This window comes from Lolium perenne, chromosome 2 (genome assembly GCF_019359855.2).
Source record: "Lolium perenne isolate Kyuss_39 chromosome 2, Kyuss_2.0, whole genome shotgun sequence".
Taxonomy (NCBI): Eukaryota; Viridiplantae; Streptophyta; class Magnoliopsida; order Poales; family Poaceae; genus Lolium; species Lolium perenne.
Window position 1 is genome coordinate 76050110 of NC_067245.2, and position 71397 is coordinate 76121506.

The following is a 71397-nucleotide window of genomic DNA, read 5'->3' on the forward strand; positions in this document are numbered from 1 at the left end:
TTGGACAGCGAGTAGATAAAAAATTAAATGTTATTCATTATGCTAGTAAAACTCTTGATGCTGCTCAGAGAAATTATGCTACAACTGAAAAAGAATTGTTAGCTGTAGTCTTTGCTTGTGACAAGTTTAGATCCTATATTGTTGATTCAAAAGTTACAATTCATACTGATCATGCTGCAATTAGATACCTTATGAAAAAGAAAGATGCTAAGCCAAGGCTTATTAGATGGGTGCTTCTGTTGCAAGAATTTGATTTGCATATTATAGATAGGAAGGGTGCTGATAATCATGTTGCTGATAACTTGTCTAGATTGGAAAATATTGCTTATGATCTTGTTCCTTTTAATGATAGTTTTCCAAATGAACAATTGGCTGTAATAAAGGTGAGCTCGCAAGATAGCCCTTGGTATGCTGATTATGCTAACTTTATTGTTTCGAAGTACTTGCCTCCAACCTTTTCAGCTCAGCAAAGGAGGAAATTCTTTTACGACTTGAGGCATTATTTTTGGGATGCCCCACACTTATATAAAGAAGGAGTGGATGGTATTCTGTGAAGATGTGTTCCCGAATATGAACAACAAGAGATATTGAGTAAGTGTCATGGTAGTGCTTATGGAGGACATCACGCCAGAGATAGAACCACGCAAAAGGTTCTACAATCAGGTTTTTATTGGCCAACTCTCTTCAAAGATGCAAGAAGGTTTATTTTATCTTGTGATGAATGTCAAAGGGTTGGTAATATCTCCAGACGCAATGAAATGCCTATGAACTATACTCTTGTGATTGAACCATTCGATTGTTGGGGATTTGACTTCATGGGACCTTTCCCCTCTTCAGAAGGTAACACTCATATACTTGTTGCTGTTGATTATGTTACTAAATGGGTGGAAGCCATACCCACAAAAAGTGTTGATGGTGAGACCTCTCTAAGAATGCTTTTAGATATTATTTTTCCTAAATTTGGAGTTCCTAGATATCTTATGATTGATGGAGGTTCTCATTTTATTCATGGTGGTTTTAGAAAGACTCTTGCTAAATATGGTATTAATCATAGGATTGGTTCTGCTTATCATCCTCAAACTAGCGGGCAAGTAGAATTATCAAATAGAGAGATTAAATCTATCTTGCAAAATACTGTTAATAAATCTAGAACGAAATGGGCTAGTAAATTGAAGGAAGCACTATGGGCTTATAGAACCGCTTATAAAAATCCCATGGGTATGTCACCTTATAAAATGGTTTATGGAAAAACTTGTCATTTACCTTTAGAACGACATCACAAAGCTTATTGGGCTAGCTGTAAGAGAACTAAATAAAGATCCTAAACTTGCCGGTAAGAAGAGGTTGCTACAATTGAGTTCTCTAGATGAATGGAGAAGTGAAGCTTATGAAAATGCTAAACTCTTTAAAGAGAAAGTTAAGAAATGGCATGATAGAAGAATTATCAAAAGAGAATTTAATGTTGGGGATAAATTCCTATTGTATCGGTCTCGTCTCAGATTTTTTGCAGGGAAATTACTCTCAAAATGGGAAGGACCATATGTCATTGTGGAGGTGTATCGTTCAGGAGCAATTAAAATTAGTTCTCTCCAAGGCGATGCCACACAAGTGGTGAATGGACAAAGACTCAAGCATTATATCTCTGGAGATTCTTATAATGAAGATGTTGATGTTATTCGAGTGGTGACACCGGAAGCTTTCATCAAAGGTCAAATTGACAGTCCGGCAGAGTTCGACTTTGAATAGGTAACAGTACTGGTAATAAAAAGTTCGCGTTTTACTTTCCGAACAATGTTTTTGCTGTTTTTGGGAAATATGAAAAATTACGAGATCAAAACGGAGTGGAGGAGACGCACGAGGGCGTGCCCTCATAGGCCGACGCGGGCCCCAGCCTAGCCGCGCCGCCCTATGAGGTGGGTCCCTCGTGGCCCCTCTCCGACTCTGGTTCGACCTGGTACTTTCCTTTTGTCGCAAAAATTTATTCCATATAATCCCCCGGACCCCTGGAGGTCCGTATATCGCTTTCTCGACGTGTTTTGTTTCGAGCTATTTCCTGCTAGGATCTGTCTTTAGTCTAGAAGCACCATGGCTTCCAACAACAAGGGCAAGAGGCTTTCGGAGGAAGAAGTGAAGAAGATGCCATCAAAACGAGAGCAACAAGCCGATGGGAGTAAGCAAATCTTGGTGGGATCTGTTGACACTCGACGTTCTTTTTCTCATAATTTGCAGGGACCTTTACCACCTGCTCCTAGCCTCGACTCTTTCCCTGTTTTGGAAGAAGCTTTACGGGTCACCGATGAGTTTTGTGATCAATATCGTGCTCTGAGAAGGGAAGTGGAGATACTTCAGGAGGAGAATCACCGACTTCGAAGAATGCTAGAACGGTTCCTCACTCCCATCGAGGTTGTCCCATGATCAACACCACCGCCGAAGGAGTAATTCATCATCGGTATTGGCATCCCCTTGGTTTGTTCCAAGCTTGGGGGAGTGCCGCGGTATCACATCATCACTATCTTTTACTTTTTACTGTCAAGTAGTGTCATATCATGAGTAGGAAAGTTATCATATAAGATGGGTTGCAGTGTGGAAGTATCTCTCTTTAGTTGGTTATCTATGTATCCCTTGGTGTGAGTTATCGTTATGGAATATTAATGAGAAGTCTTATCATTTACATATTGCACATCTTATTTTAGTTTGCAATCTCTATTATATGATTGATCTTGTTATTAGTATTGGTATCACTTTGGGAGCATTGAGTAAATCTATTTGGTTTTGGCAAACTTAGCATTGGTTAATAGCAACAACACTTTGAGTTTAATTAGAAAAGAGAAATACATGTAGATATGTCGTTTCATTATCTTTCTTTCTTGTTAGCTCTTAGCTTATTATTCTGAAGTTAAAATTGTTTGTGCTTACGAGGAAGATGCATGATTGTTTCTATCACATGTATATTTGTTTGTTTCCCTCAACTCTTATGCTTGCTAATCAACCTTGCTAGCCAAAGACCTGTACTGAGAGGAAATACTTCTCGTGCATCCAAACCCTAAGACCAAAACTTATGCCATCAGTGTCCACCATAACTACCTATTACGTGGTATTTCCCGGCCATTCCAAGTAAATACTTCGTGTGCTACCTTTAAACAATTCAAAATTTATCATCTCTTATTTGTGTCAATGTTTTATAGCTCATGAGGAAGTATGTGGTGTTTTATCTTTCAATCTTGTTGGGCAACTTTCACCAATGGACTAGTGGCTTCATCCACTTATCCAATAATTTTGCATAAAGAGCTGGCAATGGGGTGCCCAGCCCCAAATTAATTAATCTTCATAATTTTACAAATAGACACTCCTCCATGGTATGTGATTGTTGGATGGCACCCGAGGATTCGGTTAGCCGTGGCTTGAGAAAGCAAAGGTGGGGAGGAGTGTCATCTAAATAAAACTAAAATAAAAAGACACTCCTTCATGGTATGAGAATGATTGGAAGGCACCCGAGGATTCGGTTAGCCATGGTTTGTGAAAGCAAAGGTTGGAAGGAGTGCCAGCCAAAAATAAATTTTATGGGAGCCGCTCTTCGAGAGTTTGTCTGGCAAGGGGGTTAGAGTACCCGCTACCATTCGTTGACAACAACAAACACCTCTCAAAATTTTACTTTTATTCTCTTTATATGATTTCAAAACTGAAAAACCTCTAGCACATGATTTAATCCCTGCTTCCCTCTGCGAAGGGCCTGTCTTTTACTTTATGTTGAGTCAGTAAACCTATTTCCCTCCATCTTAGGCAAGCATTTGAGTTGTTGTGATCAAACTATTTATATTGTGATCTGCTTAATCATGCCTTTTACTCTTCCTTGTTTAGTACAAGTTTTATCTGAATGAATATAGCTTTGAAAGTTATCAATGATTATGAGGAGATTATTATGATTGACTATGCAAGTTGTGCCATATAAGCTTTAACATAAGAGCGCTGCTCGATAGATAAGTACAATCTGTTAATTGTTCTCTGACCAAGAACGAAGTTTGCCATCACGAATTATGATTTCTTATGCACCTTTATTTGTGATTACCTTCTACTTGTTTCAAGTTGAATTATATGAGGAAGTTGTTCACTAGAATGTCTTGTGTGAATTAATATGATGCTTCTTGTCCGTATTTGGTTTATCGACTCTTCACTCCATAAACATGTGGTCCTGTTTACCGAGTTCAGTTTCGCTTGGGGACAAGCGAAGTCTAAGCTTGGGGGAGTTGATACGTCCATTTTGCATCGCTATTTTATATCATAATTTACTGTTATTCATTGATATATTTCGTATTTAGAGGTGATACTTATGTTATTTCATCTATTTTGCATGTTTCATGATTGTTGGAGAATCGCGCACCGGAGTCAGGATTCTGCTGGAAAAAGCGCCGTCAGAATGCAATATTTCGGAAGATCAACAATTGACGGAAATTATACTAAAAATCCTATTTTTCCAGAAGACGAAGAGAGCCAAAAGGAGGAGCCGAGGAGGGCAACCATGGCACCCCCATAGGCCGGCGCGGGCCCAGGCCTGGCCGCGCCGCCATGTGGGGAGGGGGCCCACAGCCCCCTCTAGCCTCCTCTCCTTCGCGTACTTCTTTGTCCCGAAAACCTAAGCTCCAGAGGATAGTCGCGAAGAGTCACAGTCGCCTCTGCGGGGCGGAAAACACCAGAGAGAAAAGAGCTCTCCGGCAGGTTGAAATCTGCCGGGGAAATTCCCTCCCGGAGGGGGAAATCGACGCCATCGTCACCGTCATCGAGCTGGACATCATCTCCATCATCATCACCATCATCTCCATCATCATCACCGCCATCTCCACCGCTGCACCTCGTCACCGCTATAACAATTAGGGTTGGATCTTGATTGTTTGATAGGGGAAACTCTCCCGGTATTGATTTCTACTTGTTATTGATGCTATTGAGTGAAACCATTGAACCAAGGTTTATGTTCAGATTGTTATTCATCATCATATCACCTCTGGTCATGTTCCATATGATGTCTCGTGAGTCGTTTAGTTCTTGAGGACATGGGTGAAGTCTAAATGTTAGTAGTGAATTATGGTTGAGTAATATTCAATGTTATGATATTTAAGTTGTGGTGTTATTCTTCTAGTGGTGTCATGTGAACGTCGACTACATGATACTTCACCTTTATGGGCCTAGGGGAATACATCTTGTATTCGTTTGCTAATTGCGGGGTTGCCGGAGTGACAGAAACCTAAACCCCCGTTGGTATATCGATGCAGGAGGGATAGCAGGATCTCAGAGTTTAAGGTTGTGGTTAGATTTATCTTAATTACTTTCTTGTAGTTGCGGATGCTTGCAAGGTGCATTAGCATAGGTTCACCCGCACAACACTTATCAAAACAATGAAGATTAATCAGCTATATGAAGCGAAAGCACTAGACTAAATTCCCGTGTGTCCTCAAGAACGTTTGGTCTTTATAAGTAATCAAACCGGCTTGTCCTTTGTGCTAACAAGGATTGGGCCACTCGCTGCAATTATTTCTCTCGCATTTTACTTACTCGTACTTTATTCATCTGCTATATCAAAAACCCCTAAATACTTGTATGTGAGCATTTACAATGAATCCTTCATCGAAACTGCTTGTCAACACCTTCTGCTCCTCGTTGGGTTCGACACTCTTATTTATCTAAAGTACTACGATACACCCCCTATACTTGTGGGTCATCAGTCATCAACAATTACCAAGCAATATTTCTTCGCACCAAGACTTGCATGAGTGGTAGGACCAAAGAGATCCACATGAAGGAGCTCCATGATCCTCTTGGAAGAGATGATAGTCTTGCTTCGGTGCGGAGAGTCATGCATTTTGCCTTCAACACAAGCCCTACAAACACGATCTTTGGCAAAAGAAACTTTTTCCATTAGTCCCACAATATGGTTCCCCTTGTGAAGGCTTTGCAAAGTTCTCATGTTGACATGGGCCAAGCGGCGATGCCACAACCAACCCACATCCCCCTTTCCGAATAGGCACATCGCACTTGAAGTGGAGGCCCCCGAGAAGTCCACCACATACAAGTTATGTTCGCGATACCCAACGAAAGCGACTTTTAGAGTCTTGCTCCACAAGAGGACCACAATATCATTATCAATAAAGACGGCGAAACCCATCTTGCCAAGGGCGGAAACGGATAATAAATTGTAACCAAAGGTTTTCACAAGCATGACATCCACAAGAGTAATGTTGTGTGCAACCACAACCTTGCCAAAGCCTAATACCTCGGATGTAGAATTATCGCCAAAGGAGACGGTGATAGTATTTATGTTGGGCCTCAACTCCTTGATGAGATTCTTGCCGCCGGTCATATGACTTGTGCATCCACTATCAAGCACCCATTTTGAACATCCGGCGGCATAGTCCTACATGAGATCAATTCTCAGATTTAGGTACCCATTTTTCAATGGGTCCTCTTTTGTTAGCAACAAGGGTCTTTGGGACCCAAATTGACCAAGCAACATAACCATCATATGGGCTAACATATTTTGCATAGACATCACCATAATAATATTTAAATAGAACATAGTGAGGGTTAGAAATTCCCGCATCATTATCATTAATGGTTTTGCCATTAGGGGCTTCACCATTCGTGATAGCTTTCTTCTTTTCTTGTGCGGGCTTGGCCTTTTTCTTGTTTGCCTTCTTTGCCTTGGCATTATAGCTAAGGCCCTCCTTCCCATTGTTTGACCTTTTCTTACTCAAAAGATCATCTAAAGAAAGTTTACTTTGGGGAGAGGAGGCCTTAGCAAGTTCATCCTTCAACCTAGCATTTTCCTCAACAATATTTGCATGATCACACGGCGAGGTAGAGGAACTAGGTATGTCATATGAAGCAAGCCTAATTTGAAGTTGCTCATTAGACTTGGAGAGGAGAGAGTATTCACTCTTTAAGTCTTTGTGAGCCTTGTCTAGTTCATCTAGATCCTTCACAAGTTTCTCATGATCAACACCAAATTTGGCCTTTTCCTTTTTAAGCACTTTAGCCTTAGCCCTAGCAAGATCTCTAGCTTTAGTGAGCTTGTTAATTTCATCTTGAGGCTCTTCAAGAGTTTCTAGCCTCTCTTCAAGAGAAGCTATAGTTTCTTGACTTTCCTCAAGAGCATTTTTAAGAGCATGTATTTCAAGAGAGTCTTCTCTCTCTATTTGACATTTTTTATCAAGAGTATCATCTAGTTGTGCTAGACGAATCATGAGATTTGAAACATGCCTTTTAGTGTCACCTTGTAAGTTAAGAATGAACTCATCAAAATCAAGCATTTCTTGTTTCACCTTTTAAACTAGCATGATCAACCCCTAGATCATTTGCTATGTTAGACATAGATGGGTTAGGAGATGATACCTCGGAAGATTTAGCCATGAGGAAACTTTCTTCCTCCATATGAATGACTTCATTGGGGGATTCACTAGGTGATGAAGAGTTGGTGGAGAGGGAGGCAAGAGAAACCAATCCATTTGAAGTTTCATCTTCTTCATCATCAACATCATCATATCTGGAGGTATATTCTTCTTGAGTTGATAGCACAATAGATGTGTCCAAGGTGGACCTTGCCATGAAGCAATGTGCATTCTTGATATGAGGATTCTTGTTGGGGGATTCAAAGAGAGATGAAGAGCGAATGTTGGTGGTGGCAATGGCAGCCAATTCCTCTGAGCTTTCTTCTTCTTCATCACTACTACTTTCAACTTCATCGGAAGAATATTCTTCCTTAGTCACTAGCACAATCCTTGATGGCCTCTTGCCCTTCTTGCTCTTGTTGTAGAATTTCTTGTTGGGGGCCTTTGAATCTTTGCTCTTGTCCTTGGGAATGAGCCTTCCACCATGAGTTTCTCTATGCTCATAGGGACAATCGGCTAAATGGCGCTTGTCACCATAATGGTAGCACGATCTTGATTTTGGGCCCAAGCTCTTGAACCCACTTGAGTTGTTTCTCTTGATGTTATCTTCCTTGGCCTTGGATGGATCAACCCAAAAGGATTTTGCATGGAATTCCATGTGATCATTGCAGTGGAATTCCAAATCTTCCGGATAGGACATGCTCCAAGATGTCCTATATGGTTCTTGTGGGCTCACTTCTTCCATGGAGTTGACCGTCAAGGCAAGATTGCTCCCTCTTGACATCCCAATGGCACGATTGCGAGAATCTTGAGAGTTTTGTTCAAGCACCTTGAGAGCTTGCAACTCGTGCACCACTTGTTGTGAAGTGAGAGAAGGAAAGCATTCTCTCCCAACGAGAGTCTTGACATAAATGGGTTCAAACGGCATCATGCAATCAATATACTTATCCTTGATCCAAATAATCATCAATATTTTTGGCACCCACATTCCGAAAAGCATCGGAAATGGTGATAAGTCTTCTATACATGACTTGATGATCTTCATCCGGCAACCTCATGAATCCTTCGGCTTGATTCTGGAGAGCACTATACTTGTTTCTCTTCATGCTTTCACTTCCCATGAAGCTTCTGTCCAAACCCTCCCATGCCTCCTTGGTAGTGGTGAAGTTCCGAATAAGAGACAAGTCTTTTGTCCCCACACTAGTTTGAATCATGTGCAAGGCAATCGAGTTGAGTTGATTATCAACCTCTTCTCTTCTAGTCAACAATTCGGGGTTGTAAGGCTTGAAACCTTCCAAGATAATTCTCCATAGTTCATTGGAGGCACTGCACACATAAGATTTAAACTCAAATTGCCATGTACTAAAATCTTTATCATTAAATTTGGGTGGATCACCCCTAGTGTTTATATGAGGATGGGGAACCGGGATATCGGGAGAGCGGAAAGGCGGAGCCACTTGATTGTAGCTAGCACCTCCACTAGTTCCCCTAGGAGAAGAAATGGGGGGTTTTAGTAGTGTTTAAGTGATCACCATTCAAGGGAGTGGTAGAGGAGGGTAATGCCGAAGCACCTCCCTCTTCTAACTCACCCTTGTCCTTTTCCTCTATGGTGGGGATGCCGGAGGGAGCCGCTGGCAAGAGGTCGGAAAACATTTTCATCAAGCATCCATTTGGGCTTCCATGGTAGACCTCAAGGATGTTTCCAACGACTTGAGATCATCCATGGAGAATGGCTTTGCGGCCCCTTCCGCAGGAACGTCATCCAGCATAATCTTAGGCGGTTAAGCCCGAAATAAGAGCTGAGGATCTGATACCAATTGAAAGGATCGTGTGCCGCACCTAGAGGGGGGTGAATAGGTGCTAACCAATTTTTAGTTCTTTTTCAATTTAGGCTTGACACAAAGGTAAATTTTCTAGATATGCAACTATGTGAATTTACCTATATGACAAGGTCAACAACTAAGCAAGATATAGCTACGCAATATAGGGGAGATAATAGGATAGAGGTAAGCGAGAGTGGAGCAAGCGGAGACATGGAGTTGATTCCCGTTGTTCCCTTCCTTTGCAAGAAGGTATGTCTACGTTCAGAGGAGTGTGGTCGCTACGAAAGCCAGACCAACGCCACGAAGGCTTCACTCAGGTCTCCTGTGAGCAACGCCACGAAGGTCTAGCCCACTTCCACTAAGGGATTTCCTCGAGGAGGAAACCGGGCCTTTACAACGTTCTTGGGGCACACATCCACAACCAAATTAGAGGCTCCCAAATCTGCAACAACAACAACAAGAACAATATCAAGTACAAATATCTAGGGTTTCTCAAAAGAGGAACACTAGCAAAGGACCCTCAAGCATATGAGGGGGAATGCAAATCGCTTCGGTGAAGATGTAGATCGGGGTCTTCTCCTTCGAATATCCAAAGATCAAGAGCTTTGGTTGGGTGGAGGAGGAGATCTAGTGATTCTTGTGTTTCTTGAGTTGGCTTGAGTTGGATCTAATGGTGATGAACTTGGGGAATGATTGAGCAGCTTGGGAAGGAGGGAGAAGGGGGGGTATAAATACCCCCTCCCAAAATCTAGCCGTTGGAGCTCTTCGAGGGCCGGATATTCCGGGATAAGTTGGGGCCGGATAATCCGACCCCCCGAAAAATCCGGCCCTGGGAAATTCCGGGCAAAAGTTTGGCCAAAAATCCGTCCCATGTCCAGGGTAGTACTGAGCCACTTTTCCAAAAGTCCTTAGCCGATTTTGGAGGGCCGGATATTTTGCAAATATCCGGCCCAGGGCCTGGAGAAAAACTTCCTGCTTCTTTTTGTCTCGTTTTTCCACACAAAACACCCATATACATGTATCTATATATTCTCTGCACCACTTCATCAAACATTAGTGTATCACATATATTGACATCAAACATTCAAAACATAAACCGAGAGATGTTCTTTCAGCAGGCCCCCACCCACCCGGAGCAGGCGGCGATCCTCGCGTCACTGAACGTGCAACGATACCAGCGGTTCAAGGACGAGGATCGCGAGTTCGTCAACGATGCGAATCTCGAGCACGTCCTCGAGATCTCGCACCAGCGAGCGGCCACGGAGGAGGCGGGACGCCGCCTCATGGAGGTGGAGCGACAGAAGCTCGCAGAGCTCAACGCTCATCGCCACTACGAGGCGTTCACCCGCCAGCAGGCGAGGCGCACCGAGATCGAAGCTTCTCGTGAAAGGCTGGAAGCGCGAGGACAGCGCCGCCGGCAAGCCCCTGCGACGCCGGCCGCCATGCTCCACCGCCAGATGCGCGGAGCAAGGGAGGAGAAGCGGGCACGGACGCATGCGGCAATGGCGAAGAACGACGACGTGGCAGGGCCGTCGAGCGCCCCAACCGAAGGCCAATAGATCAGGATTAATTTTAAGTTTTAGTTATGTTTAAATTCGAGCTACTTTTGTATAAATTTCATATGAATTTCGTATGAATTTGGGTTCTTAAATATCATTTTAAATTTCAAAATCTATCGGGGCTGGCGTATGGGGGCTGCTCTAATGAGATACACAACACTAGGTTCCATCCATATTTAGCATAAGATTCACCCCACTGGTCATGTCTGTCGCTGTCGAGGGTACTCCTCGGAAATGCCCTCCGATTGGGGCTTAGGGTTGACGGAATCCTGCAAGCTGACACGAGACATCGGTTCACAGACAAGCGGGGAGAGCGATTTACCCAGGTTCGGGGCCCTCGATGAGGTAAAACCCTTACGTCCTGCCTGTCTGTTCTTGATTATGAAGTTAATGGGTTAGAATGGGGTGCCGAATAGTTCGGCTGAGATCTCGTCGACAGGCTAAGCGCTGCGGCGACCTAGCTCTAGACTTCTTGATGGCTAAGGCTGCTAAGATTGATTGTGTCCCTCGGCAGCCCCTCTCCTGGCCTTTATATAAGAGGCCAGGTCTCAAGAGATCTAACCGAGTACAACTAGGTTTACAGCAGTTTTGAATCTAATCTTTCCTTGTTCGGCTGCATCCTTGTCTTGCCCGTCAAGGATTCTTCTGGTGCGTCTCCCAGGTGGCCCATCTCGCCTCCAAGTGTCTTCATGGGCCTCCAATTAGTCAATACAGGATTGGGCAATGTCGGTTACCCGAAGGGTAATGCCCACGTCAGTAGCCCCCGGGTGTCTAGCCGAACATTGTTCGGGTAGAGACTGAAGAATGTCTCCTTCTGATGTTCTTCTCCTTGATTGTTCTTGTTCATCTTGAATCAGCATCGTCTTCTTTTGTCGGGTGCGCGTCAGCGCTCCCGATGGGAGTAGCCCCCGAGTCTAGGTACGGATGCTTGCAATCCGTGCGTACACTCAAGTTGTACCACTCGAACATTCTTCTCTGCCGAAGTTTTCTGCAGGTCTTCATAGGTCATCTGATATATTTTCCGCTTGCAAGGGATGATGAGTAACGTGCCCAACTTTTGTTGATTAACTACCGATGGTAAAACAACGTTACCCTACACAGAATCAAGTCCCCGGGCATGATCCTGGAGTGCAAAAAAGTTCTGTCGGGTGCGCGTCCAGCGCTCCCGATGGGAGTAGCCCCCGAGTCTGGGCACGGGCGCTTGCAACTTGGCGCAGACTTGAACTAAGCAATCATCTTCATCTTTTTTCTTCGAGTCCTCAATCTATCGGGTGCGCGTCAGCTCTCCCGATGGGAGTAGCCCCCGAGTCTAAGTGCAGATGCTTCGCAATCTGTGCATAGACTCAAGTTCACCATCCGATAACTTTTTATCCCTTCGAATGCTTCGAGCACTTTCTACGACGTCATTGATGACGTTTTACTGACATCTTGATTTTGACTGATAAGACGCGACCCGCTGGGCCCATCCTTTCCCTGTCTGGCCCTATTTTCAAACAATTTCCGCCCTTCTCGCACAGTTACCAAGGCGTATCCTCGATTCCTACAACCATCAATCGGAAAAAGGTCCACATGATGAACTGGTAGCAACGACACGTGCCCACGCAGTTCTCCTTCTCTTAAGATCTTTCAAAGGGCGAAAATCCCTAATCTTTTCCCACATCTGCCTTTGCATCTTCTTGCTTTTCTTCTTCTTCCTTCCGCAACTACTGCGCCGCCACCACCGCTTTTCCAATCTTCCCCTGATCTCGCAATGGTGAAGAAGAAGAGCTTTACTGCCGCCGGCAGCTCCACGACTGGTGGCTCCGCCGCCAAATCTTCCTCTACTCTTCGGAAGAAGAGTTCTTCAGACGCTCCTCCTCCAGCTCCGGCGCCGCCAGCGCCGCAAGGCTCAATAGCCAAACCAGGGGATTGGCTAGCATCCTCCATCATGAAATGTGATGAGAAGAGGGCCCGAAGCCTTGGATTAGTCTCCTCCGATGAGGGGAACGTGATCCTTCCAGGTGCGATTTCCCGGTCCAATCCCCCTGCTGGTTTTACTGTGGTGTTCCTATCATTCTTGTATCGGGGCCTTTTGCTCCCTGCCCATGAGTTCCTTCTTCGCCTTCTACGGACTTATGAAATCCAACTGTGGCAACTCACTCCCAACTCGATCCTTCACGTTGCTGTGTTTATCACCCTCTGCGAGGCATTTTTGGGCATTGAGCCTCATTTCGGGCTGTGGAAGAAGATCTTCTACATTAAGAGGTACAGCAGTAGCAATGGATCCTTTGTTATTGGAGGCGTGGGGTTTGTGGCTCGCTCGGAGGTTAACTATTTCAGTTTCCCAATGAGAGAATCTGTGCAAGGATGGAGACTGAAATGGTTTTATGTCAAGGATTCCTTGACAACCGAGTCCCAACTTCCTCGCTTTGCCGATGTCCTTGAAGCCAAGCCAAAAGATTCCTGGAAGAACACTCTCTCTCCCGACGAAAGGGCAGCAGCCGATGAATTATTCACCAAATTCCTTCGGATCAAAGAGGCTGATGGTCAAACTATGATCGGCACAGAAGTAGCAGCAGTCTTCTTGAAACGTCGAGTCCAACCAGTCATGGCCAGAGTTCGCCCGATGTGGTTGTATTCGGGTCCAAAGGATGAAACCAGGATAAATATTGCTGAACTGTTGATACGTCTCCGACGTATCGATAATTTCTTATGTTCCATGCCACATTATTGATGATATCTACATGTTTTATGCACACTTTATGTCATATTTATGCGTTTTCCGGAACTAACCTATTGACGAGATGCCGAAGGGCCAGTTCCTGTTTTCTGCTGTTTTTGGTTTCAGAAATCCTAGTAAGGAAATATTCTCGGAATCGGACGAAATCAACGCCCAGCATCCTATTTTTACACGAAGCTTCCAGAACACCCGGGAAGGACCAGAGGTGGGCCACAGGGGCCCCAGGAGGGTGGCCGGCGCGGCCCTGGCCCTGGCTGCGCCGCCATACCCCCTCACCGCCTCGTCGCCCCTCCGACTCCGCCTCTTCGCCTATAAAAAGGTCCCTGACCTAAAACATCGATACGAAAAAGCCACGGTACGAGAAACCATCCAGAGCCGCCGCCATCGCGAAGCCAAGATCTGGGGGACAGGAGTCTCTATTCCGGCACGCCGCCGAGACGGGGAAGTGCCCCCGGAAGGCTTCTCCATCGACACCACCGCCATCTTCATCACCGCTGCTGTCTCCCATGAGGGGGGAGTAGTTCTCCATCGAGGCTCGGGGCTGTACCGGTAGCTATGTGGTTCATCTCTCTCCTATGTACTTCAATACAATAATCTCATGAGCTGCCTTACATGATTGAGATTCATATGATGATGCTTGTAATCTAGATGTCATTATGCTAGTCAAGTGGATTTTACTTATGTGATCTCCGGAGACTCCTTGTCCCACGTGTGTAAAGGTGACAGTGTGTGCACCGTGTGGGTCTCTTAGGCTATATTTCACAGAATACTTATTCACTGTTATGAATGGCATAGTGAAGTGCTTATTTATATCTCTTTATGATTGCAATGTGTTTTGTATCACAATTCATCTGTGTGCTACTCTAGTGATGTTATTAAAGTAGTTTATTCCTCCTGCACGGTGTAATGGTGACAGTGTGTGCATCGTGTTAGTACTTGGCGTAGGCTATGATTGTGATCTCTTGTAGATTATGAAGTTAACTATTGCTATGATGGTATTGATGTGATCTATGCCTCCTTTCGTAGCGTGAAGGTGACAGTGTGCATGCTATGTTAGTACTTGGTTTGGTTATGTTGATCTGTCATGCACTCTAAGGTTATTTAAACATGAACATTGAATATTGTGGAGCTTGTTAACTCCGGCATTGAGGGTTCGTGTAATCCTACACAGTTAGTGGTGTTCATCATCCAACAAGAGGGTGTAGAGTCTAGCATCTATTTATTTATTCTGTTATGTGATCAATGTTGAGAGTGTCCACTAGTGAAAGTATGATCCCTAGGCCTTGTTCCTAAATACTGCTATCGCTGCTTGTTTACTGTTTTACTGTATCTGTACTGCCTGCAATATTACCACCATCCATCACACACCAGTCCTGGGCAAAGCACTTTTCTGGTGTCGTTGCTACTGCTCATACTTATTCATACCACCTGTATTTCACTATCTCTTCGCTGAACTAGTGCACCTATTAGGTGTGTTGGGGACACAAGAGGCTTCTTGCTTTGTGGTTGCAGGGTTGCATGAGAGGGATATCTTTGACCTCTTCCTCCCTGAGATCGATAAACCTTGGGTGATCCACTTAAGGGAAACTTGCTGCTGTTCTACAAACCTCTGCTCTTGGAGGCCCAACACTATCTACAAGAATAGAAGCTCCCGTAGACATCAAGCACTTTTCTAGCGCCGTTGCCGGGGAACGAAGGAAAGCAACACCATTTCCTCCCTCGTCAACTATGCGCCAAGCACTTTTCTGGCGCTGTTGCCGGGGAGGAAAGGTAAAAGGCACTCATACTCCGGTTCCAGGTAACAGTACTTTTCTGGCGCCATTGTGTTTGTGCTCGAAGCTATTTCCTTTAGATCATGCAATTGCATCTTTTTGTTTCTTTTTTACACTAGTTAGGCATAATGGAAAACAACAAAAATATGAGAGATCTTTATGAACTTTATCTTGAATTAGGACATGATGTGTTTGAAGAGAGAATTAAAAAACCCATGGAACTTTATATGCATGCTAATGGGAATGTTATTAATATGAATGCTTTGAACACTATTGTTGCTAATGCTATGGAAAATTCTAAGCTTGGGGAGGTCGGTTTTGATGAAAATGATCTTTTTAGTCCCCCAAGCATTGAGGAGGAAATTTACTTTGATGATACTTTGCCTCCTATTTATGATGATTATAATGATAGTAGTCTTTTGTTGCCGCCTGTTATGGAGGATAAATTTGATTATGATTACAATATGCCTCCTATATTTGATGATGAGAATAATAATGATAGCTACTTTGTTGAATTTGCTCCCGCTACAACTACTAAAATTGATTATGCTTATGTGGAGAGTAATAATTTTATGCATGAGACTCATGATAAGAATGCTTTATGTGATAGTTATATTGTTGAGTTTGCTCATGTTGCTACTGAAAGTAATTATGAGAGAGGAAAATATGGTGGTAGAAATTTTCATGTTACTAAAACACCTCTCTATGTGCTGAAATTTTTGAAGCTATACTTGTTTTATCTTTCTATGCTTGTCACTTTGCTCTTCATGAACTTGTTTATTTACAAGATTCCTATGCATAGGAAGCATGTTAGACTTAAATTTGTTTTGAATTTGCCTCTTGATGCTCTCTTTTGCTTCAAAAACTATTTCTTGCGAGTGCATCATTAAAACTGCTGAGCCCATCTTAATGGCTATAAAGAAAGAACTTCTTGGGAGATAACCCATGTGTCTATTTTGCTACAGTACTTTGTTTTATATTTGTGTATTGGAAGTTGTTTACTACTGTAGTAACCTCTCCTTATCTTAGTTTTGTGTTTTGTTGTGCCAAGTAAAGTCGTTGATAGTAAGGTTCATACTAGATTTGGATTACTGCGCAGAAACAGATTTCTTTGTTGTCACGAATCTAGGCAAAATTCTCTGTAGGTAACTCAGAAAATTATGCCAATTTACGTGAGTGATCCTCAGATATGTACGCAACTTTCATTCAATTTGAGCATTTTCATTTGAGCAAGTCTGGTGCCTCAATAAAATTCATCTTTACGGACTGTTCTGTTTTGACAGATTCTGCCTTTTATTTCGCATTGCTTCTTTTGCTATGTGGGATGGATTTCTTTGTTCCATTGACTTCCAGTCGCTTTGGGCAATGTCCAGAAGTGTTAAGAATGATTGTGTCACCTCTGAACATGTGAGTTTTTGATTATGCACTAACCCTCTAATGAGTTTGTTTCGAGTTTGGTGTGAAGGAAGTTTTCAAGGGTCAAGAGAGGAGGATGATATACTATGATCAAGAAGAGTGAAAGCTCTAAGCTTGGGATGCCCCGGTGGTTCATCCCTGCATATTTCAAGAAGACTCAAGCATCTAAGCTTGGGGATGCCCAAGGCATCCCCTTCTTCATCGACAAATTATCAGGTTCCTTCTCTTGAAACTATATTTTTATTCGGTCACATCTTATGTACTTTACTTGGAGCGTCTGTGTGCTTTTGTTTTTGTTTTTGTTTGAATAAATGCTTGTGTGGGAGAGAGACACGCTCCGCTGGTTCATATGAACACATGTGTTCTTAGCTTTTAATTTTCATGGTGAAGGTTGAAACTGCTTCGTTAATTGTTATATGGTTGGAAACGGGAAATGTTACATGTAGTAATTGGTAAAATGTTCTGGATAATGTGATACTTGGCAATTGTTGTGCTCATGTTTAAGCTCTTGCATCATATACTTTGCACCTACTAGTGAAGAATACATAGAGCATGCTAAAATTTGGTTTGCATATTTGGTCTCTCTAAGGTCTAGATAATTTCTAGTATTGAGTTTGAACAACAAGGAAGACGGTGTAGAGTCTTATAATGTTTACAATATGTCTTTTATGTGAGTTTTGCTGCACCGCTTCATCCTTGTGTTTGTTTCAAATAGCCTTGCTAGCCTAAACCTTGTATCGAGAGGGAATACTTCTCATGCATCCAAAATACTTGAGCCAACCACTATGCCATTTGTGTCCACCATACCTACCTACTACATGGTATTTCTCCGCCATTCCAAAGTAAATTGCTTGAGTGCTACCTTTAAACAATTCAAAATTTATTGCCTCTGATTTGTGTCAATGTTTTATAGCTCATGAGGAAGTATGTGGTGTTTATCTTTCAATCTTGTTGGGCAACTTTCACCAATGGACTAGTGGCTTCATCCGCTTATCCAATAATTTTGCAAAAAGAGCTGGCAATGGGATTCCCAGTCCCAAATTAATTAATACAAATAGACACTCCTCCATGGTATGTGATTGTTGGACTGCACCCGAAGGATTCGGTTAGCCATGGCTTGAGAAAGCAAAGGTGGGGAGGAGTGTCATCATAATAAAACTAAAATAAAAAGGCACTCCTTCATGGTATGAGATTGTTGGCAGGCACCCGAGGATTCGGTTAGCCATGGTTTGTGAAAGAAAGGTTGGAAGGAGTGCCACACAAAAATAAAAATAAAATGGGAGCCGCTCTTTGAAGGTTTGTCTGGCAAGGGGGTTAGAGTGCCCACTACCATTCGTTGACAACAACAAACACCTCTCAAAACTTTATTTTTATGCTCTCTATATGTTTTCAAAACCAAAGCTCTAGCACAAATATAGCAATCGATGCTTTCCTCTTTGAAGGGCCATTCTTTTACTTTTATTGTTGAGTCAGTTCACCTATTTCTCTCCATCTTAAGAAGCAAACACTTGTGTGAACTGTGCATTGATCCCTACATACTTGCATATTGCACTTGTTATATTACTTTGCATTGACAATTATCCATGAGATATACATGTTACAAGTTGAAAGCAACCGCTGAAACTTCATCTTCTTTTGTGTTGCTTCAATACCTTTACTTCGAATTATTGCTTTATGAGTTAACTCTTATGCAAGACTTATTGATGCTTGTCTTGAAGTACTATTCATGAAAAGTCTTTGCTATATGATTCATTTGTTTACTCATGTCATTTACATTGTTTTGATCGCTGCATTCATTACATATGCTTACAATAGTATGATCAAGGTTATGATGGCATGTCACTCCGGAAATTATCTTTGTTATCGTTTACCTGCTCGGGACGAGCAGAAACTAAGCTTGGGGATGCTGATACGTCTCCGACGTATCGATAATTTCTTATGTTCCATGCCACATTATTGATGATATCTACATGTTTTATGCACACTTTATGTCATATTTATGCGTTTTCCGGAACTAACCTATTGACGAGATGCCGAAGGGCCAGTTCCTGTTTTCTGCTGTTTTTGGTTTCAGAAATCCTAGTAAGGAAATATTCTCGGAATCGGATGAAATCAACGCCCAGCATCCTATTTTTACACGAAGCTTCCAGAACACCCGGGAAGGACCAGAGGTGGGCCACAGGGGCCCCAGGAGGGTGGCCGGCGCGCCCCAGGCCCTGGCCGCGCCGCCATACCCCCTCACCGCCTCGTCGCCCCTCCGACTCCGCCTCTTCGCCTATAAAAAGGTCCCTGACCTAAAACATCGATACGAAAAAGCCACGGTACGAGAAACCATCCAGAGCCGCCGCCATCGCGAAGCCAAGATCTGGGGGACAGGAGTCTCTGTTCCGGCACGCCGCCGGGACGGGGAAGTGCCCCCGGAAGGCTTCTCCATCGACACCACCGCCATCTTCATCACCGCTGCTGTCTCCCATGAGGGGGGAGTAGTTCTCCATCGAGGCTCGGGGCTGTACCGGTAGCTATGTGGTTCATCTCTCTCCTATGTACTTCAATACAATAATCTCATGAGCTGCCTTACATGATTGAGATTCATATGATGATGCTTGTAATCTAGATGTCATTATGCTAGTCAAGTGGATTTTACTTATGTGATCTCCGGAGACTCCTTGTCCCACGTGTGTAAAGGTGACAGTGTGTGCACCGTGTGGGTCTCTTAGGCTATATTTCACAGAATACTTATTCACCGTTATGAATGGCATAGTGAAGTGCTTATTTATATCTCTTTATGATTGCAATGTGTTTTGTATCACAATTCATCTGTGTGCTACTCTAATGATGTTATTAAAGTAGTTTATTCCTCCTGCACGGTGTAATGGTGACAGTGTGTGCATCGTGTTAGTACTTGGCGTAGGCTATGATTGTGATCTCTTGTAGATTATGAAGTTAACTATTGCTATGATGGTATTGATGTGATCTATGCCTCCTTTCGTAGCGTGAAGGTGACAGTGTGCATGCTATGTTAGTACTTGGTTTGGTTATGTTGATCTGTCATGCACTCTAAGGTTATTTAAACATGAACATTGAATATTGTGGAGCTTGTTAACTCCGGCATTGAGGGTTCGTGTAATCCTACACAGTTAGTGGTGTTCATCATCCAACAAGAGGGTGTAGAGTCTAGCATCTATTTATTTATTCTGTTATGTGATCAATGTTGAGAGTGTCCACTAGTGAAAGTATGATCCCTAGGCCTTGTTCCTAAATACTGCTATCGCTGCTTGTTTCTTGTTTCTTGTATCTGTCTTTGCTGCAATATTACCACCATCCATCACACGCCAGTCCTAGGCAAAGCACTTTTCTGGTGCCGTTGCTACTGCTCATACTTATTCATACCACCTGTATTTCACTATCTCTTCGCCGAACTAGTGCACCTATTAGGTGTGTTGGGGACACAAGAGGCTTCTTTCTTTGTGGTTGCAGGGTTGCATGAGAGGGATATCTTTGACCTCTTCCTCCCTGAGATCGATAAACCTTGGGTGATCCACTTAAGGGAAACTTGCTGCTGTTCTACAAACCTCTGCTCTTGGAGGCCCAACAGTGTCTACAAGAATAGAAGCTCCCGTAGACATCAACTGTCATAAAGGAGCTGCTTGACGAAGTCCGTCGACTTACTCTCTTCAGTCAGGAAGACTCGATCCCATTGATATCCTCTTATACTCCTCTTGATGCCAACCATCCACCGTCAGAGGTAATTCCCCTTCTCATATTCTTATTATGCTGCTTCTACTTAATCGACATATTTCCCATTGTTCTTATTTGCTCTTTTCTTCGGCAGGTCCCCATAGTTTCTGGAAACTTACATGATTCGCCAAATGACACCTTTGAAGGAAGAGGCTCCTCAGTCCCCGTTGATTTTCATACTGCCGAACATATAGACCCAGAGGATGAACACGATGACCCGATAGATTCGGAAGCTGCCCATGCCAACCCTCCTTCTTCAGCCGACGATGCTTGCGACAAAGAGGGATCAGTGCGTGATGATGACGCTGATCGTGATGCCTTTATTGATGCAGCTGTGGAGGAGGCCAGGGCTTCACCCGCGAAGAGATCGACCGGCGGTTTTGCCGATGAAGACGACATCTTCGATATGTAAGTACCTTCTTCCCTGAAGCCGTATTTTGTCCTTTTACTCCTTGTATTCCTTTCGTAACTTTTTTGTCAATCATTTCCTCTCACAGTGACGAAGGTTTTGTCGCGCCGCCGGTTAAGAAGGCCAAATCCGGAGCTGCCCCGCCGGACATCGCTGCTTCCGAAGCGTCGGTTCCTAAAGCAGCCCCTGCAGCTCAGGTATCGACAGCTTCCTCCCTTTCTAAAAGGAAAGATGCTCCTTCAACTGCCGCCGCCAGGACTCCTCCTTCTGTAAGTCCTTTTCGGTTACAACATGAACTTTTCTGATGTGTACGTTGCTTAATGATTCTTCATCAAATATCCTTTTTCTTTTAGGACCTGCGAGGAGTTATCTCCTCTTTGGAGGCCTTCGCTTCCCAATTCACTTCTCTGAAAGCAGAGAAGGCTCGGCTGCAAAAGGAAATTAAATCCTCCTCCTCGAAGTTGGACGGTGCAGTCAAGGTAGCTGCCGAGGCCCGCCAAGAAGTTGACTCCCTGAAGGAGGAACTGGGCAAGCTAAGGGAGAAGCTGAGAGAAGAGGAGGCAACCAGGCTGGCTGCCGAAGCACGGGCGGCTGAAAAGGATGAACTCCTTCGTCAGTCTTCCTTGGCTTTACTTGGTAATCTCCTTTGTACACCTCCGTCGATTATTGCACTTGTAGGTTCGGCCTTTTGTTAATGACCTTTCCCGTTTTATTCTCTTGCAGAAGCCGCCAACATCCCTGCCGGTGCCTTGGACAAAATTCTAAACAATTCTCCGGCAAACGGCGTGTCGATGACTCTCGCCTCCCATCAGCTTACGCGGGAGCTTCTTCAAAAGGGGAAAGGTGTCATGGCGCGGATGCACTCGATGATCTTCCCCAAGATCAGTCAAGAAAAAACTCTGGGGCAGCTGATCGACGCCTTCGCGGTTGACACCAAGGAGGTTATCGAGGTATTCAAACGTACTTCGCGTACCTATGGTGCCGTCCTTGCCTTCCAACTTATGATGGGTCACGGCTTTAAGGCCGACATTGAAGAAATGTCCAAAGAGCTGCCAAAAGAGGAGGATGGGCGGTTTGTCGATTTAAGCACCTTCAAGGCGTCAGCCGTCAAATGTGCACGCCAGCTCCTCGAGTTGGTTTCATCAAGGTAGACATCGGCTGGCCCTAGTTTATCAACTCAGACCCAAGCCCTCTGATCTTTGTAACAAACTTTTCTTTTGATCTGATATGAAACATTGTTCCGCTGGACAGCTTTTATTTGTAATAAACTTTGTGCTAGCAATGTTGCTAGCACACTCTTTGTTATGATATTGTCACTTGCATTCTCCCGATGGGAGTACCTCCCGATGTTGGTGTAAATCATTCTGCCATGCTCTTTGACACTATTTCTTGCAGGTGTTCCCCGTGCCTGCATTTGTCGGAGAGTCTTCGAGTGCCCTTTCTGAAGATGATCGGATCCAACGTATGAAGGATCGGATCACACAGTTGGAGAAGGATCTGCGCAGCACCTACACCCTGGCTGCTATCATCAAGAAGAAGGGCGAGATTGCTGCTGACGTAGAGCGCTATGCTCTTACTGAACTTCATAAAGCCACTGAAAGTTTAAACTGTAAGTTCCCTGGTCCTTGCATTTATTGTTCTTCCGTTAAAAACATAGTGCCTGATATTCCGTTAGTTGCTTTGCTAGTCATATCTTTGAACCGTGCGGAAGAGAACAAGCGGATTCACGAGCGTGTACACGCACTGACCCAGTTATCATCAGCCGAAGAAATTTTCTGGCGGGAGCAGTTGAAGGCTTCGGCTATTGCACAATTTCAGGATCGGGTCCAACAGGTCCACCATTTCTTCGACAAGTGCTACAAAGCCCTGAGGGTAGTTTGGAGGACGATGTTTCCCTTGAACAGGGTTCCTCCTACGCTACTAACTCTGATGTCGGAGTTTGGAAATACCAAGAAGATTCAGGACTTGGTGCGAGCTTAGGTCTTTGCAGGGGCCAGGTTTACACTTGCCCTTGTCCTTGCGCGTTATCCTTCAGCGAATTTGCTGTCTATCGCCAACGCAACTGGTGACTTGGAGACGCTGTATCCGAAGGTATTGCTGCCTGCCAATGTAATTGTCGACAAGCTTGAGAAGGACTCAAAGGTACCTGAAGAAAAAGAGACTCCGCAGGGGTGATTTCAGGAATTAAAGTTGTTTTGTAAACAGATATTTTGGCTACGTGATCCAAGTGTTAGGATTGTTTTAGCCGAGGCTTTTTACTTGGTAGATACATGTATATGTATTTTTACCGTATTGATGCCGTTGGCAAATTTTGAAGGAGCAAATCTTAATTGCTCGTTTAGTCGTGTGTGTATTCGTTGGTCAGCAAATCTTTGAGTGATCAGCTCGTGTTGCGGGTTTTGCTAATCCCGTTGTATGCGCAACTTTGCTTTCAACCGATGTATGCTTCAACAGTCACTCCCGAATATTTCGGGTGCAGTGAGTCTGCAGATGAGCCCGTTGTTCTTTGATATTTCCATAAGTAAAATATCGAACGTGGGTTGTGTTTATGTGTATTTCCAAACTCTTTGCTATTTACGGCGCTCGTAGAGGGATCTATAGCAGAGGGAAGAATTGACGTCCTTGTTTGTTTTGCATCCTGTAGCACTCGTAGAGGATTTTTTCGGAGCATGATCCTTTGCCGCGCGCTATGTTGTACCATCGTTTGCCACGGGGTGTGGGCAAGGTTTACAATGATGCGGTTTAGATGCTCCGGTCAACTGCAATGCTTTTCAAGGAATCAAAACGTAAGTTCTCATTAATAATAAAAACGCGGGACTAAAGGGAGAAAAAAGGAAGAGCCCTGCTTGAAAAGGAAAGGGAAGCTAAACACTAGTAGGTTGCTTAAGTGTTGAAGGGGTTCTTCTCATCTTCTGGCTTGTTCACCGTGTTGGTGTTTTTCGAATCGTCGTTGATTTCTCCAGAGGTCTGGGCAGCGATTGTCAGTGTCTTGCTGCCTCCTATGTCTTCTGCATCGTCAACTACTGAAGCTTTTGCTGCCGAAACTTGGGCTACCGAAGTTTGTGCTGCCGAAGCTTCAAGGGCGAAGTCGGCTGGCTTCTTCTTTGCTCCTCTGATGCGTTCTTCTTCCTTATTATCGCGTGACGATGTCTTCGACGGAAGGTCAGTAATTTCCTGCCTCAGACCAAACCTAGCAGCAATTCTCTGAAAGTCCCGATCACAATTGTCCGAGCGTGAGAAACTTCCATAGACTGTAATGTTTGTCCCGTTGTTCCCAGGCATTTTCAGCTTGAGGTATGCGTAGTGCGGTACATCCATGAACTTGGCATAAACTGGTCTCCCGACTATAGCGTGATACTGCGACTCCCAGTTCATGACTTCGAACTCGATCTTTTCCTTCCTGAAATTGTCGGGTTTGCCAAAGACGACGTTCAGGTAAACTTTGCCAAGAGAGTACGCCGGTGAAGTGGGGAGGATCCCATGAAAGCGAGTGTCTGATTCTTCTAGCATTCTCATGGTGATCCCCATACTCTTAATTGTGTCGAGGAATATCAGATTTAGTCCACTTCCACCATCCATGAAGACTTTGCTCATCTTGAATCCTCCGACCTGCACCTCGACTACTAGGGCAGCATGTCCTGGTTTTGGTATGGTCACCGGGTGATCTGCTCGGCTGAACGTGATGTTCTGAGACGACCACTCGACATACTCAGGGATATTCGCCATGATGCTTTCCGCCAGGTTGATTTCTCGAGTGAGCTTCTTCATTTCTCTTCTTGAAACACCTTTCCTGTGGATCATACTCATCTGCCCACGTGGTGGTGGAAATGCCTCATTGGGTTGATGCGATTGAGCCTGCTGGACCTGATGCTGCGGTGGAGGTGGTGGTGGCGGTGGCGGTAGCTGTTGCTGGCCTGCCTGCTGGATGAGTTTGTGCATGTCAATGAACTGCCGACAGTCCCTGAGCAGGTGGCTTGACTTTGTTTTGCCGTCCTTGGAATCGGTATACGAGTGCAAGTAACAGGGAGCGTTGATCTGCTCAGCGTAGGGCAGTTCGGGAGTCCTCTGTTGTCGTGGTTTATAGTTGCCACGGTTCCCAGAGTTATTCCGATTACCGTCATGTCGATCATCTCGTCTGTCATCATACCGATCGTCATGCCGATCAGAATACACTGCGGCTACCAGGTTGTTGTCGTCATAGCTGCGGTTCTTCCTTTTCTTGTTGCGATCCCTTCGACCACCACGAAGACGATCCAAGTTAATGGAAATCGCCAATAGTCGTGCTTCGGATGGTCATCGTCTTCGTCATCACTGCGCTGTCGCGGCTTTCGAACGTTGTCCTCGCCATCAGCCCAGCTGTTGGCGATTTCCATTAACTTGGTTATGGTTTTTGGCTTTTTGCATCCGAGTTCTTCTATGTAGCTTTCACGTCGGATGCCGTCGCTGAAGGCGTCGATTGCTCTGTCGACAGATATGTCCTCTGCAACGTTTAGGAGTTTAGTGAATCTCCCGATGTACGAGCGCATCAATTCCTTCTGCTTTTGCTGGCAATGCCGTAACTCTTCGATCCCGATGGGCCTTTTGTACGTTGCTTGGAAGTTGGCAACGAAGGCCTCTACTAGGTCGTCCCATGATTTGATGGAACCCTTCGGCAGACCCCTTAACCAAGCTCGCGCTGAATCCTTTAGGTAAAGCTGCAAGCGCTGCATTGCTGCTATCTGGTTCCCCTTTTGCAGAATCACAGTCTGCAGATAGTCGTCTATCCAGGACCTTGGCTCCTGCTGCCCATCGTATTTGGCAGCGTCAGTATGGGTGGGTTTGAACTTTCTGGGGGGCATTGCCTCACGGATTTTGTAGCTCAAACAGTCGGCTCCCCTAAGCTCGCCGTCGTTCTCCTGACTCTCATCCGAAGAGTCGTTGTCGTATTCCTCCCTGGCGGCGCGTCGTCGTCTCGCTTTGTCGATCCTGCTCTGGGTGATCTCATCCCGAGCGTCTCTCGCATGATGCTTTGAACCACTAGCTTGCAACGTGGTCTTTTCCTTCCTCGGGACCAGATTGTCTCCCAATATAGCGAGACTTTCTAGGGCACCTCGGTGGGCTTGAGCCATGGAACCTTCGGGGCGCTGATTGATGAGGTATGCAGCGAGGTTGGCAGTCGCTCCCGCGACGGTTTTTGGCCGTGGCATGCCCACGGTGTCCGTGGTCATAAAGGACTTGGTCAGATTCGATGTTATTTCACTACCATCGTCTTCCGAGAGCCTGGACATTCTTGATCGATGTTTGTCTGCCCCGTGAGTACTTCGAGAGGCGCTTCCTTGCGAGCCCCTTTGTCGTTCGCTGGATCGGTCTGCCGCAGATAAGCGTCTCTCGAGGGTGGCTTGTTCTTTGGATAGTCGCTCCCGATTTTTCTCCAATATGGAGCGGTAAGCATTGAGGGTGCCAACCGTGGTTCCTGCCGGAAGTGGCGTGTTGTTAAGCACGGCTTCCTTGGCTGCTGCCCACTCCTCCTCTGCGATGGTGTGGTAGCTGTTGTTGTTGCTGGTGCCGTTCTCAAAACTAGCTCGCCTGCTGGAACGGGGGGTGCGATCTCCGTCTCCCCTGTTAGCAACATAAACTTGGTGGGGCGCCGCTCTTCCGGTGACACCTCGAACGATGCTGTCGACGTTGTCCTCTCCCGATGAATACTGGGCATTGTAGATGAACGGGGTGTCGCTCGATCCCAGCCCGTGCCTGGTGTCACAGTTCAAGCAGTAGTACGAGGTTGGCTCCGAAGACGCGGGATTGTCGGATCCAACCGACATGGAAGATGCCGAACGGGGAGTCGAGGGCGCGGGCGAACTCGGCGAGCCTGTCAGGCCAGACGAAAGGTCGAGTGATGATGACGCGCTTGGGCTCGTCGATCTGGAGATGGGCGATTCCAGCAGCCGAAGGATTCCTTCCGAGTTGACGTTGTAGTGGACGCTCCCGAAGGTCATCTCCATGTTGCCTTGCAGATCGGAGAAGTTCGAGCGAGACGAGTCGATGTGGGGGGTGAATTCATAGGAGCCGAAACAAATTGGGCTTCCCAGATGAGGCGATGATGGTGTTGATGAAGTTGCTGATGACATGACAGGCTTCGCCGATGTCCGATCTTGTGCCGACAGGGTCCCCACAGATGGCGCCAATTGTCGAGGGTACTCCTCGGCAATGCCCTCCGATTGGGGCTTAGGGTCGATGGAATCCTGCAAGCTGACACGAGACATCGGTTCATAGACAAGCGGGGAGAGCGATTTACCCAGGTTCGGGGCCCTCGATGAGGTAAAACCCTTACGTCCTGCCTGTTTGTTCTTGATTATGAAGTTAATCGGTTACAATGGGGTGCCGAATAGTTCGGCTGAGATCTCGTCGAGAGGCTAAGAGCTGCGGCGACCTATCTCTAGACTTCTTTATGGCTAAGGCTGCTAAGATTGATTGTGTCGCTCGGCAGCCCCTCTCCTGGCCTTTATATAAGAGGCCAGGTCTCAAGAGATCTAATCGAGTACGACTAGGTTTACAGCAGTTTTGAATCTAATCTTTCCTTGTTCGGCTGCGTCCTTGTCTTGCCCGTCAAGGATTCTTCTGGTGCGTCGCCCAGGTGGCCCATCTCGCCTCCAAGTGTCTTCATGGGCCTCCAATTAGTCAATGCAGGATTGGGCAATGTCGGTTACCCGAAGGGTAATGCCCACGTCAGCCGCAGCCCCACAGAGCGGCAGTATATATCTTTTCCTGAAAAATACACGACCCACTGGTCATTGTCTGCGGCAGCCCCACAGAGCGGCAATATATGTCTTTTCCTGAAAAATACACGACCACACTGGTCATTGTCTGCGGCAGCCCCACAGAGCGGCAATATATATCTTTTCCTAAAAAATACACGACCCCACTGGTCATTGGCCCCTATAAAGTGGCCCCATTTGTCATTGACAACACCGCGTATACAATCAGGAATAAAACGGCCCACACGTCAGCGATAGATGGATAGCTACTCCGACGTGTCTCCAGACCCTACCCGTCAGCACGAGACGGTCAGGGAGGAACTGCCCCTGTGCAGCCCCACCCGTCACCGTTAACGGCAAGGCCTCTGACTAGACGGCAACCCTCCTGTCCGAGTGTCTGCGAGGGGTTTCAAACTAGAGGGGGGGACTGAGGAAAAACTAACGAGCTGGGGAAAACTAAGTACAACTAACGAACCAGGGGCACAAAAATAGAAAACCCTATTCATTTTGTTGAGTAAAAGTGACACAAGTGAATGTCTAATGGCCTTATCAAAGATAGAGCTTCCAACTAATTTTTAAATTAAGTCTCAAATTTTGCACTTATCAATAATAACCTTTGCTTCTCAATTTTCTTTTTTGCTTTAGATTAAGTCTAATACGATCCTTCTCAATGGTTGATGCAAGAAACGTGTTATACCAGCAGCAGGGATGTGGTTGTATGAATAAGATATCTTATGAGTGCACTTTCAAATAAGGGCATCTCCAGCGGCGCGACGCATTTCGGACGCCTCAATTGTCCGCTGGCGTCCGTTTGCGTCGCTGGTAGACGCCAAAATGACCGCGAGGGTCGAAATATCCGTTTGCGTCGGGGGCTACCTCCAGCGGTCCGACGCATTTTGGACATGCAAGTGTTTTTTTGGTGCTACTTATTTTCATTTTTGTTGAATGATCAAGTTTAAACGCGAAAAAGTAGTACTCAATGATGTCATGTTGCTCCAATCGAATAGATTATAGCCTAAACAATTAACCGGATACTTCAATCGAATAAATTCAAATATATTTAACATACAAAGAAGAACAAATTTAAAAATATATAAACTAAAACTAATTTTTGGCCTTCTTGTTAGAAGGTCATGCCTCGTCGTCGAAACTCTTGCGCCTCTTGCTTGTCACCTCCTCGTCGGAACTGGAGGACGACTCGCCCGTCGAGGAGTTGAAACTAGAAGAAATGACGTCTTCGTCGTCATCGTCGGTGAACGGACGGCGACGCGCCGCCAGCGCCCTTGCCCGGGCCCTGGACTTCTTCATTGCCGCCGCCATGTCGTCCGCCGCCTCCTGCGTCTCCAACCGGGCGAACTTGGTGTCGGAGTCCTCCTCCTCATGGCCCTCCTCCTCGTCCTCGGCGTCGCTGGCAGCACCGCCTCCGTCCTCCTCCTGGCCTTCGCTACCATTGCCGCCTCTGTCCTCCTCCTCCTCACTCGGTGTGGAGGCAAGGGGGATTCCCACCAATGCAGAAATCCGGGCGACTTGCCCTCGCTCTCCGAGTCGGACGACAGCGTGTAGTCGCTCATGGCGTGCCGGTGTTGGAGAATAAGAACAAGAGGAAGAAGACGCAGGCGGTTGAACTTGAATTAACATAGACGCGGGGGTTATAATGTGCGGGGATTAACGGAAGCACGTATAACAAAGAGGCCGGCGGTTGCTCTGCCGCGCCGGTTTGGCGCTCCATTGCGGCGGTTGATCGGCGCGGTTGCCACACCGGCGCGCGTTGTGAATTCAAGGCCGATCAAACCTGGGTCGCTGCCATGAGGGCCCGTGGGGAAGCGAGCGGACGCTAGGCGCGACCGCGGAGCGTCCGCGGAGACGCAAACCTGGCGCATATTTGGGCCAGGTTTGCGTCTCCGCGGACGACCCGGTCACTTTGTGTCACCCCGCTGGAGGTGGTGCCAGACGTATTTCTGGTCCGTGCGGACGCAAACGGTCGCTCAGCGTCCGTTTGCGTCGCGCCGCTAGAGATGCCCTAAGATACCTGGCAAACAAAGAAGTGAGTCTAGCTCACTTGCTAGAGAAGTGGATGTACAACCCAGCCACCCAGGTTCAAGTTCCTAGGGACGCGGATTTGGGTTCTTATTATTTAAAAACAAGTAGGGGCTTTCCCTACCGTATTTCTTTCAAAAAAAGATACCTGTCAAACAACATCGTCTAGCGGTCTAGTACCAACGAACGAAAAAATGCAAGGGCTAAACGCGCAGAGCAGTGACATGAAAGGCCTAAATAGAAATATCTACGGATAGGTGAGTGGAATCTCAAAAAAAAAAATTAGACCATTTCTCGATTTGTGTGTGTCATCTTTCCGCAGGGGCCATGCTAATCTTCATCGTTCCAATTTTACCGGATGTCCAACATATATACAGATAAGGTTAATTATATAATAGATGTACTTAATAAAGCTGACTGAGCTAATACAACAAAGCGAAATATATTTGTCCAACATACATACAGATAAGGTTAATATAGTTTTTTATTAAATTTACTATAAAATGAGTTCAACAACAAAGCAACTCATAGTACGTACTGCTAGATAAGACATGTCTTGGCATACAGACGCACAACTTCGGGCTTAAGGGTCACGCAAGAGTGTGTGACATAATCATTTTCTTCTGGGTGGGAGGCGACCAAGTAGACGAGATCCAAACTCCTTCTTGGTCATATCTGCAAATCCGTTCATCCACTTGCGCTCACCCACAGCACTAGCCCTGTGCACAGCCTTTGCACCCTCGCTGAATTCCTTGAACCGGCGTTCCATCTCACGACGGGTACGCGATATGCCATAGATCTTGCACCACTGCTCATAGAAGGCCCACATGGCTTCATCCGACTGAAGTACCTTTTCATCAACATAGAGACGTTCATCGGGGGGGCCTCCTGTCGTTCAGTAGGCATAGAGTTAAAATTGGATTTGTGGAAAGTAGGATCATTCATACCATTTCCCACCAGAGTTAATTTGATTGATTAACCTTGCAAGGCAGAACTAATATAACAAATTAACAGTCGGTATTTCTAAATCAAACAAAATGCTTGTTAGAAGTGTTTGGTGATTAGAACAACTCCTAATGAATTAATATGGTCCAACCACTGCCTGTTTATGGAAATATATCTGCTGACAATAAGAAACTAGCATATGTGAATTTCAGGAACGTATTGAACTCCGGAGCATTCGTATCAAGGTAAGAATAACTCATTTGCCGATTTCGGTATGCCGAATTCCGAGAGAAGCTAGGGATTACCTTCATCAAAGGGGATACAGCTGGGGTCTGCAAGACGAGCTTCAAGCAGGCTTGGGTCGGATGCCCATGAAATTTCTGACTTACGCTTGGCTTTCTCTTCTTCTTCTTCTGATGATGACATGGGGCCTCCTGGCGTTCAGTAGGCATAGAGTTACAATTTGATTTGTGGAAAATACAATCATTTGTGTACTATTGCTCTCAGCAGAGTTAATTTGATTGATTTAGCCTTGCAAGGCAGAGCTATTTTAACAAATATCGCATGCTTGTTAGCAGTGTGGTGCCTAGAACAACTATTAATGATTAAGGGTTCAATCCCTGCCTGTTAACTCTAGTGATAATACGATGAATTTCGGGTATGAAATTCGGAAGCATTCGTGCCGAACTAAAACTCCTTTAGGAATTTCAGTATGGAAAATGATTGTATTCCTCGGGGGCGGGGGGGGGGGGGGGGGGGGGGTTCTGCCGCGTCGCAACCTCCCGCTTCGTGGCTGTTGATGCGTTCATCGCGCGGACCTGGGCGTTGCAGTCCCCTGGCCACGTGTTCGTGCAGGACCCACCTCAAGCTTATCTTCTCGTTTCTTCTCCCCTTTTCCTCTCCATGGAACTCAGCAGGGTCGCCGCTGTCTTTCCTCTCACCAACTGAGCACGCAACTGATTTCACCTACCGCCGCCCCGACACCAAGCTCGCGTCGCCATCTCGGCTTGTACGACGCCGCCGCCCCGGACCTCATCCCTCAGCAGATGCCCCGCCCTCGTCGTCAGTTGCCTCCCCGCAGCTGCGGCACCATCCTAGGCCCCACATCGTGCGTCGCCTGCACTGCGCACGGCCGCTGCCGCCTCCCCCGACTTCATGGGCATTGCTACAAGGGGATGGATGTCTAGCTACATGCGGCGCGTGGGTGCCAGGCTTTGCTACAAGGAGGGCGGCCGGCCTTACCGACGGTGGTGTGGTTGCTACAAGGGGCGGGAGGCCTTGCTACAACAGGCACCCGTCCTTGCTACCTGTGGTGGGCGCCTTTGCTGCGAGTAATGGGGGTCTTCTCCGGCGACGGCGCTTTCTCATGCCCTTTTGCTGCAAGTGGTGGGGGCGCTCTGCTACCAGCGCCGGAAGGTGCTGCTACAAGGGTGTCCAGCATTGCTACCTAGGCGAGGGTGTCCTCTCGGCAGTAATAGAACTAGACAGCGGGCAGAGTTTTCCATGGGAGAGAAGAAGACGAGCCGACGCGGGATGGGTTGTTCGTTGACCATGTATTGGGGACACGTGTCGCCTCCTGGACCTGGGGGCTGGGAATCCTAATCCCCAGTGGGACGCTCAGCATCGTCCTTTCAGTATTCAGGATTCGTACCCAAATTCCGAAGGAGGCCTTAAGCTAGGGATTACCTGCAGAGTAGAAACGGATCGCGGCTGCAGGGCGACCGGCACCAGCAGTACCTCCAACGGCGGAGGGAGAGGCGCGAATTGCGAAGGCTGCCCGCGCGAGCTTGGACACCAAGGAAGCCATAGCCTAGATCAGGGTTTTGATCGGGGTCGGAGGGGATAGATCTGGATGTTCCCCGCAGCGCCAGGCCCAGCCGAAAGCTTAATGGGTTTCTTTCTTTCGATCCAGCCTATAGCACACGACCCATGGGTTTCTTCTATCTTTCTTTTGACACTCGCGTAGTCGCGTGCTTGCTTACTTGCTAGTTGCTGATTTTTTTTTCTCTTACGGCTGCTGATGATAAAAAAAACTTGCTAGTTGACACACTTTTCGCCTAACGTCTCGTCACAAATAATAATCACTTAATACCTGGTTAGATCTCCCAGTTCTTGGTAAGAAGAGTGTTGCGTGTACATGTTCAACTCGTGACCGCTTTATGACGTACATCAAGGTCTTTAGGTACCGGACTTGACACGTAAAAATGTGGTCAGTTCGTGTGCTGTGACTCGCAATTCACATAACAGCGTTTTGTACTGAAGAGGGTAAACCAGCCAGCTATTGCTCCGAATAATTTTATGTTTGCACACGCGATTTGAATGGAATATGGTGATTTTTTTTAACATTAAGTCATAGCTCTGCCTTAAATTAATAAGGTCGTTGCCGACAAATTGTTACAAGGTGCTGAAAACCAGCACGAAAACATCAAGCAAAACAAGAAAAGGAATGAAACACACCTTGAGCTTCAAGTCCATTTTCCAACCTTGCGATCCGACTAAAGAGGCGTTGAAGCTGGTGAAAAAGAGTGATGTTGAGTGACTCACACCATCATCAACCTCCGGAAGCTAAGCAAAGCCCAAGCACCATCCGTTTCCACCTCCAAAGAAAGCTTCCTGCTTTCTCGCCCCGGATCGGAGTGCATCGTACATGTCAGAGGTAGACCGCTCTCCCTGAGCACGCATGGATATTGGGAGTTACCACCAGGGAGAAGGGCTCCGAGCACTCGCCTCGCCGCCACCCACGAACATCACTGCCACCTGCATCACAAACCACAAGTCACCAGACCAAGCTGCCAGGAGCACGTAAAGACGATGCCTACCAACCTCTGCCAAGCTCATCCACCCAAACCCACTATTCAAAACGGCGCCTCCAACGAGGGAACGACACCACTAGAGTGCCGCCACCGTCCAAACCAAAGTTTTGGGTTTTCACCCGAGGTAGATAGTGCACAGAGGGAGGGGATACAACCTCGATGTCGCCTTCAAGAAGGACAGCGGTGTCGTCAGCGTCGTCGATGTCGTGGCCGCCACCGTTGGCCAAGGGTTTTCTCCATTCCAGAGCCTGCATCCGACCACACCCACCAGCCACCAGAGAGAGTCCGGGGCTAGGGAGGTGCGACAAGCATCGTAGGGAGGAGCAGCAGCAGTCTTCAGATCTGGTGCCAGAGGCCCATCGGGGCGACCTCCGCACCATGCCCACACCCTCCGCCCCTTCACTGCCCGCACGGCCGAAGAACGCGGACTGCAGCATCGCCACCCGCCACCCGCCGCCAGGTCGACGTTGCCCCACCCTGCGCCCAAGGCCGCCGCCCTGGATCCATATACAGGTGTTGACAGAGAAGAACAATATCATTTCAAGTCATGCAATTAAATATGTCACCACGACCGGAGAAAGTAACAAACAGGGGGTTGCAAGTCTAGTAAGATAGACAAGCTCACAAGATTTTCCCCTGGCTATCGGTGATGGCCCCACCGCCAGTTTTTGGCATAATTCGTGGCTCTTTGGGGCTTCACCCAGGTCTCTTGCCCCGGAGCTCCGCGGAACGAAGCCTGGGTGACGGACCTTCGGGAGCGTCCCTACGGCTTTGCTCGACTCCTTCTTCACGCTTCGTGCCTTGATGGCCCTTGCCCTGCTCACTCCCGATGTGGGTGACAAGTTCACCTAGAGGTTCTCAAGCGATGGTTCCTACTGAACGTCATCGGCATATCGGCTTTAGTTTCTAGGTGCGGTTGACTCCCCTTTTGTTCCCCTCATCTGGAAACCTTCCACGTCGTGCTGCCTTTTTTGCTTGGTTGGCAATGGCCCAATGGCTACTCACGTCGGATTTGGGAACGGGTTGGAGCCCTGGCCACGGCTCCTTCCCTTAATCCCGCCAGTTGGGGCATGCACCATAGTGCGGTGGATTGGCTTGTTGTTCGATTTTTGTAGCATGGGCTTGTTGTTGTATTGTTTTTTACACTGAAATATTCTTTTATTAATATATCGAGCAGCTCGCCTGCCCAATTCTCAACAAAAAAAAAATAAGATTTGCCCATGAAAGGCCAAAAGAGAGGATTCCCGAAGAAAGTGAAATAGGGAAAAAACAAATCGAATCTCATGAGCCAAAAAAGATGAACCCAAGACGAAAATAGAACTAACTCCGTGCCTTCAGCAATCAGCATCACTGCCACAAAGGAATCTCTCACCTGTATCCTACGGAGACTCAGATGAAGACGTAAATTGTCAGACAGAAGCTGGTGCTGTGGGCTTTACCGTTGCGCACGTCCAGAGCCCCAGAACTGTCCCTAGCCTGAAGAAAGAGCCATTTTGGCGGGTAAAACCAGCCACACCTCCACAAATATCCGCTGGGCCACTCCCACTGCACCCCTCCCCTACACTGCACCACCCATCCAAATCCTGCATCTCTTCTCTCTCTTTCATCGTATCACCGGAAGTCAGGGGAAGCATCTCCCCGTTCCATTGTTCTGCTGCTCAGCGATGGTCGTCGCCCAGGCCGCAGCTGTCGTCTCGCCGGTGGTGGCCGCGGCCGCGCCATCTGTTTCGCGGCGGCCGTCGTCGCGAGGGGCGAGTGGGACCGGAGGAGGGTTGGGGTGGCGCCGGCGGCGGAGGGGAGGCACCGGCCGCGGCCTCGTCATCGTGGACGCATTCGGCGGGACGTACGAGGACGGGTTCGGGGACGTGGAATTGGTACGTACGGTGCGCTTGAATGCGTAATGTTGATTTGTGCTAAGAAAATAAAGTACTCCGTATTATATTCCACGGTCATGCCATTCTAATATTCTATGGCTCTGCTTTTGCTAATTCACCGAGCGTGATTTTTTAAATCTCAGTCACCTGAGGAGTCCGGATTTGCGCATTCTGGAAACTGTCACAGTGTACAAAATTGTACTCACTTGAGGAGTTGAGTAGCATTACTCCGATTCTTAGGCCATTTTTGGATTGTACAAGAATTTTCATACAAGTTCTAAAGATCAATCATTAGTTCTGTTTGATTTGAATGTAAATTTGTAGTAACATGAACTCTTGAAAACTTAATATAAAGACCCGTGTGTTCCCGACAATTTAGCTCGAGCCAAATTTAGCTCGTTATATGAAAAGCTCTAAAATTCTGTTTGGATTGAGCATAAGCTTTATATGTTCTCCGGTATTTTGTTTCAAAAAGAAGCCTAGTCATGGAGTTGACTCAAGATAAGTATGGCGGAGCTTGGCCTAAATGTTTTTGAATCTTACGGGAAACTACAACACATGAATTTATAGACATGGCTCTATGGCCGCCACACATGAATTATCGTGGCAACTCGGATAGAGGAAGTGAGAATAAGCATGCAAAACTAAAGATTTTTTTTTGTACGAACTTGGTCAAAGTTTACACGGTTTGACTTTACAAAAACCTAATACGCACTACATTTCAGCATAAAGGAAGTATAATCAAGATGTTGTTAGGCTACGGGATTCGGCTCTTTTTCATGAGTAGGGTTTTAAAAGGAGGTCCAAGCGGATCTAAGATGTCCGTGTTTTCCCTTTATAGTTGAGAGCAAAGAATTTTCGTTTGAACCAAATGGATGAATAGTGGCACCATACGAAAATTTCTTATTCATATATGTTTTCCTCCACTTTTACTTTGACCCAAACATGCTCTTGTGAAATTCACTCAGTCCAAATTAACCGTCCAAAAAATGGTCAAGATTGAGAAAATATCAAGCATGTTACAAATAGATAATTCCTTATGACATCGATGTGTTCTTTTACATACTATGCTTTTGGAATGTCTCTTTTTTTTTCTTTGAAACCCCTTTGGCTTGTTTTGATTTGCAGGAAATAATGAATTACTTCACTTACAAGGCCACAAAGACAGTTCTCTATCAGTTGTACGAAATGAATCCGCCAGCATACACTTGGCTTTATAAGTAAGAATTCTATTTCTTTGGCTCTTGCGTGCAAATTACTTTACCCTATTGGAGAGCTAGAATGGTATAAAGGACTTTCTCGAAATTATAATTCTCTTTTGTCAGTTACCTCGTCGACAACGATGCAAAAGAGGGTATACATTTCCTTAGAGCACTCACGAAGGTATCCTCTTCGTTTATACAGCAAAGCAGCAATGTGTTTCTGGTCATTTATTTAACCTGTTCGATATATATATACTAGGAGAGGCAAGACCTGGCAGAGAGGGTGATGGTCACACGCCTTCACTTATACGGCAGATGGATCAAGGTAACTGCAAAGGCAGAGATCCAATTCACTGATTCTAACAGGAAAATTTGAGGCAGAATACAGAAAAAGTATATTAACCTTCGCCGTCTCTGCATCTGAACAGAAATGCGACCATACCAAAATGTACGAGATGATTTCCAATGAGAACCTCGAGCTCATGCGCGAAAGGCTAATCGAAACCGTTGTGTGGCCATCTGACGACATGAACACCACCGGCAAGCAAGATTGATTGGAACACCATGTTGGAGTTCAGTAATTGCAGAATCCATGTAGGTTTTGGGTTTATACTTGGGTTACTCATTTGTGTATATAACCCCGCATGAATATAATACGGAGTAGTTTGATCTCATCTGCGCTATCTGGTAATGAACAATCAGGTTTTCCTTTGCTTGGCTTTAGCTAAAGTTCTTATTTTTTCTAAATTTAATAAGAGTGTCTGGCAGTAAACATTTACCCGTACTGCATGGAAGTTGACCTAGTAAAGCATTCTTCCATGTTGAATGATTGTGTTACATCACACCGAATTATACGGAGAATTAGAACGCCATAATCCAGTTTGCTAAGCCTAGACGTCAGATAGGGAAAGAGGAAAGAACCTTCATCCCGGCAGAATGTGTCTGAACTCGTCCCTTTTGTGAAACTTTAGCACCAAATAAACTTAATCTGAAAGAATTTATTAATCTGGCCCTTTTTTCATGACGCAGTGGGTTAAGGCCTCATGGGTAGGACCAGGGGCGGACCCAGGATAGTACATTTTTGAGAGGGGGCAAATAGGAGCTCATTAGGGGCAAAATTCTTGCTCAGTGGGGGCAAATCACTATCTAACCTGCGCTGAAAATGGCTATAAGTCATGGCGTCATGCAGACCATGGCGCCCTACCTCACGGCGCCATGTAAGGCGTGCGCCCTAAAAAAAGTTTATTTTGTGAAATAGTTTGGCCGAAGAGCCATTTTTATCGTTTTCGATGAGATATCGCATGAGAGGCCTGCCACATATAATAAATTAATAATACCTGCTCCATCTGCTGAACAAGCACTTTCCGAAAGCTCCCAACAAGACTACATATGGGCGGATATCCTCGAGTCGTCGACCTCGCTTCATGGCCAGCAATGGCGATGCAAACCAAGCCATGTCTCCCCTATAGGAAAGGTCGATTCATTATTCAGGGCCGTACCATTATTTAACAGCTCAATCAACGTAAGCTCCAAATCTGAGCTGCCTCTCCCGTGGCTCACATCTGTCTTATCAACACCTATTGGCAGGCCGGCAGTATAGCACCCAAAATACCTGCAAGGCTATCAAAGACTGACCAAGTTGATAACTTGGTTATTAGCAGCAATATGCATACGTGACAACTTGTGAGCTCCGCAGAAGTTGTTTCTGTTCCTCTCCTTCATTCCTTACACCCCTCACTTCCAGCCCCCCGCCCCCTCACTTTTACCCCAGTCATGGGATCAAGAGCCACAGGAACTTGCTTCTTGGCTCTCCAGTTCTTCTTATACTTCAATTTGAATATTGCCCGCGTAAGTTCTCTGTCTTTCAAGCTGAATTTCACTGAATCCAACCATAGTGCATTGGCTGCAATCCAGTTCCAGGAGGATGCCTTCTACAACAAGGTCATCAGACTCACCAAGGACGAGCTGAATGACCAGATCACCAACAGTGTAGGCAGAGCGGTCTATACCGATCCAGTGCCTCTCTGGGATAGCACCACCGGTCAGTTAGCCGACTTTGCGACCCGCTTCACATTCAGGATAAATGCCACAAGCAACAGTTCAAACGGTGAGGGCCTGGCTTTCTTCCTCTCACCCTACCCTTCTGTGATCCCCAATAGCTCCACTGGTGGTTTTCTTGGCCTCTTCAGCACTAGTAATGATCAGAATGACCCATCCAATGGACTTGTGGCTGTTGAGTTTGATACCCACAATAACACATGGGATCCAGACGGCAACCATGTGGGAATCGACATCAATTCAATTGTATCGGTAGCCAACGTGACATGGAAAACAGACATCAATAATGGTCGGACAGCCAATGTATGGGTAACTTACCAGGCCAGTTCCATGAACTTGAGCGTCTTCTTGACCTACCTGGACAACCCACGGTACAGTGGCAACTCCAGCCTATCTTATTCAGTTGATCTCAGAAAGCATGTCCCAGAAAAAGTGGCCATTGGATTCTCGGCTGCCACTGGTACTGGTAGATTTGTTGAGCTTCATCAGATACTTTACTGGGAATTCAATTCTACAGATTTGCAGATGATGAAGGTTGAGAAGATGAGAAGTGTATTGGTCATAAGCTTGGCTACTGCCGTAAGTGTCGTGGTCTGTTCTATGGGCTTGGTTTGGTTCCTTCTGCATTTTAGGACTAGGAGGTCAAGAAAGGGGAAAGAAAAGAAGCTAGAGTATAATGAGTCCATTGACGGTGAATTTGAGAAAGGAAGGGGGCCAAGAAGATTTCGGTACAATGAACTTGTGGGTGCCACGAAGAACTTTGCTTTAGAGAGAAAGCTTGGAGAGGGAGGATTCGGTGCAGTCTACCAGGGCTTTTTGAAGGATCAAAACCTCGACCTTGCCATAAAGCGAGTCTCAAAAGGGTCAACACAGGGGAGGAAGGAGTATATATCTGAGGTCAAGATCATCAGCCGGCTGAGGCATCGAAACCTTGTGCAGCTTGAGGGCTGGTGTCACGAGCACGGAGAGTTCATGCTTGTCTACGAGTTCATGCCAAACAGGAGCCTGGACACACACCTCTATGACAACAGTAACCTGCTAGCATGGCCACTGAGGTTTAAGGTCACTGCTGGCGTTGCATCCGCTCTCCTTTACCTCCACGAGGAATGGGAACAATGCATTGTCCACCGTGATGTCAAGCCGAGCAACGTTATGCTTGATTCTGCATTCAATGCTAAGCTTGGTGATTTCGGGCTCGCACGGTTCGTCGACCATGATCGAGGCTCACAAACTACAGTGTTAGCTGGGACCATGGGTTACATGGCTCCAGAGTGTGTCACCACTGGCAAAGCAAGCAAAGAATCTGACGTCTACAGCTTCGGGATTCTGGCATTGGAGATTGCATGTGGAAGGAGACCGGTTGTGCTAAAGGAAAACGATGACAAGATCAGATTGGTTCAGTGGGTGTGGGATCTCTATGGAAGGAACGAGATTCTTAAGGCAGTTGACGGCAGGCTTGATGGCGCATTTGAAGAGAGAGAAGTTGTGTGCTTGATGGTTGTCGGACTGTGGTGTGCACATCCAGATTACAATTTACGACCTTCGATTCGCCAGGTCATAAGTGTACTGAAGTTTGAAGCACCATTGCCAAGCCTTCCCCCAAAGATGCCTGTAGCAATGTTCTTTGCGCCGCCAATTTCTCTATGCAGGTTTTCATACAGCTCATCTGATGGGACACTGAAGGAGCAGGAGCTGCAGAGGTCCAATGGGTATGGAAAGACAAGCTACAGTGCAACCAATAGTTCGAGCTCGCCTCCCTCTATTCGACTGCCAGATGTGGGTTACTAAGTTTGTTGGTTCCTTTCTAGATGTTCAACACTTTGCTTTTGTTTGGTGCCAAATGTATTAGAATGGCACTAAAGTTAAACTGCCTAGAGACTGTTATTTGGCTGGATGCTGTGAACAGTATTCGTTCAATTACTTGTGTATATATTTGCCACTTATAGAACTAATCAATGAAATGTATCCTGGGTGAATTCATGGTGTTTATCCAGAGTGGTGTTGACAGTTGTTCTCTTGTTTATTTATATGTGGGCTGTTGCAAAACATTTTTTTCTTTTTTATAGGATATTCATCACATGGTGATACAAATCAGGATCAGTTCTTGTACTAATACTACATCAGGAAGGCCTAATTTTACAACCTATGAAAGCATATATACAATGAACACGAACCACTGAACCTATATCTTTCCTGTTATCTTTAGTTACTAGTAGATGTAGATGTGTCCCATTTGAATTGACCTTACACCTAACTATCCAAGTGTTGGGATTTGGGAGTGTCTAATATAACATACCGTGATGCAAATATATTCGTACTCCTATACAAAAGGATGTACTCTAATATATCTGCGCCCTCATAAGAAAAAGGAACAGACTACTAAATAGACCATCATCATGAAGTAACAGTTCGGAACCACAGTAGCACTGAACAGCAAGAAATTGCCATGCCGAAAGCCCCAAACTACAGAATTTGCAATGACCCTAGCTACCGAAGCATATGTGTCAACGGCCAACTAACACAGAGTTAATGACATGTACCATAGTAGATAAATTTTCATGAAATGTGTAACTATACAAGCTAACAACTTGATCGCTCTCCACAAAATCAACCATAAATTGGACCAGTAGAACGATTAGCCAGACGTCCAAAGCAGTGTACAACCAATTTTCTTCCTCAGTTACACAATGTTACACTGTTCCGAACTCGGAACAAACATTTTCAGTTTAGTTTGTTACATCATTTGCAAGGACGCGTTCAACTCTAACATTAGAATCTACTAGCATGGGAATAGGCAAGGAAACATCCATTACCTTTTGGCGGCTTCTTATTCACTTCTTGCCAGGCTGCTTCTTCGCAGTGAACCTGTAGACCACCGGACCATGGCGCCAGCCTTCCGGGGGTGGATCCTTGTGCAACACCTCAATGTCGAACACCTTCCTCGCCTTCCCAAAGAACTTCTTATCAGTGCGCTTCCACCTCCTCATGTGCGCCATCAAGAACACCACCTCCCCCTTCACGAAGAACCGCAGCGTCTCCATCAAGGGGTCAACTAAAGTCTCGTAGTAGACCACGTCCGACGCCACAACGAGGTCAAATCCAGACGCCGGCGCTGGGGCCACCACAGCCTCCATCGCGGCGGCATCGCCCCAGGGGAGCGATACGACGGAGACAGAACCACCGCGGGAGTCGAGGAGGGAGGCGTTGAGGGAGGCGTTGTGGAGGAGATTAGGGAGCGCGGCGGGGAGATCGGAGAGAACGGTGTGCGCTGGGAGGGCGGCGGCCAGGGCGAGGCCCGCGGCGCCGGTCCCGGAGCCGAGCTCTAGGATGCTCAGTGGACAGTGTGGGGAGGGGGCGCGCGGCAGGAGATGCGGGGAGGCCGGGAGGAAGCGCAGGAGCGTGGTGGCGGAGGGCCAGAGCTGGAAGGTGAGCCCGAGGGAAGGGATGGTGCGGACGGTGACGGGGGACGGGAGCGCTGGGATGTGGAACTGGTGGAGCTGCGCCTCGGATGCGGAGGCGGAGGCGGCGGCGGTTGAAGCGGGGAGGAGGTTTGGGAGGAGGAGTTGGAGATCGCCGGACTCAGAGTCGGAGTCGGAAGTAGAGGATATGGCGGATACGGTGGCGGTGGCGGTGGCGGCGGCAGCAGCAACAGTGGTGGGCGTGGTGGCGGCGGCGGCGGCGGCGGCCATTATACCCGGAGAGACGGAGAGTAATGTTTTGGGGGGACTACCGTGGTTACATCAAAGCCGTTATTTTATCCTACAAGGGATATGTAACATGGATTGGCAAAACTCCTCCAAAATTCACAAACACCATAAGATAATTTCATGGAATAAACCCCAGATGGATGAAATAACCAACGGGTTTATCTTCCTCTTCTGAAAATTGATAAGTTTGAATCAGAGCGATCAATTCATGCCCTATCAAACAAACTATGATTAATGGTGCACCTGAAAGTGAGAAATTTGTATCATCCCACACATTTGGAATAATACTTTTCTATTGATTGATGATAACATACAAGTGCCAAAACAGGATAACCAGAGGACAATTGCCTAGCAAAATATCCCCAGAAAAAATTACCTTATTTCCATTTCCAACCATCCACCTAAAACCCACCTTAACCGATGTTGCAACCCAGATGACCCCTTTCCGAAAAGGAGCTGTGGGCATGTTTTGAGTGGAAAATATTCAGAGAAATATTATATTTATGGCCAGCTATGATTTTCCACATTTTATTATAATATTCTGTTTTCTAAAAAATAAAGTCCCAATTTACCAAGTGGTATTTATGGGAGTCACCAATGTTATTCCAGAAAAGGTGAGCCATTTGAGAACTAATGATTTTATGAGCCCATTTTGGAACTTTAAAAAGGAAAGCAAGTACATAGGGATGCTAGCAATGCACGCTTGAAGTAGAATTACTCTTCCTCCATAGGATAGCATAGTCCACATCCGGCCAGCTAACCTCTTCATAATTTTATCTAGTATTGGTTGTAAATCTTCCTTCATCAGTTTAGCAAAACGTAAAGGTACTCACAATTAAGTAAAAGGAAAACCATTAAGTTTACATCCAAATATTTGTGCAAGCCAATTGACTTCTTCCTCGTCTACATTAATAGCTACCACATCATTTCTATGGCAATTAATTTCATTCATGACATTTTTCACATTTCTAGCCATATCTACATTCTTTTCCAGGAATAATATGGTTTCATCAACATATTGAAGGCTGATGATACCTCGAATCACATACGGCATAAAGCCCACATATCAGAGGATTCGCATTAGCTTTTGATTAGATTTTTTGTAAAAAACATGAACCACCCAATTAAATAAAGTTGAAGAAAGGGGAATACCCTGTTTAAAACCTTCATCACCCACAAAGTACTTGCTATTACCATCATTGATTCTAACATAGAAGGAGCCATTATTAAGAATAGCTCTCACTCAACTTTTCCAAATGATACTAAAACCACTAGAGTCAAGCATTTTGACTAGAAAATCTTAGTCAATCCGGTTATAGTCCTTCTCATAATCTATTTTCAAACTAGACCAAGGAGTTCTTTTAGTGAACTTCATGGATGACCTCGTGAGCTGCTACAACACTCTCCAAATAAAGCTTCCTTTGATAAAAGCAATTTGATTTTTGTAATAATATTTTGACTAATAAGAATAATTTTGTTTGTCATAGATTTAATAATGATTTTAGGCTATAGTTACCAAAACTGAATGGCCTAAAAAAATTATATCCCTAGCTTTTTTTTACAACTTTACCGTAGGGGAATCCCCTATGGTGTGGATTTTATATTAAATAATAAAGGATAGTTGTAAAGCCAGAATTTCCCTAGCATTTTTTTCTTTAGGAATGAGAGTAATAACATAAAATATAAGTATGGCCACATCTAGATCACCATTTTCAAAATCTCTAACTAGACCAATAAAGTCGAGTCGGATGGCATTCCATAAATTTCTACTAAAATGGGAAACAAAAAACCATCTTACCCAAAGGCACCGACACAAAAGAATACATTACATGCTTGTAAATATCTTCTTCATGGAAGGGAATACCCAAGAGAGCCACTTCCTTAGTAGTGAGGAGATCTTGTGAATCCCAGAAGTTAGCGTCTAAGGAAATATCCATTATATTCTCCTTAGCAAACAAATTCTTCTCAAAGTTTGAGGCAACTTTTAACATCTCAACGTTTCTTTAAAGTCAATCAAGATTGCATATGTCTTGGTTTCCCGACGCTTCTAATATTCTATGTAGCACCTATCATGATATATCTTTTATATAATTTTTGTTAGAGTTAGTTCTACTAATTATATTAGGACCACAACCATCATGTAACTAATGATTGGGACCACAACTAGCTGGAGAAACTAAATAAGGAACAAATGATAGGTCAGTTAACTGATCATTAATGTCAAGAAAATAAGGAATAGAGTAGCTTCATTATTCCTAGCAAAATCTAGATTGTTAATTAATTCATCCTCCATAAGAGATTGAATGATCTCATTTTATCAACATTATTTGACCAGTAGCAATATTAACTGAAGTAGCCATCGAATGAAGGAAGGTGGAATCCTCAAGATTTTTCATCTTCTATTTTTCCCATGTTTATTGATAATATTCTGAACTTCATGGTTCCTGGTAGTCATCTTAGAAGTAGCAATAGTAGGGACCATTTGCGTTTCTCACCGGCTGACTTCTGATAGCAGGATCAATAGATTTAATAGAGGCTAGTTGTTCTAAATTGGTAAATAAGTATTTTTCTGGCAGATCCATAAGAATCAATCACGCCACTAACACCTTCTCCAGACCCCGCACAGTGCGGGAGCTCTCAGCACTGGGTACGTCCTTTTTTATCCATAAGAATCAATCACGTTCTACAACAGATAATCTGATGTTTCATCCATGTCTGTACCAATGACATCCTCCTCCTCATTACTGTCATTCAAGTTGAATGATTCTAAAACATGTGAACAATAATAATCATTATCATAGGTTTCCAGATGAGATAAAAAATCTAATTTAGCTGGCTCATAAGAAGTGGTCTCAAAATCCCAAACATCATGATCGAGCAGATGGTAAATTAAAGTAACCGGAAGAGATCGGTTAATAGTAGGAGATGCATGTGGTTAATGAGTAAGTAAAAACTATTTTAAATTTGACCAAGTTCATAGAAACTAGATCAATATCTACAACATCAATTTAGTTTTATTAGATTCATCATACGATATTTTTCATACTATATATATAGATTAGACATTGTAAATATTGGCGAAACATTGGCACCTGAGAAGCCTGATGGAGGATACCCGGTCGAATTATACCCCATTAGTACATGCCTCGTAGGTTCTCTTCTTCACTTCGTTGTCCTTGCGCTCGGCTAAATGTCCTTAATGCAGTGGCGGATCCAGATAATTTCTATGCTTGAGCATAGCACACATGCAAGTGCTTAAGATGTTTAAATCACCATACAATATCACATGACTCAAGCCATTGTCTGGCTGGCACACCTAGATATCTAGGGCAACAAGTGTAGGGATTCGTTGCATAGAAAACAAAAAAAATTCCTACCGCGAGAACGCAATCCAAGCCAAGATGCAATCTAGAAGATGGGAGCAACGAGGAGATGAACGAGACTAACCCTTGAAGATTTTCAAAGCCTATAAGAGTAGGCTCTTATTGCTGCGGTAGACGATCACTTGCCGCTTGCAAAAGCGCGTAGAAGATCTTGATCACAGTGCCACAATCGGACAACACCTCCGTACTCGGTCACACGTTCGGTGTTGATAAAGACGACGTCCTTCTCCCCGTTCCAGCGGGCAGCAGAAGTAGTAGCTCCTCCTTGAATCCGGCAGCACGACGGCGTGGTGGCGGTGGCGATGGAGAACTCCGGCGGAGCTTCGCTAAGCGTTGTTGGAGAGGTGGAGGAGAGGGGGCGGCTAGGGTTTGGGAGAGGGGGTGGCCGGCCACTATGGGGTGCGGCCTCCTTGAGGGCTTGTGGTGGCCGGCCCCCTCCCCTATGCCCCTCATTATATAGGTGGAAGCCCCAAGAGTTGTAGTCCAAGTCTTCGAATAAGACCCCAACACCAAAACTTCCCAAAGGTGGGAAACCTACTCAAGGGGGGAGTCCTACCCAAGGTGGGACTCCCACCTTTTCCTTAGGTGGGGTGGCCGGCCACCTCAGGTGGAGCCCACCTGGGACTCCTCCCTTAGGGTTTGGCCGGCCAAGCTTGTGGAATCCCTCCGGGACTCCACCTTCCATAGTGCCTTTCTTCCGGACTTTTCTAGAACCTTCTAGAACCTGCCATAAATGCACCGGATCATTTCCAAACATGGAATATGACTTCCTATATATGAATCTTATTCTCCGGACCATTCCAGAACTCCTCGTGATGTCCGGGATCCCATCCGAGACTTCGAACAATACTTCGAACTCCATTCCATATTCAAGTTCTACCATTACAACATCAAACCTTAAGTGTGTCACCCTACGGTTCGCGAACTATGTGGACATGGGTGAGAACTCTCTCCGTCCAATAACCAATAGCGGGATCTGGAGATCCATAATGGCTCCCACATATTCAACGATGACTTCAGTGATCGAATGAACCATTCACATACGATACCAATTCCCTTTGTCACGCGATATTTTACTTGTCCGAGGTTTGATCATCGGTATCACTCTATACCTTGTTCAACCTCGTCTCCTGACAAGTACTCTTTACTCAAATCACAGTGGTATGTGGTCTCTTATGAACTTATTCATATGCTTGCAAGACATTAGACGACATTCCACCGAGAGGGCCCAGAGTATTTCTATCCGTCATCGGGATGGACAAATCCCACTGTTGATCCATATGCCTCAACTCATACTTTCCGGATACTTAATCCCACCTTTATAACCACCCATTTACGCAGTGGCGTTTGATGTAATCAAAGTACCTTTCCGGTATAAGTGATTTACATGATCTCATGGTCATAAGGACTAGGTAACTATGTATCGAAAGCTTATAGCAAATAACTTAATGACGTGATCTTATGCTACGCTTAATTGGGTGTGTCCATTACATCATTCATACAATGACATAACCTTGTTATTAATAACATCCAATGTTCATGATCACGAAACCATGATCATCTATTAATCAACAAGCTAGTTATACAAGAGGCTTACTAGGGACTCTTTGTTGTTCACATAACACACATGTATCAATGTTTCGGTTAATACAATTATAGCATGGTATGTAAACATTATCATAAACACAAAGATATATTATAATAACCATTTTATTATTGCCTCTTGGGCATATCTCCAACAGTCTCCCACTTGCACTAGAGTCAATAATCTAGTTTACATTTGTAAAGATATAACACCTTGGCCTTCTGGTGCTTTATCATGTTTTGCTCACGGGAGAGGTTTTAGTCAACGGATCTGACACGCTCAGAAACGTATGTATTTTGTAATTCATTTGCGTCTCAACGCATCACTCATTTCCAAATGAGTTGGCATTAAATATGTTTGATCTTATGGTGGAACCTTAATTCCGCGGTCTGAAATAAGTCACTAATATTGTCACATATAATATAGCTTCAAAGTTCTGACACTCTCGGAACTACACCAAGTTCTCAAAGAACTTCTTGACTCAACATCCTCAGTCATTTGTCAAAACAATGACATACTCTGCCTTCGTTTGTAGAATCCGTCACAATATTTAGAACTCTTCTAAATCTAACATAGACAACTTCTAGCTCATTGTGCTACCTTTAAAACAACACTTAGTCTAATTTGAGATTGAAATTCTATTTTTATATGTGACAAAACAAATATCGGTGTAATCATATTACAGCGATTTGTTTGTCATTTCTCCATACAAAACTATATATATATATATCTTTGGTTCTTCTAAAGTACTCAAGGATACTCTTACTGTCGTCCAATGATCATCTCATGAATCATTCTGGTATATGCTCATAACATTTTAGCGCACAGGACATCTGATTGTGTACATATTATTCGTGATCCATAATCACTCATGTGTTTTTACTCATTGAGTATCAGACACACTCAAGTCTTGTTAAAACTTCACATGATAAGAACATTTTCTTAATATTTCTATATTGAACTATTTCAATATCCATTCTATGTACTTTGACTTAAACTTATTTTGTGTTTCAATCTATCTTCATAGATCTTGACACTAGATATGTTTCAGTCCATATCCTTTCATTGAAATTAATTTCTCAATGAAACCTTTTAATCAAGTATATAATTACATCATTTATAACCAACTATATGTCACCTACATAAAGTATTATAAATGTGTCTTAGCGCTCCCACTTAATTTCTTGCAAATGCAAGCCTCTTCATCGTCTCTGATGAAATCAAAAACTCTTTGACTATTTCATCTGGTGAAGATTCCAACTCCGTGATACTTACTTCATCCAATTTAAAGTTCGTATACCTATCTAGTATTCCACGGACCAGCAAAACTCTTGGTTGTATCTTGTATACACCTTTAATACACACTTCTGATCAGTAATGTATTTTGCCATCCTACTAACATATCTCATAAAGGAAATATGTAGTGATTACTAGAATAATCCATATAGAATTTAAGCATTGCTACGGAAGATCTAATCTTGTCGTAGTCAACTCTTTGAACTTTGTCGTAAACAACTTTTCGACAAGTCAATCTTCTTCAAGGATATTTCATCCAAGTCCATCAATTTTATAGATCTATTTACTTTCAAAAAGTATTCATCTATCTTGGATTTCATGGCGTATAGCCATTTTAAAGGAGTCAGGGCCCATCATAACTTCTTTGTTTGTAGTTGGTTTATCATTGTTCACAATCAATCCTTTGTCCACAAATCATTTATTTGATCACAAAGTAAACCATACCTACAAAGTTCAATATGTACTTCGATCTCCATGGCTAAAACACTTTGTAGTCATGGCAGCCATGATCGTCGTGGTCGCTTCCGGAACCAATTTTCGATGCTGCGCTACTCTGATCATTATGCTCAGGTTCATAAACCTTATCAAGTTCTATTGTCCTCCCACTCAAATATTTCGCTAGAAAATAATTTCTTGGAAATAAGGAAGTAACATTAACAAACACTTTTGTCGTTTACTTCATAGTGGAAAGAATTTCCAATCAATTCTTTGGGATAACCAACAAAGACATTCATCTGATTTTGGTTGTAAACTTTTAGACCAAAATTTAAAGAAAGGACTATTAGGGTTTATACCCATGCCATAACTCGTATGGTGTCATTTCTACGGATCATGATGATGCTCTATTTAGTGTAAAAGTGGTAGTCACTAAAGCATAATCCACAAAAATATAATGGCGTCATAATATTTTATCTCATCATTAATCCAACAAGGTTTGGATACATCTCTCGGATACTATATCATCATTATGATGCTCCAAGAAATGTGAGTTGTAGAACAATTTCATGACTCTCTTAGATGTTCGCTAAAACTCGTAATTCAAATATTTTCACCATGATCCAATCATAGATATTTGACTTTTCTATTACGATGATTTCCACTTCATGCTGAAATTTATTTGAATCCATTCAAATGTTTCAAACTTCTTCCTTATTGAATATATCCACATATATACTCAATTCATTGTTGAAAGTTTTCATGAAGTAGAAGAATCTCCCGCACACAACTATGCCCAGTGAACCACATACATCATCATGTATTTTTCCACTAAGTTTGTTGCCCGTTCAATTCTTGGCCTATGAACGGTATTTTAATCATTCTCTTTAGAAAAGATTTGCAAGCGCCAAATGATTCAAAAAATCAAATGACTCCAAAAATCCATTTGCATGGAGTTCCTTCATGCGTTCCTTTCTAACATGACCTAAATGGCGGTTCCACAAATAAGTGGAATTCAAATCATTTGCCTTATGGCATTTTAGCATCAGTATTATGTATGTGTGTTTCACCATTAAGATTTATAATAACTTATCCATCGTACATGGAGTAATGTCATAATTTGAACAACTCATTGTTTTCATTTGACCAGAGCAAAATAACAATTATTAAGTTCTTTATTATAAATTCTAAGGGCTAGATAGAATGCTAACGACGAACATAATAACACTTTATTTTGTTCCAGACGTGCATTCTTATCATATTCCTTGTCAGTCACTTAGACCATTGTATTCTTGTATTGCGTTGTTTTGTATGACACTTCATACTAACCAATATAGTACTAATACCCAAGAATTTCATAGTGTGACTTAACTAGGAATACAACCATAACATGTATATCATTTATATACACCTGAGCTAGACTTTCTAGTCTTTTCTTTTCTTTTTGCCAAAATATCTTTTGCAGTTTCTCTTTTAGCTTTCCTCATTATTCAGAAAAACACTTTAACATTATTAACTTCTAGGTTTGTTGGTCAAATACCAATAACCTTGAGGTTCTTACTTTAAGTTGATCATCATATGACAAGTGTTTCAGATTTCACTATTAGTAACTTTGTAATATGATGAACAATTTCACTCATAATTTTATCCATTATATCATAACGACTTTCCGAGACCATGTCTGTACATGCTAGGCTCGTAAAGTTTTAACCTTGGTATTCGCATGTGCAAATCTGGCTTGCACCCGTTGTATGCACACGTAGAATCTATCACACCCGATCATCACGTGATGCTTCGAAACGACGAGTCTTAGCAACGGTGCATACTAAGGATGATAACTTCATGGATATGCGAATATTATTAGTGCCCCAATAGTTGGAGGATTGTGACGCCTGGCGTCTTCAACCTTCATACATTCCCATAAAACTTATGAGTTTATGTAGTCTCACCAAATTTATATTCATTCATCTTGCAATAAGGTCTTAGATATCACATATATCTCATACCTTGATTATTTCTGAAAACTAAATTTTCAGCTCCTTACTTTTCAAACAGATTTGAACTTCAAGTTTCACGGAGACAAGATAACTTTAGGTACTAATTGAAACCATAGCTCTTTGAATTAACAATGTGAGGTTTACTAAAAGTTTGCAATAGGACTTAATTAATTCTTGATTGTTTAACAATACGGTACCAATCCGTAAAGTTTCTTGTCAGATGTTAACAGTATTTTTATCTCAATAACAAGACTAGCGCATGGTAGAAAACGGATGCCAATATTACAAAATTAATTCAAAATACTACTCAGACTATGTTTATGATAATTAGTTCATGTTTTAATCTAATTACTAATGAACTCCCACTTAATACAACATCCCTCATAGTTGTTAAGTGGTACACGATCCAAATCTACTACACCAAAACCGATCATCACGTGAGATGATGTAGCTTCAATGGTGAACATCAACATGTTGATCATATCATCCATATGACTCGTGTTCAACCTTTCGGTTTCCGTTGTCCCGAGGCCATGTATGTACATGCTAGGCTCGTCAAGCAAACCCAAGTATTCCACGTGTGCAACATGGCTTACACCCGTTGTATGTGAACGTTGATTCTATCACATCCGATCATCACGAGATGCTTCGAAACGACGAACTGTACAACGGTGCATACGAGGGGAGAACACTTTATTATCTTGATATTAATGTGAGGGATCATCTTATAATGCTACCGTCGCGTTCTAAGCAAAATAAGATGCATAAAGGATTAAAATCACATGCAATTCATATGTGATATGATATGGCCCTTTTGTCTTTGAGCCTTTGATCTTCATCTCCAAAGCACGGACATGATCTCCATCATCGTCGGCGTAGCGTCAAGGTTCATGGCGCCGTCTTCATGGTTGTTCACCTCATGTAGCAACTATTATAACTACTTTGAAATACTACTCAACATGAAATTTAAAGACAACCATAAGGCTCCTGCCGGTTGCCACAATACAATAATGATCATCTCATACATATTCATCATCACATTATGGCCATATCACATCACCAAACCCTGCAAAAACAAGTTAGACGTCTCTAATTTGGTTTACATATTTTACGTGGTTTAGGGTTTTCGAGTAAGATCTAATCTACCTACGAACATGAACCACAACGGTGATACTAGTGTTGTCAATAGAAGAGTAAATTGAATCTTCACTATAGTAGGAGAGACAGACACCCGCAAAGCCTCTTATGCAATACAAGTTGCATGTCGAACGAGGAACAAGTCTCATGAACGCGGTCATGTAAAGTTAGTCCGAGCCGCTTCATCCCACTATGCCACAAAGATGCAAAGTACTCAAACTAAAGACAACAAGAGCATCAACGCCCACAAAACCATTGTGTTCTACTCGTGCAACCATCTATGCATAGACACGGCTCTGATACCACTGTAGGGATTCGTTGCATAGAAAACAAAAAAATTTCCTACCGCGAGAACGCAATCCAAGCCAAGATGCAATCTAGAAGATGGGAGCAACGAGGAGATGAACGAGACTAACCCTTGAAGATTTCCAAAGCCTATAAGAGTAGGCTCTTATTGCTGCGGTAGACGATCACTTGCCGCTTGCAAAAGCGCGTAGAAGATCTTGACCACGGTGCCACAATCGGGCAGCACCTCCGTACTCGGTCACACGTTCGGTGTTGATGAAGACGACGTCCTTCTCCCCGTTCCAGCGGGCAGCGGAAGTAGTAGCTCCTCCTTGAATCTGGCAGCACGACGGCGTGGTGGCGGTGGCGATGGAGAACTCCGGCGGAGCTTCGCTAAGCGTTGCGGGAGAGGTGGAGGAGAGGGGGCGGCTAGGGTTTGGGAGAGGGGGTGGCCGGCCACTATGGGGTGCGGCCTCCTTGAGGGCTTGTGGTGGCCGGCCCCTCCCCTATGCCCCTCATTATATAGGTGGAAGCCCCAAGAGTTGTAGTCCAAGTCTTCGAATAAGACCCCAACACCAAAACTTCCCAAAGGTGGGAAACCTACTCAAGGGGGGAGTCCTACCCAAGGTGGGACTCCCACCTTTTCCTTAGGTGGGGTGGCCGGCCACCTCAGGTGGAGCCCACCTGGGACTCCTCCCTTAGGGTTTTGCCGGCCAAGCTTGTGGAATCCCTCCGGGACTCCACCTTCCATAGTGCCTTTCTTCCGGACTTTTCTAGAACCTTCTAGAACCTGCCATAAATGCACCGGATCATTTCCAAACTTGGAATATGACTTCCTATATATGAATCTTATTCTCCGGACCATTCCAGAACTCCTCGTGATGTCCGGGATCCCATCCGAGACTTCGAACAATACTTCGAACTCCATTCCATATTCAAGTTCTACCATTACAACATCAAACCTTAAGTGTGTCACCCTACGGTTCGCGAACTATGTGGACATGGGTGAGAACTCTCTCCGTCCAATAACCAATAGCGGGATCTAGAGATCCATAATGGCTCCCACATATTCAACGATGACTTCAGTGATCGAATGAACCATTCACATACGATACCAATTCCCTTTGTCACGCGATATTTTACTTGTCCGAGGTTTGATCATCGGTATCACTCTATACCTTGTTCAACCTCGTCTCCTGACAAGTACTCTTTACTAAATCGTGGTATGTGGTCTCTTATGAACTTATTCATATGCTTGCAAGACATTAGACGACATTCCACCGAGAGGGCCCAGAGTATATCTATCCGTCATCGGGATGGACAAATCCCACTGTTGATCCATATGCCTCAACTCATACTTTCCGGATACTTAATCCCACCTTTATAACCACCCATTTACGCAGTGGCGTTTGATGTAATCAAAGTACCTTTCCGGTATAAGTGATTTACATGATCTCATGGTCATAAGGACTAGGTAACTATGTATCGAAAGCTTATAGCAAATAACTTAATGACGTGATCTTATGCTACGCTTAATTGGGTGTGTCCATTACATCATTCATACAATGACATAACCTTGTTATTAATAACATTCAATGTTCATGATCACGAAACCATGATCATCTATTAATCAACAAGCTAGTTATACAAGAGGCTTACTAGGGACTCTTTGTTGTTCACATAACACACATGTATCAATGTTTCGGTTAATACAATTATAGCATGGTATGTAAACATTATCATAAACACAAAGATATATTATAATAACCATTTTATTATTGCCTCTTGGGCATATCTCCAACAACAAGGACCTTAGGTTCGCCACTGTTCACATGTTTCTTAGTTAAGTGGTGAGAACGACTTTGGCAGTTCATGTTTTCCACCAGCTAATTAGTACATACATCCTACTAAATCTTGATTTTGTCAAGTGAAAGTGCATATATTATCCTCCTATTGAGTTTTGAATGATTGATGATAATACACTTGACGGACTAACATTCTTATCTAGTTTACTCAGTAACATAGTCCCACCTAGTGGCTTAACCATTAGAACCTTGACTCATCACATGTTGCGGAGCACATCGATGCATATTTGTCAAGCAAGGAAGTGCATGAAGAACATAAAAATGAGGATGCCGCAAGCTGACCTGGTCATCCCTCCCTCTAGCTTGGCTGCTGTGACTCAATGTCTCTGATTGGTTGTGAAGAAATCTAGGAGGGAGACGATAATATGGCGGTTAGAATGAGAAGTGAGGAGATAAGAGATAAGTGAGAGAGATTTGAGAGGCTGTGGCCACGGTTAGACGCTGGAGAGGTCACACACATAATATTCCCTTCCTTTCTCATGAATAAGCCCTTGTTTTCCATGTTTTTTCTTTGATCAATAATTACTCTAAATATAGAAATATTGTTGGTATAAAATTAGCATCGTTAGAAAGTGTTTTTCACTAGGAATCCAACAATTGTAATTACATATAATATCATTAAGATCTTGCTGCTCAACGTTTTTTTTTATCAAAGTTCATATGAGAATACACGTGCGTCTTATTCGTGATTTTTAAAATAATATAAAATTTTATTAATTTTCAAAAAAAACATTTTTGAGGAATTTCAAACATAGAATCTAGTCGGTGGCCCATGGGCCGACATGCTCCTGTTGGTAGGTTGTGGGCCAAAAGCCCACCACATGGGCCTGCCACGTTGTCTCATCAAAGCCCACCACAGTGGCATATTGGCCTGCAGCCAACCGATAGATGCCTGTCATCCCACAGGCCACCGATAGGGTTCTACTTTTGAAATTTCTCCAAAATAAGTTTTTTTTTATTTTTTTAATTATTTTAAAAAAGTCACCGCCTTATTCATGGAAACAGAGTTAGTTCATAGTTAGACTAGTAGAGTATTAGATACGGACTAACACATAGTAGGAGTACAACTATTCTATAAAATAAGATGTATATTTTTCTAAATGTCAATGTCTTGTAACTTTGACCAATATTGTAGACAAAAATATGAACATCTGCACTAACAAATCAACTCCAATAGATTTATTATAGAATATAATTTGTGGTGTACATGTTAATTATCGTACTCCCTCTATCCATAAAAAAATACATTCAAATTTAGATAAATATAAGACATCATTTTATGAATAGAGCTAGTAAATGTTTATATTTTTTCTTACAAGATTGGTTAAACTTGCAACAAAATGACTTTTGACTAAATTTATATGTTTTGTTGTATGGAACGGAGCTCATGCACTATCGCATCGTCAAACATGCCATCCAAGCTGTAAAACAACTATCGAATTCCAAAAATTACAATCTTTGCAATTTTCGTCCGTGAAGTACACAAGCATTTTCATCCCAAATAAAAAAAACTACACAAGCAATGATTCCAGCATCCCTTCCGTTTCATACAACAAATATATTTTTCGAGAATAATACAACAAATAATTTTGAGCACCTAGTTATCGTGCCACAGCTTAATTAAGGTCTGGGCTCAGCCTCAGAGGCAGCGAGCGCACCGTTCCGTGGCGCGTCATCCTTAGGGGTGGCGCGGCGAAACAGTCCGATCCGCGCGAGGAGGTACCCAATCGTGTGTCCAGCGACGGCGGCGAGGAGGATGCCGACGTTGAACGACATCACGGCCAGCATCACCACGTACGCGAGCCCCATCTTGATGGCGTGGATCCCCGTGATCGCCAGCACCGCGGCCGGTCGGCGGCTGGAGACCCCCTTGGCAGCCGCGGATAGAGCCTCGACGAGCGCCGCGAGCGCGAAGACGACGACGAGACAGAGGATGTACATGCCGACGTCGCCGCGGTCTCCGGGCCAGTCGTGGAAGAGCACCTGCGCGCGGTGCCCCCAGTAGAAGGCCGAGTGCATCTCTGGCATCGGCATGTACATCGCAGGCATGCCGGGTGTCGGCGCCATCGGAGGCATGTTCCAGACCGCCGGTGGCGGCATCGGCATGGGCGGCATGGGGGCCATCGGCGGCATGGGCGGCATGGGGGCCATCGGTGGCATGGGCGGCATCGGTCCCATCGGCGGCATGGCCATTTCAGCTGAGTTTTGCAGAAATGCCGGCGCGAAGTGACAACAAACGAGGTAACGACGGTTTTAGTGAGTGGACAGTAGTTAAGAAGAACCTGTGCAGCGGGTCGTGGAAAGCGAGGAGTTCTACTGGACGATGGATAGATAGAAGAAAGGTGTATCTAACAAGAAAAAGCTTGATAAGAACGAGAACAAGCAAAAGACGACGGCGAAAGGGGAATTGTATACCACGAGCTTTGGAATAACAGATACACGATGTGTATTGCCTGCCGCCGGTGTACGTAACTGTCTCTCCCAACAAACAAGGTTTGTGATCAACTGATCATCTTATTTGTTTGACCGTATTTAATTTGTTTGCCCTTTGGATCAATATCTTCTACGGCAGTAAAGGATTTTAAACCACATCCGGAGCCAACATGAAATGAAATTACAAGAGAAAATTCAAACATGCATAATATTTCTTAATCTTTCTCAAGTTAGTCATCTGGTTTGTACAATAAGGACATGTACAATGGGCTGACGCTACCATGTAGGGTTTTTCTTAGTTGAATGAGAGAGAAGGAAGAAAGAGAGGTTATATTTTCTTAGCTAAGAGATGATCTATTTTGAAATAATAGAAGACTATTTTCTCCATTGTATGACTTTTCTACTCTTAGCTACACAATTTTCTATTAAAAATAATTAGTTCTCATTTATTGTAAAGGATGACATAAAAAGATAATGCATTGTATCCCTAATATTTTTTTAGATGATGTGGACTAATAAATGAAGACATATCTTCCCTAGGCGTTGTATATGCCCTAATATAATGACCCGCTAGTTCTTAGAGTTACAGACTCGCTAACATTTCAGTAACTCGGTAGGATTGGGTGGTCGACGCAGTTCAGCGAATGGATGCTAGTACTTTCTCCGTTCCACCAAAAGTGTCTTAACTTTGTTAAACTGGTTAAAATCCTGATGAAGTTAACTACATCTGCGTGATGCCATTCGACCGAATGCGGTATCTGCCAGAGATACTCTCAGGTTGAGTGCCTGCCCGCACCTGCAAAAATCAGAGGAAATTTTGTTCTAAATGGCTATATTAGAACTTTGGTAAATATCACCGTCTTTCAAGTGATGTATCTCGCGCGTGTCACCCCAAAAGCACGACAGAATCTTCCTCGGATTGAGGCTCTCGTTTCCCCCTTCTCTCTATCTCCTCTCGTCTCTTTGAGAGTCGCCTCCTTCGCCCCGGCTCCTCTCTCTCCCTCCTCCGGCGGCCTCATCAGCCGGAGTGGAGGAGAGAGAGGAGTTCGGCCTCCCTCTGTGCGTAGTAGTCTAGGTTTCCGTTTATGTTCCCGTGTGGAGAATGGCTTTATGCCGGTAGTTTGGGGCGGACCAGATCTTGGCGGCCAGATCTAGTACCTAGGGTTCTTGCCTCTTCTTGTTGTGCTCTGATAACGCGTGAAGCACATGTCCGTTGGGAACCCCAAGAGGAAGGTGTGATGCGTACAGCAGCAAGTTTTCCCTCAGTAAGAAACCAAGGTTATCGAACCAGTAGGAGATGAAGGCCACGTGAAGGTTGTTGGTGAAGGAGTGTAGTGCGGCGCAACACCAGGGATTCCAGCGCCAACGTGGAACCTGCACAACACAATCAAAATACTTTGCCCCAACTTAACAGTGAGGTTGTCAATCTCACCGGCTTGCTGCAAACAAAGGATTAAACGTATGGTGTAGAGAATGATGTTTGTTTGCGAAGAACAACAGAGAACAATGATTGCAGTAGATTGTATTCAGATGTAAAAGAATGGACCGGGGTCCACAGTTCACTAGTGGTGTCTCTCCAATAAGATAAATAGCATGTTGGGTGAACAAATTACAGTTGGGAAATTGATAAATAGAGAGGGCATAACAATGCACATACATATCATGATGACTAATATGAGATTTACTTAGGGCATTACGATAAATTACATAGACCGCTATCCAGCATGCATCTATGCCTAAAAAGTCCACCTTCGGGTTAGCATCCGCACCCCTTTCAGTATTAAGTTGCAAACAACAGACAATTGCATTAAGTATGGTACATAATGTAATCAACACAAATATCCTTAGCCAAAGCATTGATGTTTTATCCCTAGTGGCAACAACACATCCACAACCTTAGAACTTTCTGTCACTGTCCCAGATTCAATGGAGGCATGAACCCACTATCGAGCATAAATACTCCCTCTTGGAGTCACAAGTATCAACTTGGCCCGAGCCTCTACTAGCAACGGAGAGAATGCAAGATCATAAACAACACATATATGATAGATTGATAATCAACTTGACATAGTATTCCATATTCATCGGATCCCAACAAACACAACATGTAGCATTACAAATAGATGATCTTGATCATGATAGGTAGCTCACAAGATCTAACATGATAGCACAATGAGGAGAAGACAACCATCTAGCTACTGCTATGGACCCATAGTCCAAGGATGAACTACTCACACATCAGTCCGGAGGCGATCATGGTGATGTAGAGTCCTCCGGGTGATGATTCCCCTCTCCGTCAGGGTGCCGGAGGCGATCTCCTGAATCCCCCGAGATGGGATTGGCGGTGGAGGCGTCTCTGGAACTTTTTCCGTATCGTGGCTCTCGGTAATAGGGTTTTAGCGACGGAGAGTATAAGTAGGCGGAAGCGCAGAGTCGGGAGAGGCACGAGGGCCCCACACCATAGGGCTGCACGGGCCCCTCCTTGGCCGCGCCGCCTTGTGGTGTCGGTGCCTCGTGGCCCCACTTCGTATCCCCTTCGGTCTTCTGGAAGCTCCGTGGAAAAATAAGACCCTGGGCTTTCGTTTCGTCCAATTCCGAGAATATTTCCTGTGTAGGATTTCTGAAACCAAAAACAGCACAAAACATGAACTGGCGCTTCGGCATCTCGTTAATAGGTTAGTGCCGGAAAATGCGTATAAATGATATAAAGTGTGTATAAAACATGTGAGTATTGTCATAAAACTAGCATGGAACATAAGAAATTATAGATACGTTTGAGACGTATCAAGCATCCCCAAGCTTCGTTCCTACTCGCCCTCGAGTAGGTAAACGATAACAAGGATAATTTCTGAAGTGACATGCTATCATAATCTTGATCAATACTATTGTAAAGCATATGAGATGAATGAAGTGATTCGAAGCAATGGTAAAGACAATGACTAAACAAATGAATCATATAGCAAAGACTTTTCATGAATAGTACTTTCAAGACAAGCATCAATAAGACTTGCATAGGAGTTAACTCATAAAGCAATAAATTCTTAGTAGAAAGTTTTGAAGCAACATAAAGGAAGATATAAGTTTCAGCAGTTGCTTTCAACTTCAACATGTATATATCATGGATGTATATCTCATGGATGATTGTCAACACAAAGTAATATGATGAATGCAAATAAGCAAGTATGTAGGAATCAATGCACACAGTTGACACAAGTGTTTGCTTCTAAGATAGAAAGAAGTAGGTAAACTGACTCAACATAAAAGTAAAAGAATGGCCCTTCGCAGAGGGAAGCATGGATTACTATTTTTGTGCTAGAGATTTTATTTTGAAAACATAGAAACAATTTTGTCAACGGTAGTAATAATTCATATGTGTTATGCATAAGACATCGTATAAGTTGCAAGCCTCATGCGTAGAATACCAATAGTGCTCGCCTTGTCCTAATTAGCTTGGATTTACATAGATTATCATTGCATTACATATCTTTCAACCAAGTGTCACAAAGGGGTACCTCTATGCCGCATGTACAAAGGTCCAATGAGATAGATCGCATTTGATTTCTCGTTTTTGATAGATCTCAACTAAGGACATCCATACCGGGACAACATAGAAAACAAATAATGGACTCCTCTTTAATGCATAAGCATTCAACAACAGATAATATTCTCATAAGAGATTGAGGATTGATGTCCAAACTGAAACTTCCACCATGGTACATGGCTTTAGTTAGCGGCCCAATGTTCTTCTCTAACAATATGCATACTCAAACCATTTGATCATGATAAATCACCCTTACTTCATACAAGACGAACATGCATAGCAACTCACATGATATTCAACAAAGGTGTAATAGTTGATGGCGTCCCCAGAAACATGGTTACCGCTCAACAAGCAACTTATAAGAAATAAGATACATAAGCTACATATTCTTTACCACCATAGTTTTTAAGGCTATTTTCCCATGAGCTGTATATTGCAAAGACAAAGAATGAAATTTTAAAGGTAGCACTCAAGCAATTTACTTTGGAATGGCAGAGAAATACCACATAGTAAGTAGGTATGGTGGACACAAATGGCATAGGTTTTGGCTCAAGGATTTGGATGCACGAGAAGCATTCCCTCTCAGTACAAGGCTTTGGCTAGCAAGGTTGTTTGAAGCAAACACAAGTATGAACCGGTACAACAAAACTTACATAAGAACATATTGCAAGCATTATAAGACTCTACACTGTCTTTCTTGTTGTTCAAACACTTTACCAGAAAATATCTAGACTTTAGAGATACCAATCATGCAAACCAAATTTTAACAAGCTCTATGATAGTTCTTCATTAATAGGTGAAAAGTACATGATGCAAGAGCTTAAACATGATCTATTGAGCAAAACAATTGCCAAGTATCAAATTATTCAAGACAATATACCAATTACCACATGAAGCATTTTCTGTTTCCAACCAAATAACAATGAACGAAGCAGTTTCAACCTTCGCCATGAACATTAAAAGTAAAGCTAAGAACACTAGTGTTCATATGAACGAGCGGAGCGTGTCTCTCTCCCACACAAAGAATGCTAGGATCCGATTTTATTCAAACAAAAACAAAAACAAAAACAAAAACATACAGACGCTCCAAGTAAAGCACATAAGATGTGACGGAATAAAAATATAGTTTCACTAGAGGTGACCTGATAAGTTGTCGATGAAGAAGGGGATGCCTTGGGCATCCCCAAGCTTAGATGCTTGAGTATTCTTGAAATATGCAGGGATGAACCACGGGGGCATCCCCAAGCTTAGCATTTTCACTCTTCTTGATCATATTGTATCATCCTCCTCTCTTGACCCTTGAAAACTTCCTCCACACCAAACTCAAAACAAACTCATTAGAGGGTTAGTGCATAATCAAAAATTCACATATTCAGAGGTAACACAATCATTCTTAACACTTCTGGACATTGCCCAAAGCTACTGAAAGTTAATGGAACAAAGAAATCCATTCAACATAGCAAAAGAGGCAATGTGAAATAAAAGGCAGAATCTGTCAAAACAGAACAGTCCGTAAAGACGAATTTTTTAGAGGCATTTAACATGCTCAGATGAAGAAGCTCAAATTGAATGAAAGTTGCGTACATATCTGAGGATCACTCATGAAAATTGGCAGATTTTTCTGAGTTACCTACAGAGAGACCTACTCAAATTCGTGACAGCAAGAAATCTGTTTTTGCGCAGTAATCCAATCTAGTATCAACCTTACTATCAAAGACTTTACTTGGCACAACAATGCAATAAAATAAAGATAAGGAGAGGTTGCTACAGTAGTAACAACTTCCAAGACTCAAATATATAAAAAAATTGCTGAAGTAAAATAATGGGTTGTCTCCCATAAGCGCTTTTCTTTAACGCCTTTTAGCTAGACGCAGAAAATGTGTATCAAGTATTATCAAGAGATGAAGCATCAACATCATAATTTTCACAACTTGTCACAATAGGTATCTTAGATGCTCCATTATCTAAATTTTCCATAGTGGTACTAAGGGCTTCGTCAATTTTAGGGTTACAATAGTTTTTTGGCTTAGGCACCTTAGAGACATACATGAACTTTTGCTCCTTACCCACATAAGCTTTCTCCTTAAACTTAAGAGAAGAAAAAGTTGAACCCAAGGTTCCCATAGCTTCTTCAAGTTCACTAATCATATGGGTTTGATTATCATGAGTAGCACAAGTTTCTAAGATGGCAATTCTCTCATTAATTTCACTTAGAGATTTATCAAGTTTATCAGTGTTATCAAGTAATATTCCCAATTTAGTCTCAACACTTGGAAGATTTTTCTCTATGGCCTCCAACTTTTTCATGACATCTTAAAGAGAAATTTCAATTTTAGCTTCATTAACAGGTGGTATTCCAACTAGACTCTCAATAATGCAACTAGCTTGTAAAGCAGGAGTGCCTAGGAAATTACCTCCCGCAAGAGTATCAAGAACATACCTATTCCAGCTAGAGATACCAACATAAAAGTTCCTAAGTAGGATAATAGTGGATTTCTTAGTGCACCTATGATGAGCATCACTAATTCTATACCAAGCATCTTTAAAACATTCTCCCCCTTGTTGCTTAAACGAACGAACTTCAGCTTCAGGATTACTCATTTTAGCAATAGTAAATAAGTAAAGCTAACTAAATAAAGTAAAGTAAATGCAAGTAACTATTTTTTTGTGTTTTTGATACAAAGAAAGTAAACAAGACAGTAAGTAAATGCAAGTAACTAATTTTTTTGTTTTTGATATAAAGAAGGCAAACAAAGCAGTAAATAAACTAAAGTAAAGCAAGACAATAACAAAGTAAAGAGATTGGATGTGATAGACTCCCCTTGCAGCGTGTCTTGATCTCCTCGGCAACGGCGCCAGAAAAAGAGCTTGATAATGCGTGAAGCACACGTCCGTTGGGAACCCCAAGAGGAAGGTGTGATGCGTACAGCAGCAAGTTTTCCCTTAGTAAGAAAGCAAGGTTATCGAACCAGTAGGAGATGAAGGCCACGTGAAGGTTGTTGGTGGAGGAGTGTAGTGCGGCGCAACACCAGAGATTCCGGCGCCAACGTGGAACCTGCACAACACAATCAAAATACTTTGCCCCAACTTAACAGTGAGGTTGTCAATCTCACCGGCTTGCTGTAAACAAAGGGTTAAACGTATGGTGTAGAGAATGATGTTTGTTTGCGAAGAACAGCAGAGAACAATGATTGCAGTAGATTGTATTCAGATGTAAAAGAATGGACCGGGGTCCACAGTTCACTAGTGGTGTCTCTCTAATAAGATAAATAGCATGTTGGGTGAACAAATTACAGTTGGGCAATTGACAAATAGAGAGGGCATAACAATGCACATACATATCATGATGACTAATATGAAATTTACTTAGGGCATTACGACAAATTACATAGACCGCTATCCATCATGCATCTATGCCTAACAAGTCCACCTTCGGGTTAGCATCCGCACCCCTTCCAGTATTAAGTTGCAAACAACAGACAATTGCATTAAGTATGGTGCATAATGTAATCAACACAAATATCCTTAGACAAAGCATTGATGTTTTATCCCTAGTGGCAACATCCCATCCACAACCTTAGAACTTTCTGTCACTGTCCCAGATTCAATGGAGGCATGAACCCACTATCGAGCATAAATACTCCCTCTTGGAGTCACAAGTTTCAACTTGGCCAGAGCCTCTACTAGCAACGGAGAGCATGCAAGATCATAAACAACACATATATGATAGATTGATAATCAACTTGACATAGTATTCCATATTCATCGGATCCCAACAAACACAACATGTAGCATTACAAATAGATGATCTTGATCATGATAAGCAGCTCACAAGATCTAACATGATAGCACAATGAGGAGAAGACAACCATCTAGCTACTGCTATGGATCCATAGTCCAAGGATGAACTACTCACACATCAGTCCGGAGGCGATCATGGTGATGTAGAGTCCTCCGGGTGATGATTCCCCTCTCCGGCAGGGTGCCGGAGGCGATCTCCTGAATCCTCCGAGATGGGATTGGCGGGGGCGGCGTCTCTGGAACTTTTTCCGTATCGTGGCTCTCGGTAATAGGGTTTTCGCGACGGAGAGTATAAGTAGGCGGAAGGGCGGAGTCGGGAGAGGCACGAGGGCCCCACACCATAGGGCGGTGCGGCCCCTCCTTGGCTGCGCCGCCTTGTGGTGTCGGCGCCTCGTGGCCCCACTTCGTATCCCATTCGGTCTTCTGGAAGCTCCGTTGAAAAGTAAGACCCTGGGCTTTCGTTTCGTCCAATTCCGAGAATATTTCCTGTGTAGGATTTCTGAAACCAAAAACAGCACAAAACAGGAACTGGCGCTTCAGCATCTCGTTAATAGGTTAGTGACGGAAAATGCGTATAAATGATATAAAGTGTGTATAAAACATGTGAGTATTGTCATAAAACTAGCATGGACCATAAGAAATTATAGATACGTTTGAGACGTATCATGCTCCTCTGGTTGGAGCTAGTGGAGGAGAAGAGGACTGCCGTCTCTTCCAATAAATTTGTGTTCTGGTTCGGTAGCTGGCAAGATCTAGATGGTTGGAGCTCCAGTTCATCTTCCTCTTCATCATGTCGTGGTGGCAAGGGGAGAGGAGGTGATGGGGCTATGATCTTCTTTAGCTAGCGTCGGTCTTTGCTGCGTTGGCGCGGCTACTTCGAGCTCAACCACACGGATGGCATCATCGCCTTTGTGAGCGGCCGACAAGGCGGCCATGGTTCAACCTCCGATGTGGAGGCCCTTCACCACGTTTGCTACTGGAGCTCGACGCGTCTTCACCGCCAAGTGGTTCGTCCCCAGCGGCTTGGAGGTGCTCAGTGGCAGCGATTATTCGCCGGAAGAGGGCTCGCGAGCATTGATGTGGGCATTACCCTTCGGGTACCCAAAATTGGCCTACCTCCTTTGGCACAACAAGGGATCCATGAAGATCACCGCAGCCCAAGATGAATCAATACATCGGTTGCGGTGGAGGAAAGATAGAAGGAGACAAATTCTTGATGGACAAGGCAAGGAAACGTCGGACAAGGAAAGCATATATTAGATCTCATTGTAACATAGTTGAATCCGAGCAGGACTCTTGGGACCTGTCCCCCTATATAAAGGCTAGGAGAAGGCCTGCCGGAGGACACCGATTCAAGAAACAAAATCGCATACACCAAACCCTAGAAATCTTGCCTTCCGGCGAGTTCACCACAACGCAGTCTATCGGCTGCCCCATTGTAATCCCTTTTCATCGATATATCAAGATCAGACAAGGATGAGTAAGGGTTTTACCTCATCAAGGGCCCCGAACCTGGGTAAAATCTCGCCTTTTGTTCATTTGGTATCCGATGTCTCGTGCTAACATGCAGGATTCTGCGAACCCTAAGCCCCTCATGGTGGGCATTTCCGAGGAGCCCCCTCGTCAATTGGCGCCATCTGTGGGAAACCTGCTTGTTCAAGGAACTTCATCGGTTGTTCCGATTGTGTCGGCTTCATCTTCTTCGGCATCATCATTACCATCGGGTCCATCATCGCCGATCTTGGAGGGCTCGATCCGTTTCGGGTCCTTCGAGTTCACCCCCCACGCCTCCGCATCGCGTTTGGCCTTCTCGGGCCTATGCGGCGGGATGGACATGGCGTTCGGGAGCGTCCACCTCAACGTCAGCGCTGGTGGCGTTCTGCGGCTTCTGGACCCGATCGCTCCGGGCCTTGCAGTAGCCGCAACTACATTGAATGCCATGTCCACTGCTTCATCACCAACCTCGGCTGACTTATCGGCTTCTACTTCAACAACCACTGCATCAGCAACGTCAATTACGTCGGCTCCTTCATCACCATCGGAATCATTATCACGCAGCACCACGTCTGTCGGGTCTAATGACTCCGAGTCATCGGATCTGATGTCGTACTACTGCCTCGACTGCGACACTAGGCACGAGCTCGGCTCGGACGCTTCTCCCTTCGTGTGCGGCATCATGTACTCCTCTGACGATGAAAGCCTCAGCAAGCACAACGAGAAAATCCCTCTGTCCGTGGCACGACCGCTGCAATACCAGGTTTGCGTTACCTTTGACTCGGAGGTCGGAACCGAAACTCCCGCGGCTGACAACATTGCGCACGTCGGAAACAATCAACGACTGGGTGGCAAAACTAACGACAGCAATGCCAATACTACCATCTTAGTCTCTCAGACAAAATGGGATGTAGCACAAAGGTGCGTTCAACTGGTCAGGGAGCAATCAGAACTCAATCAGCGTCGGCTGGCAGCTAATCTATCAAAGTCCATCACCAAACTGATGGAGACCACCAATAGCTAGGCTGATGGCGAAGACCACGTGCGTAGACCCCCCCCCCACGCAGCAACGAAAGCGAGAGAAATCTAAGGCGCCCAAACAACTCGGGGAGCCGACAGGATCACTGAAAGACGAGAAGGGGTCTCGGCTACGAAGCAACCGATTGTACCAACATGATCACCACCGGTCACGCTGACTGGCGCAGTGACCAGTGCATTGAACAATATAATGATCGTCGGGATAACAGCTGCAGCGGATCCGGGAGCAGCCGACAAAACCACCCTCCCCAGATGCCCAACCTACCGACCATGGAGCAACTAAACGCCCCTTGTTAACTGCATGCCTACGTCGACTCAAAAGTCAATTTTAAGAAAGCATCTCACCTGCTCAAGGATTGTCAACAGTTCCTCGAGCTTCAGAAGTTGTGTGAAGCATTGAGATCCTGCTCCAATACGCAGGCGCACCCGACAATACAGGGTGGAGCCGCCTCTAGTCAACTGCCCGCACTGTAGTCCCAACAGGACCAATCTCGCATCCCAACCGAAGTTTTTCCTATGCCGCGGGGACAGGTGAACATGATCCACAAGACCGGCATCTCCAAGAGAGAGCTTAAAAAAATCACGCGGGAGATAAACCTCGCAGAAGTCGCCATGACGAACACCCCAGGGTACATTGATAGGTCAGAGCAGAGCATCCTATTCAATAGGGACGATCACCTAATGGACGTTCCCAGGACAGGCTACGCCGCCCGGCCTAGTACTCGAAGCACAGATTGGCGGATTCAATATGAGCAAGGTATTCATGGACGAAGGCAGTGGCTTAAACCTTTTTTTCGCAAGCACAATGAAGGCAATGGGCATCACAACCGACATGCTGCAAGAATCCGACACAGGTTTCCACGGTATCATCCCAACCCTGCCAGCTTACCCTCTTCGCAAGATCTCCTTGGACGTTGTTTTTGGTAAACCCGGCAATTTCATAAAGGAACGACTCGAGTTCGTGGTAGTAAATTGGGAATCACAGTACCATGCTATTCTCTGGAGGCCAGCATATGCCAAGTTCATCGCGGTCCCCCATTATCCGTATCTGAAACTGGAGATGCGAGGCAACAATGGGACCACAATCACTGTCCACGGAAGTTTCTCTCGATCCGATAGTTGCGACAAAGACTTTCAGAAGATCGCCTCCAAATTCGGGGTCAGGGAGGAACTCAATGCATTAGACGTACTCACAGATCACAAGCAGCCACCTACCGATAATCGGAACACAAAAACCGACGAGTTTGACGCTGCCAAGGAAGCAAAGAAGCATCAAGTGCATCCATCTGATCCGAAGAAAACAGTCAACACGTCGGCTGACCTTGCTGTCGCATAGGAAGGCAAGCTCATCGAGTTCCTCCATGAGCGCTGGGAAATATTTGCATGGGAGCCATCCGACATGCCAGGTATTCCTAGGGAACTTGCTGAGCACGCCCTCAATGTTGACCCCAAAGCCAAACCTGTCCAGCAGACACTGCGTCATTTTTTGGAGCCGAAGCGCAAGGCCGTCGGCGAGGAATTCAATCGGCTCTGCAAGGCCAGATTCATCAGCGAACTCAAGGAAACCAAGTGGGTAGCAAATCCAGTCACGGTGCCAAACAAAGATACGAAATTTCACTACATGTGCGTCGACTTCACCAGCCTCAACAAGCTTTGCCCAAAGGACCACTTTCCGCTGCCGTGCATCGACCAAATTGTCGACTCTATGGTGGGTTGCGATCGCCTCTCCTTTCTCGATGCTTACTCTGGCTATAACCATATCAAGTTGAAGGAAGAAGATCAAGATCTAATGGCATTCATCACACCGCACGGTGTCTACTGCTACAACGTCATGACCTTCGGTTTTAAAGAATGCAGGTGTGACCTATCAACGGTGCATGCAAGCATGTCTCGGGGAATAGATTGGCAGGAACATAGTGGTTTACATAGACGACATTGTCATCAAGACTACCAACTCCGCCACACTCATCGATGATCTTCGAGAAACTTCGACAACCTCAGCCGTTACAAAATCAAGCTAAACCCGAAATAATGCTTCTTCGGGGTACCTGGAGGCCAAGTACTCGGGTACTTTATATCTGCTCGTGGAATCGAAGCCAACCCCCTTAAAATTAAGGCCGTCCTCGATATGGAGCCGCCAAGAAGCTTGCAGCAGGTGCAACAATTTGCAGGTCGGGTGGTAGCTCTTAGCAGATTCATCGCCAAGTTAGGAGAAAAGACGCTACCCTTCTATCACCTGATGAAGAAATCAGAAAAGTTCGAGTGGACCTTAGAAGCCCAGAACGCCTTCGAAAATCTTAAGGAAGACTTGTCGACTTCCCCGATTCTCGTCACCCCGCAAGACAGGGAACCAATGCTACTCTACATCGCTGCCACAAGTCGGGTGGCCAGCACCGTGTTGGTCGTCGAACGCGAGGAAGCAGGGAAGGTCCACGGCGCACAACATCATGTCTACCACCTCAGCGAAGTACTCACCCCAGCCAATCAGCGGTACCCGCATTATCAGAAGCTAGCTATGTCGTATGGATGACAACACGAAAGCTGCGACACTATTTCGTGGAGCACCCGATTATTGTCGTCACTGAAGCTCCGCTGAAGAACATGCTCACTAATCCAGATGCTACAGGTCGAGTATCTCAGTGGGCCATCGAGTTGGCGCCATGATACGTCTCCGACGTATCGATAATTTCTTATGTTCCATGCCACATTATTGATGATATCTACATGTTTTATGCATACTTTATGTCATATTTATGCATTTTCCGGCACTAACCTATTAACGAGATGCCGAAGAGCCAGTTGCTGTTTTCTGCTGTTTTTGGTTTCAGAAATACTAGTAAGGAAATATTCTCGGAATTGGACGAAATCAATGCCCAGGGGCCTATTTTGCCACGAAGCTTCCAGAAGACCGAAGAGGATACGAAGTGGGGCCACGGGCTGGCGACACAGTAGGGCGGCGCGACCCAGCCCTTGGCCGCGCCGACCTAGCGTGTGGGGCCCCCGTGTGGCCCCCGGACCTGCCCTTCCGCCTACATATAGTCTTCGTCGCGAAACCCCCAGTACCGAGAGCCACGATACGGAAAACCTTCCAGAGACGCTGCCGCCGCCAATCCCATCTCGGGGGATTCAGGAGATCGCCTCCGGCACCCTGCCGGAGAGGGGATTCATCTCCCGGAGGACTCTACACCGCCATGGTCGCCTCCGGAGTGATGAGTGAGTAGTTCACCCCTGGACTATGGGTCCATAGCAGTAGCTAGATGGTTGTCTTCTCCTCATTATGCTTCATTGTCGGATCTTGTGAGCTGCCTAACATGATCAAGATCATCTATCTATAATGCTATATGTTGTGTTTGTTGGGATCTGATGGATAGAGAATACTATGTTATGTTGATTATCAATCTATGTGTTGTTTATGATCTTGCATGCTCTCCGTTACTAGTAGATGCTTTGGCCAAGTTGATGCTTGTAACTCCAAGAGGGAGTATTTATGCTCGATAGTGGGTTCATGTCTCCGTGAATCTGGGGGAGTGAGAGAAACCCCTAAGGTTATGGATGTGCTGTTGCCACTAGGGATAAAACATTGATGCTATGTCCGAGGATGTAGTTATTGATTACATTACGCACCATACTTAATGCAATTGTCTGTTGTTTGCAACTTAATACTGGAAGGGGTTCGGATGATAACCTGAAGGTGGACTTTTTAGGCATAGATGCATGCTGGATAGCGGTCTATGTACTTTGTCGTAATGCCCAATTAAATCTCACAATACTCATCATATCATGTATGTGCATTGTCATGCCCTCTCTATTTGTCAATTTCCCAACTGTAATTTGTTCACCCAACATGCTATTTATCTTATGGGAGAGACACCTCTAGTGAACTGTGGACCCCGGTCCATTCTTATCTTTTACATTGAATACAATCTACTGCAATACTTGTTCTACTGTTCTCTGCAAACAATCATCATCCACACTATACATCTAATCCTTTGTTACAGCAAGCCGGTGAGATTGACAACCTCACTGTTACGTTGGGACAAAGTACTTTGGTTGTGTTGTGCAGGTTCCACGTTGGCACCGGAATCCCTGGTGTTGCGCCGCACTACATCTCGCTACCATCAACCTTCAACGTGCTTCTTGGCTCCTACTGGTTTGATAAACCTTGGTTTCTTACTGAGGGAAAACTTGCCGCTGTACGCATCACACCTTCCTCTTGGGGTTCCCAACGGTCGCGTGCTGTACGCGTATCAAGACTGTTTTTACGGCGCCGTTGCCGGGGACCTGAAGAAAAGTTACATCACAGGGATCTCTAACTCCCACGTCAACTTTGCGCCAGCAACTGTTTTCTGGCGCCGTTGCCGGGGAGATCAAGACACGCTGCAAGGGGAGTCTCCACATCCCAATCTCTTTACTTTGTTTTTGTCTTGCATTATTTTATTTACCATTTTGTTTGCTGCACTAAATCAAAACACAAAAAAATTAGTTGCTAGTTTTACTTTACTTGCTATCTTGTTTGCTATATCAAAAACACAAAAAAAATTAGTTACTTGCATTTACCTTATTTTTATCATCATGACTAGTCCTGTAGTTGTTACTCTGTCACCTGAGGAATCAATCTTCACTTTTAAACAAGGTGGTGAAGAGAATTTTAAAGAAGCTTGGTCTAGAATTTTTGATTCTTATAGTAAAACTGAACCTAAAATGACCCTAAGTTTGCTTCTTAGTAACTTTTATTTTGGGCTTATTCTTCGCTATAGATATGCCTTAGATGCTGTAGTGGGAGGAGATTTCCTTCATTGTGATGGGGATCAAGCTTTTAATGCCATAAGAAAATTGATTACATTATCTAGCTCCGATAATAATTTTAATCCATCTCATGCTAGCATTCATAATAGATTAAACACTCTCGAAACAAATATATCCTA

At 44.6% G+C, this 71397-nt stretch overlaps 6 protein-coding genes and 1 non-coding gene across 7 annotated transcripts; 3 read left to right on the top strand and 4 right to left on the bottom strand.

Moving 5' to 3' along the window:
* Positions 1-29859: 29859 nt before the first annotated feature.
* LOC127337826 (U6 spliceosomal RNA) lies at positions 29860-29958 on the bottom strand. Its single transcript, XR_007874132.1, has one exon. It is a non-coding gene; the product is annotated as a U6 spliceosomal RNA (small nuclear RNA).
* Positions 29959-30052: 94 nt separating this feature from the next.
* Positions 30053-32438, bottom strand: LOC127333000 (uncharacterized). Its single transcript, XM_051359315.2, has 3 exons — positions 32215-32438; positions 30834-30962; positions 30053-30471 (listed from the first exon to the last, which is right to left on the bottom strand). The coding sequence occupies exons 1-3, from the start codon at positions 32333-32335 to the stop codon at positions 30197-30199; spliced, it is 525 nt and encodes a 174-aa protein (XP_051215275.1). The 5' UTR covers positions 32336-32438; the 3' UTR covers positions 30053-30196.
* A 2430-nt stretch (positions 32439-34868) lies between these two features.
* LOC127332999 (chaperonin-like RbcX protein 2, chloroplastic) lies at positions 34869-37140 on the top strand. Its single transcript, XM_051359314.2, has 5 exons — positions 34869-35215; positions 36344-36435; positions 36541-36598; positions 36677-36742; positions 36846-37140. Exons 1-5 carry the CDS (start codon positions 35006-35008, stop codon positions 36969-36971), a joined length of 552 nt encoding a protein of 183 aa, XP_051215274.1. The 5' UTR covers positions 34869-35005; the 3' UTR covers positions 36972-37140.
* Positions 37141-38121: 981 nt separating this feature from the next.
* On the top strand, positions 38122-40440 carry LOC127332997 (L-type lectin-domain containing receptor kinase IX.1-like). Its single transcript, XM_051359312.1, has one exon. The coding sequence runs from the start codon at positions 38191-38193 to the stop codon at positions 40261-40263; it is 2073 nt and encodes a 690-aa protein (XP_051215272.1). The 5' UTR covers positions 38122-38190; the 3' UTR covers positions 40264-40440.
* Positions 40441-41131: 691 nt separating this feature from the next.
* Positions 41132-42164, bottom strand: LOC127332998 (uncharacterized). Its single transcript, XM_051359313.2, has one exon. It carries the CDS (start codon positions 42162-42164, stop codon positions 41307-41309), a length of 858 nt encoding a protein of 285 aa, XP_051215273.1. The 3' UTR covers positions 41132-41306.
* A 13476-nt stretch (positions 42165-55640) lies between these two features.
* LOC127330079 (copper transporter 4-like) lies at positions 55641-56658 on the bottom strand. The gene has a single exon (XM_051356425.1). It carries the CDS (start codon positions 56356-56358, stop codon positions 55786-55788), a length of 573 nt encoding a protein of 190 aa, XP_051212385.1. The 5' UTR covers positions 56359-56658; the 3' UTR covers positions 55641-55785.
* Positions 56659-67286: 10628 nt separating this feature from the next.
* On the top strand, positions 67287-67808 carry LOC127328659 (uncharacterized). Its single transcript, XM_051355241.1, has one exon. The coding sequence runs from the start codon at positions 67287-67289 to the stop codon at positions 67806-67808; it is 522 nt and encodes a 173-aa protein (XP_051211201.1).
* The last annotated feature ends 3589 nt before the right edge of the window (positions 67809-71397 follow it).

Excerpts from the sequence above, each read along its gene's own strand:
- LOC127332997 (XM_051359312.1), top strand. The coding sequence starts at position 38,191 with ATGGGATCAAGAGCCACAGGAACTTGCTTCTTGGCTCTCCAGTTCTTC.
- LOC127332998 (XM_051359313.2), bottom strand. The coding sequence starts at position 42,164 with ATGGCCGCCGCCGCCGCCGCCGCCACCACGCCCACCACTGTTGCTGCT.
- LOC127330079 (XM_051356425.1), bottom strand. The coding sequence starts at position 56,358 with ATGGCCATGCCGCCGATGGGACCGATGCCGCCCATGCCACCGATGGCC.
- LOC127332999 (XM_051359314.2), top strand. The coding sequence starts at position 35,006 with ATGGTCGTCGCCCAGGCCGCAGCTGTCGTCTCGCCGGTGGTGGCCGCG. Across the intron at positions 35,216-36,343 it reads GGTTCGGGGACGTGGAATTG|GAAATAATGAATTACTTCAC; the intron begins GTACGTACGGTG and ends TTTGATTTGCAG. Across the intron at positions 36,743-36,845 it reads TATACGGCAGATGGATCAAG|AAATGCGACCATACCAAAAT; the intron begins GTAACTGCAAAG and ends GCATCTGAACAG.
- LOC127328659 (XM_051355241.1), top strand. The coding sequence starts at position 67,287 with ATGGGCATCACAACCGACATGCTGCAAGAATCCGACACAGGTTTCCAC.
- LOC127333000 (XM_051359315.2), bottom strand. The coding sequence starts at position 32,335 with ATGGCTTCCTTGGTGTCCAAGCTCGCGCGGGCAGCCTTCGCAATTCGC. Across the intron at positions 30,963-32,214 it reads GATCCGTTTCTACTCTGCAG|GAGGCCCCATGTCATCATCA; the intron begins GTAATCCCTAGC and ends ACTGAACGCCAG. Across the intron at positions 30,472-30,833 it reads CTGTATCCCCTTTGATGAAG|GAGGCCCCCCCGATGAACGT; the intron begins GTAATCCCTAGC and ends ACTGAACGACAG.